General features: G+C 37.1%; 1 protein-coding gene across 3 annotated transcripts; it reads right to left on the bottom strand.

The window, feature by feature from the left end:
• Nucleotides 1-25,998: 25,998 nt before the first annotated feature.
• On the bottom strand, nt 25,999-64,854 carry CTSC (cathepsin C). 3 transcript variants are annotated; one of them, XM_081282553.1, is made up of 7 exons: nt 63,024-63,835; nt 61,227-61,372; nt 45,096-45,262; nt 41,566-41,721; nt 34,495-34,610; nt 28,631-28,762; nt 25,999-27,302 (listed from the first exon to the last, which is right to left on the bottom strand). In XM_081282553.1, the coding sequence occupies exons 1-7, from the start codon at nt 63,193-63,195 to the stop codon at nt 26,800-26,802; spliced, it is 1,392 nt and encodes a 463-aa protein (XP_081138679.1). In that variant the 5' UTR covers nt 63,196-63,835; the 3' UTR covers nt 25,999-26,799. The 3 variants fall into 3 exon arrangements, with proteins under 3 accessions (XP_081138679.1, XP_081138680.1, XP_081138681.1); XM_081282554.1 differs by lacking the exons at nt 25,999-27,302; nt 28,631-28,762; nt 34,495-34,610; nt 41,566-41,721; nt 45,096-45,262 and adding exons at nt 51,131-52,964; nt 56,386-56,470 and having other exon boundaries at nt 63,024-64,854; XM_081282555.1 differs by lacking the exons at nt 25,999-27,302; nt 28,631-28,762; nt 34,495-34,610; nt 41,566-41,721; nt 45,096-45,262 and adding exons at nt 52,824-54,758; nt 56,386-56,470 and having other exon boundaries at nt 63,024-64,836.
• Nucleotides 64,855-72,089: the final 7,235 nt, after the last annotated feature.

The raw sequence follows: 72,089 nt of genomic DNA, 5'->3' as shown, positions 1-72,089 counted from the left end.
GATTTCATTAATTTCAGCTCTGATTTTAATTATTTCTTGCCTTCTACTTCTTTTGCTGTTGTTTTGCTCTTCTTTTTCTAGGATTTTGAGATGATATATGAGATCATTTATTTGTTGGTTTTTTCTTTTTTTAAGGAATGCGCTCCAAGCAATGAATTTTCCTCTTAAAACTGCTTTCAATGTGTCCCATAGATTCCGATATGTTGTGTCTGTGATTTCATTTAACTCTAAGAAGTTTTTAATTTCCTCCTTAATGTCTTCTATAACCCATTGATCATTCAGTAACCTATTGTTCATTCTCCAAGTGATGCATGATTTTTCCTTCCTTCTTTTATCATTGATTTTCAGTTTCATTCCATTATGATCAGATAAGATGCATGGTATTATTTCTAATCCTTTATATTGTCTAAGAGTTGCCCTGTGACATAATATATGATCTATTTTTGTGAAGGATCCATGTGCTGCTGAGAAAAAAGTGTAACTACTTGATGTTGGGTGGTATATTCTATATATGTCAATTAAGTCTAGGTTGTTAATTGTGTTGTTGAGTTCTATAGTTTCCTTATTTAACTTTTGTTTGGAAGATCTGTCCAGTGGTGAGAGAGGTGTGTTGAAGTCTCCCATGATTATTGTATGGTGGTCTATTAGACTCTTGTATTTGAGAAGAGTTTGCTTGATGAACGTAGCTGCACCATTGTTTGGGGCATATATATTTATGATTGTTATGTCTTGTTGGTGTATGGTTCCCTTGAGCAGTATGTAGTGTCCCTCTTTATCCTTTTTGATTAACTTTGGCTTGAAATCTATTTTGTTTGATATGAGTATGGACACTCCTGCTTGTTTCCGCAGTCCATATGAGTGGAATGATTTTTCCCAGCCTTTCACCTTCAGTCTATGTATATCTTTTCCTATCAAATGCGTCTCCTGTAGGCAACATATTGTTGGATCTTGTTTTGTGATCCATTCGACTAGCCTGTGTCTCTTAATTGGTGAGTTTAAGCCATTAACATTTAGGGTTATTATTGAGATTTGGTTTGTTCCTCCAGTCATATTTGTTTATTTATGTTACTAAACCTGATTAGTTTTCCTCTTTGATTACTTTCCCCCCTTTACTGTCCTACCTCCCACTGATGGTTTTCAATGTTATTTTCAGTTTCCTCTTCCTGTAATGTTTTGCCAAGGATTTTTTGAAGAGATGGTTTTCTAGCTGCAAATTCTTTTAACTTTTGTTTATCGTGAAAGGTTTTAATTTCATCTTCCATCCTGAAGCTTAATTTCGCCGGATACATGATTCTTGGTTGGAGCCCATTTTCTTTCAGTGTTTGAAAAATGTTATTCCAGGATCTTCTAGCTTTCAGAGTCTGTGTTGAGAGATCAGCTGTTATCCTGATTGGTTTGCCCCTAAATGTAATCTGCTTTCTTTCTCTTGTAGCTTTTAAAATTCTCTCCTTATTCTGTATGTTGGGCATCTTCATTATAATGTGTCTAGGTGTGGATCTCTTATGATTTTGCACTTTCGGCATCCTGTAGGCTTCTAGGATATGGGATTCTGTTTCATTCTTCAAGTCTGGGAAGTTTTCTCGTATTATTTCATTGAATAGATTGTTCATTCCTCTGGTTTGGAGCTCTGTGCCCTCCTGTATCCCAATGACTCTTAAGTTTGGTCTTTTAATGTTATCCCATAATTCTTGAATGTTCTGTTCATGGTTTCTTAGCAGTCTTGCTGAACTGTCTATGTTCTTCTCAAGTTGAAATACTTTGTCTTCATTGTCTGATGTTCTATCTTCTAAGTGATCTATTCTGCTGGTAGTATTGTCAATTGAGGTTTTAAGTTGGTTTATTGCTTCCTGCATTTCTAGGATTTCTATTTGTTTGTTTTTTATTACTTCTAACTCCCTGTGAAATTGATCTTTTACTTCCTGGATTTGTTTCTGTAGTTCCTTGTCAATGTGATCTTTCATTGTCTGATTTTGCTGTCTCATGTCTTCCTTGAGAGTCCAGATCATCTGAAGCATGTATATCCTGACCTCTTTATCTGACATTCCATCTGTTGCAGCTATTACCTCTTCTAGAGTTGAGTTGACCTGCATTGCTTGTGGTCCTTTCTTTCCTTGTCTTTTCATATTGCTTGCATTTCTTTCTGCTTGGTGAAACTGTTGTGTTTTTGAAATTTTTCCCCGTTTATTTATATTGCTCTTGTATAGTTGGGATATCTCTCTTGTAGGGCGGGTAGTGGCTGTGCTCCTCCTCTAATCAGGGTGATCTATCCACTACGCTGGTTGGTCGTAGGTCTGCCCTCCCTGCGGGCACGGGTGGCTGCTCTACTCTGCCCCCACTCCAATTGCGGTGACGTTCCTACCATGTCCTCGGATCGTTGGTCCTGATCCGGATGTGGGCGGCAGCTCTTCTCCACCCCTACTCCAATTGATGTGACGTGTCTACCACGCTGGTCGGCCTCCAAGCCTGTTCCGCCGGTGGGTCTCAGATCTGCCCACCCTGCGGGCCTGGGCGGCAGTTCTGCTCAACCCCCACTCCCAGTGGGGGTACCTAACTGCCTCTCCAACGGGTCTCTGGGCTCCTTCCGGACGCTGGCGGCGGCTCTGTTCAACCCCCACTCCAACCAGTGTGACGTGACTGCCTCGATGCTACTCATCCACCACACTGGCCGGCTGCCGAGCCTGTCCTGCCAGTGGGACGCAGGACTGCCTACCTTGCAGGATCAGATGGCGGCTCTTCACGACCTCCACTCCAAGTGGGTTGACTTGGCTACCCTGCCGTCGGGTCGCTGGTCCTGTTCCAGGCGTGGGCGGCTACTCTCCTCGGCCCCAGCTGCAGTTGGGGTGTCGCGATACCACACCGGCGGGACCCTTAGCCTGCTCTGGGCGCAGGAGGCAGCTCCACTCTGCCCTCCAGGCCCCCGCAGCACCCAGCAGGACCCGGACCAAGAAGCAGTCCCTGTAGGATCCCCAACCCTGAGCCAGAGCCGCTTCGGGAGCCAGGAGCCGGTCTCTCCGATCCCTGCCACGTTCTGCTAGGAGCAGGCTCCTCAGAGCAACCGCCACGGGTTCCCCAATCCCAGGCCAAAGCAGCCCTGGGAGCCCAAGCCTGGCCGCACCAGACTCTCCCTGCTCGGTGCACGCTCCGCTGGGAGCAGAGTCTAAGACGCACTTCCCGTGGGCTCCCCAGCTCCGGGCCAAAACTGTTCCAGGAGACAGAGTCCCGCTGCCCCTCGTCGCAAGTTTCACTTGTGGCTGGCCTCAGCTCGCGGTCCCCGCAGGCTCCGCGGCCCTGGGCTCAAGCAGCCACGAGAGCCAGAACCCAGCCTCTCCGATCCCTGCCACACTCTGCTAGGAGCAGGCTCCATAGAGGTACCCCAGCCTCAGGCCCAAGCAGCCCCGGGAGCCCGAGCCTGGCAGCTCCAACCTCTCCCAGCTCAGTGTATGCTCAGCCAGGGGCAGGGTCAAAGACGCAGTCCCCGCGGGTTCCCTGGCCCCAAGCCAAAACTGTTCCGGGAGTTAGAGCCACGCCGCCCCTCAGCGCACAATCCACTTGTAACTGGCCTCTGCCCGGAGTCCCCGAAGGATCTCCCGCCCTGGGCCAAAGCAACCCGGGGAACTAGAATCTGGCTGCTCAAAGTCCAGCGCCCGCCTTGCCAGGGGTGAGGCCCGAAGAGTATTCTCCTCAGGTTTTCCAGTCCCGAGCCTGAGCGATCTGTCTGCGCGACGCAGGCAAATACCAGCCTGGAATCACCTGTTCCGTAGCTGAATGAGCTGAGATCAGTAGAAAACAGGGATGATTGCATCAGTTCTCCATGATGGCGGCTGCTGTCCTCCTCCGTGTTCCGACCGGTGTCGGGAATCAAACTGGACCGGTTCTCTCCTCTGTTTCAAAGCTGGAACTCAGCACTCAGCGCGGCCAGTGCGCCACTGGCAGGAGCCTCCAGAATCCGCTTCGCTGTAATCCCGGGCGCGTCCCAGACTCCATCCACGGGGCGGTCCGCCGACCAGGTACTGCTTCCCTCCGTGCGGAGAAATCGCCCGCGACCAAGCCCCTGCAGCTGAATCCCGCGCTCTGGAAATCTGTCCTCTAGATTCTGGAGCACCTCAATTTCACTGGGGATTCCCACCAAGGTAGCCTTCAGCCGTTTCACCTCGTCTTTCTCCCGCACAGTGGCGCAGCGCACTGGGGTGCTGCACTCCCTTCGCCGCCATCTTCTCTGTCTCTTCAGCATCATTTTAAAAGTGAGTAACGGTAACATGATTTTATAGGCTCAGAAAGAGAAATAAAAAGTCAAGGTATTAAAAATGCATTTTAAATTAGATATTAAAATTAAATTGTGTATTCATGGTTACAAAGCACAAATTCTTTCACTATCACCAATCCAAATTATATTACACTATAAAATTAATTCTAGTGTTAAAGATATTTCAATTCTAACAAAAATGACAATCTCTACTAACATGTGTTAGGTTAAAATATAGCTGGTTCTTTAATTGAAGTTTATGTATTGATCAAGTTAGGTAAGTTACGCTGTGATAACAAACAAACCCTGGATAAGAGTGACTTCAAGCAACTAAGATTAGTTTTAACTTTTCTGCAGTTTCACCTTCAGTAGTGCTGGGTACTTTGAATCATGTTGTCCTCTTGTGGTGACCCAATTGACAGAGAGCAGTTACCTTCTGGAGCATCTCCTGCAGCTCTCTGCTGCAGGGAAGAAAAATAAAGCAAAAGGCACAAGTTTTTTGCACATGTCCTTAGTCAAAGCATGTTGGATGGTCATACTTAACATTAGGAGGGTAGAGAATCACCGTTGTGCCATGTGCCCTACAGAACAAAGGTTCACAGGTAGACTAGAAACTAATAGATTAGAGAAAGAGGATCTGGGTTCAAATTTTTGCAATGCTGTGTATTAACCAAACACTTCAGTGCCTGAAGCATGCTTATACTAAATTAGTTGAGTTGGAAATTATTTTTGCTGACTCTAGTTACTTATCACATACTATGATATTTCAGACTCACTTAGTTTATGTTCCCATTTTAGTTTAAATATGATGTCTAATGAAATCACTATGTAGGAAGGATAAAAAGCATAGTAACAGATCATCTAATATTGACATAATAAACAGATCATCTGATACTGATAGAGCCCACAGGTGCACCTGCTAATTAGGGCCAATAAAGGCTTTGAAGGGAGCAAGAATTCCCATGTGACATTTGTTTAACTTGCTAGTGTGAGAAGTTGTCATAATTTGGATTCCCTAGTAAATAGACTCTAAGGTGTATATTTGTGTGCAGAAATAGCACATGCAAAGGGGTAAGGGAAACAGGACTGCATAAGAAATGCTGACCTGAAATGCAGTAACAACAGAACCGATCTGCCTTGGAACTCTGAAGCAGAGATGGCTCTTCAGTGGTGTTTTGGATTGTGGCATGGGAGCTAGGGCTAACTTTGGGCCAGGTGGTGTTTAAAGGGCAATGCCCAGACAATTACCTGAGAGTCATAACCAGTCAAAAAACCCTTGCTTCAGCTGAGGATTGTAGGGGAATGAGGCCCTCAAGCCTGAATGGAGGGATCTGAACAATGTACCATGACACTCACTTTAAAAGTAAATCTAGAAGTGAACTAGGCGATAAAACTGGAAGATCCTGGACTATGACTTCTTATTTTTCATTAAGTCTTGCTTCCATTTGAACAGTAAGTTAACTTTGGTATTCAATATTTAATGTTCTAATATATAAACAGTGACATTTATAGAAAATGAATAATCGGTATAGAACCCAAGTTATTTTTTCTAGCCTCTGTCATCTTTGTCTAGAAATAATTGACCTCCAAGGGATTGACCTAACTATCAGTATGTTAGATCTAGTGCCAGAAAGGAATTTATTTTCACTTCAGAAATAATTTCTAAAAAGCAAAAATCATTGTTTGACTGATTCCTGCCTAGGTTGAAATGCTTTCTAAACTTGTATTTCTTCGATCAGAATATTGCACCTCTCAGGACTCTTGAGGGATGTTCTAAGAAGTACCAGGAGCCACAGGATGAAGGAACATCTGGAACATGGATATAACTGGATATATATTGTATTTGAGATTCATAAAGTGACTTTCTAGGAGCTTCCAGATCTAATATTCTTTATTTCTTTGAATGACATATTTAATAAATATGCCTAAATGAATGTGCCACCTCCCAGTCTAGTTAGTATGAAACCCAGTGGAGGGTTGGCAGTCACTCAGGAACCCTGGGCAGGGGAGGGAAACACTCCAAATTAGTTGGCTTCTTAGCTTTGTAATTTAGGCTGGCCCTCAAATGTCTGCACCTCTCTCAGGCAGTTGCTGACAGTAAAGAACATCAAATATTCTCCTTTATTTTTCCCACAGAAGCTTGGTATTATTTCCAGTATGCTATTGTTTTTAATCTCCACCTTTTACCTGGCCCATTTTGCATGGGATATTTTCTCCACCATTTGAGCAAGTTTTAATTAAAGATGATAATTCTGGAGTGCCTTCCACATGCTCCCTGATGAGTGTGATACAAATGGACATAATAAACAGACCATCTAATATTGATAGAGTCTACAGCTGCATTTGCTAATTAGGGCCAATAAAGGCTTTGGGGGCAAGAGTTCCCATGTGACATTTGTTTAATTAAAGCCTTTGTCTCCCCTATTCAGAAGGGTGAAAAATATTCCACTTAAAATACACTGAAAACAAACAGTAATTACAATGCAGAACATTCCATAATAGTTCCTCCTGGGCCCCTAGAAGGAAACTTCTAGGGCAAAAGTTTTTTTTTTTTTTCTTGATAATATATACAATTTTGTTGTTGCCATTGTTTTAATTAAACCAAATAATTTATTCTATTTCTAAATCATGTATATATTTTACACACACACACACACACACACACACACACACACACACACAGGTCTAGCCAATATGCTTTAAATGGGGAGAATAGGTTTAGAGATAAGCAGGAATGATGGGAGGAGGGAATATGGTACTGATTGGCAATGGTAGTAAGGTGCAAGCAGAGAGGAGCACAGGAGATTTATTATGAATGGTCATGTGTAAATTTTTCAGGCAATGCATATGTTCATTATTTTGACTGTGGTCATGGTTTCAAGAGTACAAACCTATGTCAAAACTTTTGAAAATTTTGTATTTCATATGTATGTGATCAGTGAACACTAGTTTCAATTTACTTTTTTTTTAAGAGAGAGTGAGAGAGGAGAGAGAGAGAGAGAGAGAGAGAATCTTTAATATTTTATTTTTTTAGTTCTCGGCGGACACAACATCTTTGTTGGTATGTGGTGCTGAGGATCAAACCCGGGCCGCACGCATGCCAGGCGAGCACGCTACCGCTTGAGCCACATCTCCAGCCCAATTTACTTTTTTTTAAAGAACAAAAGACCAAAACATCACCATGATAGTGATCATGAAACTCAAAATGAACAAAATTAATTCGATATAACTTCAATTTTAAAGGTGAAAATCTTAGACTTCAAAGCTCAGATAATTAAAAAATTGGGTATTCAATTATACAGACACACATATGCTAACAGTATCAGTAAAGAAAACATTTAATATGTTTCTCATTTTATTACTATTTATATATTATAGACATACACATAAATTGGGCTAGAATGATAGGAGAGAGAAAATAAAAAAAGAGGCATGATTAGAGAAAGGATTTAGAGCAAGGCTAAGTTTTGAGCCACCAAAATCAATTAAGAAACCAGTGCCTAGTTTAGAATATAACTTTACATAATGAAATCAAAACCTTAACTCTTTTTCTTGACATAAAATTTGAGAACTTGGGCTGGGGATGTGGCTCAAGCGGTAGCGCGCTCGCCTGGCATGCGTGCGGCCCGGGTTCGATCCTCAGCACCACATAAAAACAAAGATGTTGTGTCCGCCGAAAACTAAAAAATAAATATTAAAAAATTCTCTCTCTCTCTCTCTCTCTCTCTCCTCTCACTCTCTCTTTAAAAAAAAAAAAATTGAGAACTTTTTGCCTAAACCAAACAGAAACAAAGATGTGTGATGGGAATTCAGAGATGAGGAAAGTGAGTTTGATAATACTAGCAGAACCCAGAGCTATGATGCTCAATTCCCCAGCCATCCTCAAAAACAGTCTGTCCTGCGTACCTCAGGAATGCTCTAGTATTATTATGACTGTGTCTGAGGCCTTAGCAATTCTGTGTATTTACTTCAGTATTTATCTCATTGGGAGCATGCTGCCCACTACCACAAATTGGTCATGTAGCAAAACTTCCAGGAAGATAAAAATGGAGGCTATAGTTTGTTCCCCACACATGTTCATTATGAGAAAATTCAGTATCAACTTCTAGATTTATAAATACATAATGAGCAGTTATTGAATTGAAAGAATGAATAAGATCTAATAGGCTGTCCTTATACTCTTTGCCACTGAGCTGGTATCTCTGTGTCTTATTCTTCCTATAGCTTACATAATTCCTTTTGCTAAATGGCTATCCATCACAATGTCTATGAAGGAGAATCATAGACTTTAATCCTCTCTATACCTATATACTTACCAGCAGTACAGTAGCAGTTAGAGCTTTAAATGGAAAAGTGTCTTTAGTCCCAAATAGGGATTTCATTATAAGGATATATGGAAAATTCAGAGAAAATGTCAGTCCTGCTGCTGCATCTAAAGAAAATATTGGAGCCAGGTGCAAGAAAACTGAATGGCCTGTCTCTCATCTTTGCTCCCATGCCTAGATCTTGAAGGTTCGTCTCCTCTCCCCTTCTTCCTCCCTCTCACTTTTCTCCTCTTCTTCTTTCTCTATCATTCCAGATTGATAATCCATATTCAAATTACTCTGGTATGTATGAAAGGACTACCTTCTTTATAAAATTGGAATGAAAATAGATGATGAAGAATACAATTACAATGACATTGGTACTTATGATGAAGTACCTATATTCTGTGTCCAGAAACAGGGATAATAACACCTATCCAATAGATCCATTGTGCAAATAGACAAAATCAGGTTTGGAGAAACCCAGTAGAACTCCTCACACATATTATCTTAAAAGTCAAGTAAGGGTCTGATCGTAAATGGCCTTGAATTCTGCATCAACAGTAATAATAGTTAGTATTTATTAAACACCGTGTTCTAGGAAATTTTTGAATGGCTTGAGGTAACTTATCTTCTTGAATTTTCCTAGCAACTGTATGAGGTGGGTGCTCTCATTACCTTAATTCCCAGATGATAAAACCAAAACACAGGTGGCTTCCTGTGTGGCAGAACCTAGAGTGGAAAGAAGCTCACCAATCCAACGTAAGTGTTCACTTGTGCTCTTTCTTGGTTTCTTAAACATTTAAACCAGTGCATCTTGGAACTAATTTTAAATTCTTTAAATTTTTTATAAAGAACCCTTAGATTATGAAATGGAGACAATTTTATGACCTAAAGATTATCTCTCAGTATTGCTAGTGAAATTAAAAATAAGAATAATCATGTGCCAAACAATTGGAAATACATGTGGCCAGAAATAATCCATATAACACATAACATCCCTGACACCATTTGATGATATTTTAGAGTTTAGACCAAGTTAACCTACAAGCTTCCCTCCTGCCTGAAAGTATAGTCCTCTCTCTTCTATTGTGAGGCAAAATCTAGCTTCATGGCAGGACTAAGGACTTCTGAGTTACTGACAGCATGCCCAGCCTTGGGATAAAACAGCCTCAGGCTCATGAAGAGATCAGTCAGGTATTCAGCATTTTCAGGATCTTACTGTGAGTGATATGTGAGTTTAAATATCTCCAAAGCACGAGCACTCAAAGTAACCATGGGCTGCAAAGTCTACACCATAACAATTGCAACTGGAAGAAAGCCTCATTAGCTTAAAAGGCTGCATCTTTATACAGGCATAGTCCCAGTTTCCATTTAAAAGTTGCTGACAAAAACTTCAAATTTTTGAAAATGCTTATATTGTCAATACAATACATTATACATAATATTGGGGTTCATTTTGACATAATAAATGTATGGAATATAATTTGCTCTATTTTAATCCTCAGTATTTCCTCTTTCCCTCTCTTCCTCTCTTCCTTGTTTCCTATTCCTCTACACCACTGTTCTTCCTTTAATTTATTTATTGTTTTATAAATTGGTGCTTTATAGATAAACATACCATAGCATATATATGTACATAGCATAATTTGGTCACTTTCATTCCACATAAAACTTCTAAGTTTTATAGCAATTGCCTTTCACTTCTCTCCTTTGTCTGTTTCTGCCTCTCTCCCCCTCTCACACACATGCACATATAAACACAAATACATACACACTAACACATATAGATAAAGGTAAAAAAAATTACCTTTAATATACTGTGTTTAAACAAATCCAATTCCTTACAACACAAATATTCTTATGGACTCTATAATATAACTTAGAGTTGGTTCCCTGTATGTTTTAGTAATTTAATCTTACCTTCTAGATTTCTGAAAGGTCTGCTCAGGCCTGCCTCTACAAGTAATACATTCAGGTCAAGAAGAAATAGTCCTTATTTTTAATTAATCAGGTCAGTTTTATGATATTTTAATGTGTCTTTGTTTCTATTAAGACATGAAGGGATTTGCTGGTATTATTACAAGAATAAAAGGAGTCTACATTTTCTCTCCTTGGTAACCAGCCTATTTTTCAGAGACAAACAGACTGCTGACCTAGGTAGACTCATATGGTCTGCTCATTTCCTTGACTATACTTCTAGATACTGCTATTTGGAATATCACTTCATTATATAACCTCTAAACGACCTCTACATATATTTCACCGTTACTACTACAGAATGTCCGAGATCAATATGAGGTTTACATAACAATGATTCCCACAGATTCACTACCAAAACCCAGAAATAACCATGATTAAGTAAGGATCTTCATGTCTGAAACAAGAATCTTATATGAAAAAGGCAGAGAAGCTTATAACCCCTTACAAGAGAAGGAAGGAAATGTTAGCATTTTTGTTCTTTATCAGATTTTTGTAATCTTATTTAGAACAGGTCACTCCCGAGTATTGTAAGTATCACAAAGGCTTGTCTTGACAAAAGGCTAGTTCTTCTTTGCCATTATTTACTATTATTAAGCACAATAGAGACTTATTTTTTTCCTCTTCATCTATATGTCTAAGTACATGACATGATGAGGGCATGACATTTTAAGAGTATATTTCACTGCTTCTCTCTGAGACAATGTCTGAGTTTAAGCACAGATGAAATTAAACTGTAGTTTGAAGACATATAATTAATAGTAGCAGCCATTCATATTATTCTGCAAACAAATATTTTTTGAGTACTGATTGTGTGCTCACAATTGTGTTACATATAGAAACAAATTGTCTGAGTTCTACTTTTTCTTCTATGCAGAAAGTCAGAAGAGAATGTAGCTTCCTTTACAAATACAATAAGTTGGGTAATATACAAAGTCATGGGATTTTTTTAACCTACTAGAGGACTGAGGGTGCAAGATAACCTAACAAACTCAAACCAAAGACGTCCCACACATCTCTGACAAGGAGTCAGCTTTCAGAACAGTGGGAGAAGGAGGAAGATGTAATAGATGTGGCTAATTTTCAAATGTTGAAGCACAGAGAGTTCCACATCCACTCACTCTTCCCTGGGCTCATTGGAAAAACCAGAAACGGAGAAGAGGAAATAAAAGAGACTAAGTCTATGGAGGAACTGCAAGAAACCTCTCACACTCAGGCCTCAGTTCAGAGATAGGCTAATTTTAAAAATGAGCCGACTAAGGAACTGTTATACCTCACTTCTGTAGCATGTTCAAGACCCTGGGCTCAATCTCCAGCACTGCAAGACAGAACTAAAATACACAGCTAGAGCTGGGGATTGTAGTTCAGTAGACTACTACCCTAACCTCCCATGGGTGAGGTCCTGGGTTCAATCCCCAGAAGCAAAAATAAATAAGCGCCTCCTGATGAACGTAAAAAAGTAGATGTGACCTGTGACTGAAAAGCTGAGCACCCAGTGACACCCTGGTGTGGGTCTCATTGAGCCCTCCACATTTCACATGTCTAAATCACTGGCCATAACATTTCACTCTTCTCTTTCTCTGCTCATGTCTTGCTTTATTTGCTCCCACTTTCCACCTTTTACTTTAAAGAAGCTGTGTATTTTTATAATTGTTTATTATGAGCTTAATCCTATTCAACAAACAATATTAAGTTCATCAAATTCATCAGATTTTATCTTATTAGGAAAGCATGGTATAGAAATGGATAATAAGGGTTAAATGATTAGAAATTTGGAAAAAGAAGTCTGACAGTAGAGATGAGATTCAGACAGTGCTTTGAAGATGCAACAGCTAGCTTCTAAGGGATCTTACTCTTCTAATCCTGCTCTTCCTCGTAGACTTTTCTTAGCAACAGATATTGTTACCAAAGAAAAGATCTGATTATGTTATTTTCCTGCACAAGATCCTTCTCCCTTCTGACCCCATTCTCAACAGCAGGTGCTCTATTTATTTTTGTTAAGATCCAGTGTGTGTGAAGTGAAACCCAAATCCAAAGCTGCAGCCTTTCTTTCTCTCTAGAACCTTGAGCATCTTCCTTGTCTGTCTTGCAGTTTCCCACAGAGTCCTGGCCCATTTTCCTGGGTCTAGATACCATGCATACCAACTCCCAATCTCTCTTCTCCAAGAAAAAAAAATGAAGGATGATAGAAAACATTATGAGTAAGACTGAATTAAGTGATAATTATTATCAAATTGAAAGACAGTGAGTTACTATTATTACTTTTACTATAAAGGAGAACTATGCTGCCTTCGTGTTTAATATCAAAGACTTTATTGGAGGTGCCACAGCTCTCAGCCAGATGAGGTCATGGGGTCAGTTTAGAGAAGCAGTGATTCCTAGTTAATATAAATTTTCTAGAAAAGTAAAAATGTAAGTAATCCTTGTTTATAGTACCAGGAAACACTTGATTATGGGCATATTTGTCGAAAACCAACACCATACCTATTTGTAATAATAGATCAGTTATGGGTAAGATAATTAATTTCAGGAAGAACTTAAAATATTAATTCTAAAGAAGGCATAAATGATTCTTCAAGTCCTCTTTGGCTGAAAGCTGTGTTTGCTATCAGGTACAGTTACAGGAAGAATTACTAACTAAAGACCTACTACACTGTATTTCAGAAAATATACATTGAAAATAATGTGGTGTAATGGAAAGAGATTAGGCTTACATCCAGAGCTATAAACTCAAATTCTGATGCTTCTAAATACTCTGATCCATGTTCTTGGTCTCATTGAACCTGTCTGATTCTTTTTTAAATCTTTAAAAAGAACTTTTAAAACCTACCCTAATTATTTTAAAGGTTGTTCTGAAGAACAATATAAATAATATACCACCACTCCAAAGATAATTATTTTGTCTAGTACTGTGACTGTTTCATTTAGACAGGCAGTGTCTCAAAATCAGGTTAATATAATGTCTTATTTTTGACATGTAATGGTCATTAAGTGTTTTAAATCCTTCTTCAACTAACTAGGATATTTGAAGATCAGCATTTGAGGCCAGAGTTTTGGGCAGGAGCCAAGATAACTCAGCTGCCAGCTACAAAGTACTGCAGCCAAGTGCCAAAAACACTACTCATTATTGAATGGGAAATTGTCTCTGCCAAACCAAGTCTTGAGGGTTTTTAGAATTCTTTCCCATATGTCCTCATGAAAGGTCATCTTTCATATCTCATTTTTAATGGGGCTGTCAGAATAGCAAGCATCAACTATTTTCCAAGCCTGCGAAATTAATCCAGTTAAAATGAATTTGAAGATGGGAAGTATTTTCAGGGAATTTGATGACTTCTGCCTTGAAATCATAAATAGCATGGGTTGAAATAAGCTCAGGTGATCAACCTTCAATTTACCCACTTACCTCTCTTTGTGTACAGGCAGCTCCCAAACAATTCAAAACTAGCAACATCACCTTCTAGGACTACAGTTGGGGCAATGTTTGAAATATTTGATAACCAGTCATGTTACAACTGGCAGGAAATGCCATTTTCACTCTTTGTCATCCTCACCCTGTGACAAGATCAGAAAAAGGAAGAGGAGGTTTGCTGAAAGCAGACCCCCACATCTTCAAGCAGCAGGACTCTCACATGATCTGGGAAGGTATTAGAACTCTGGACTGGCATGTGCAGACTCCTGTCTCATCCTGGAGGAAGCTACATCACTTTTCTTGCCTTGGCATCTTCGGGATAAGCAGAGCCCCAGAGAGATTGAAATGTTACAGCAAATAGGCCTGAGTTTCTCAGGACTTTTTTAAATAAATGAAAATGCCTAGAAATTTGTAAAATAGGAAAGAAATATCTTCAAGGATTCAGTCTTCCAAAAAGATGTTTTAAAAATAATTGAAAGTAGATACTGAAAAAATACAACTGTTTCAAGTTTATGTTCCCATATTTGAGATTCCATATCAAACCAGCACCTCTTATATGGTATTAAGGAGTTCAGATATTATTACAGAAAATACTGTACCCATCACAATATTTGTCATTCAGTGTCTATATGTTCCTACCAGCCAAGGAGATTTTGCCAAGTTTATATTTCTGGAACTTGCATTATGAAAATCACAGGTTTATTAAATTTGCATTTACAGAATTACTACTTTAATCCTCCTAGAAATATTCCTGAGCTGTGGGAAACCAAGTAAGGATTTTAAACAGGAAATGGAGTCATTATCACCATTTCTGTTGGGAGAACTAGGGGTAGGAAGGTATAGCAGGAAACCACAGCAGAAAGGTGGGCTGCAGGTCAAAAAAGCTTAAGATTAACATGTGTGGAGAGACAGATGTAACTGAATGTCAAGCAAGAATAAATATATCAAGATTTCTCTTTTTGAAAATTGGTAGATGGTAGTATCATTAACCAAAAACATTGGACTAAGCTGTCCTTTTGGATAGGAAAGAAAAGGTGTGTTCTGTTTTGTGCATGCTGCACTCGTTAATGGAAATTTTACCTCAAAATGCAAATGAATATAGAATATCCTCTCCTTGAGTCATTGACTTCTGACTGATAGGATATGGAAGCATTGAGTTGTCTCTTCTGTGGTTAGGTTACAAAGAGTATGAATCCTGCCTCTCTAGTTACTCTTTCTATTGCTTTTACAGTTCACCCACTTTGATGAAGAAAACTGCCATGTTGGAGAGGCCCATATGGCAAGGCACTGGGGCCTTCTGCCAATAGCCAGCAAGAAATGAACTGGCCTACTCCAAGAACCTGCAAGGAACTGAACTGAGTCTCTGATCAGTTGAGTAAGCCTTTCCTAATTGAACCTTTGGATGAGACTTCAGCCCATGGGCTCACCCCTTGATGATAGTCTTGTGAGAGATGGGAAGCAAAGAATTCAGGGAATACAGAGTCCAGATTCTTAATCCACAAAAACTGTAAGATAATGAGAATATATTGGTTTAAGCCACTAAAATCTTAGGAAATTTGTCATGTCACAACAGATAACTAATACAAGAGTCTTAGAGATGGAGGCTGAATTTAGGACTTCCTCACACATAGCTAATGCATACTGAGTGTAAGTGCACTGAGAGACAGTGAGTGGTGATGGGGGACAGGGAATTGGTGCAGAAGCTGGAATGATAATACATTTTAATGAATGGATAGAGGAACAGGAACCTGTAAAGAAAACTGGAAACAAATAGATATCTGAAAGCTAGGAATTTCAACTTGAAGAAAGAAATGACTAAATGCTGAGATAAAGACTGAAAATGGTTTTCAGTAAAAAGATAAATAGTGCTTACTTTGATGTGAACAATCAAAGAAATAACCTTGAGGGAGGCAGATTTTAAAAGGTTGAGGAGAAAACACAAATGAGAAGGTAAAAAGAGTCTTCTTTGAAGAGTCTTAGGTATTAAGGAAAGGAAATAATAAAGTGATATTTGCAGAAAGTGAAGAGTTGGTGACATTTTTTTGGTGGGGGGGGTGGGTACCTGGGATTGAATGCAGGGGCACTCAGCCACTGAGCCACATCCCCAGCCCTATTTAGTATTTTATTTAGAGACAGGGTCTCACTGAGTTGCTTAGTGCTTTGTTGTTGCTGAGGCTGGCTTTGAACTCATGATCCTCCTGCCTCAGCCTCCCAAGTCACTGCGATTATAGGCATGTGCCACTGTGCCCAGCTGAGTTGGTGACTTTTAGTGAAGAGAGAAACACTCAAGCATATTTATATGATGAGGGCTCTGGTCATACAAACTTTGATTGCCATGCCTGTTATTTATAATATATCCATTTTATAATAAAATAATAAAGAATATAACTTGTTTAGCCACTTATAGTCCACCTGCCCCTTTGAAAGCGCTCACATGTTCACTTGCCTTTATGTAACAAGATAGAGCATTATTTTCCCACCTAACATAAATATTTTTAATGTTGTATATTGGTGCCATGCTTATTTTTTAACATTATACAATATACTTCAAACTGTGTACTCTAAATGATGAATTTTTAGTATTGGACTCTAGGTTATTTCCAACTCTTTATAACCGTAAATAATACCAGGATTAATTGCACAAACTAGCCCCAAAACAAAAACAGAGAGGCTTCCCATAAGAGATGTTTTCTGGAAGTTTTTCAAAGCCAGCGTTCTTCATGCTACAGGCCTCTGAACTGACTTCAAGAAAAAAAAAAAATCATGCAGAAATTTCTGGTATGTCCTTTTTGTGAAATTCTTTTATTATTCCAAGCATCAAAAGCCTGGCAGGTAAATAGTTCACATACACAGAAAGCCATAATTGAGTGTTTAGATTGATGTTAAGCTTTCTGTGAACCCATTCAGAGTTGATGTCTTTCTACCAATATCCTGGAGGACATGAAATATAGCAGAGATATCTTCTTTCCTTTCTTGTCTCTCTTCTCCTTCACTTTTCCATTCCCCTCCCCCACCCCCGGCTTCCCTCCCTTTCTTCCTTGTTTTCAGAAGTTGCTATTCTCAATACCCCCCTTGCTATAGCACTCCAAGTAAAATAATCTATTCTCCCTTGGAGGGCCAAGTACACAGACTGAAAATATTTTCCCCTGGGGTTTATAGAAGTTGTTGCAAATATGCTAAACATTAGGTTTGCCAAATCCTTCCTAAGAATCAGTATCACATTTCTGGTAAGACAATTGTTAAAAGGCAAAGTTCACACAGCTTTTGCAGCGGTTAGCTGAAGTTCAACATGCTTAAAAGAGAGCTTATCATCCTTTCCTTACTACCTCCCCTGTGATCTCACCTCTCTTTCTGTGTGTGTGTGTGTGTGTGTGTGTGTGTGTGTGTGTGTGTGTGTGTTACCTACAACTGAGCCACACAGCCCAATCCTTTTTCAGATTTCTAATTTGAGACAGGATTTCACTAAGTTGCTGAGACTGGTCTGGAATTCAGATCCTCGAGTCTCAGCCTTCCAAATTGCTGAGATTACAGATTTGTACCACTACATTCCACTCACCTCTCCCTGCTATGAGACCACCTGCAGCAGTTTGAATATGGTTTGTCCCCACCAAAGTTCATGGTCAGGCTTGGTCTTCAGCTCAGCAGTATTGGGAGGTGGGTTCTACTGGGAGGTGTTTGAGTCTTTGAATAGATTAATGCTTTTCTCACATGAGTGAGTTTTCATTCCCTTGGGACTGGATTAGTGGGTGGTTATAAAGCAAGTCCTCTTTTGTCACTTCCACCTGCGACTGCTTCCCTCTACTTTCCATCATGCATTGAAGCAAGATAGAACCTTTACCAGAAGCTGAGAAGATGACAGCAACATGGGTTTGGATATCTCAGCCTGCAGAACTGTGAGTCAAAATAAATCTCTTTACTTTATAAATGATCCAGTCTTAGGTATTCTGTTACAGCAACAAAAACTGGATCAAAACACCAGCCTTTTTTATCTGTTTCAAATGTTGAATATGTCCTCTTATCTCCCAGGGCTTGTGTGAGTGTGATAGTTACCTACAACAACACAAGGAAAGGGCTAGAGATATTGCTCACTGGTAGAGAGCTTGCCTAGCCTGATCAAAATCTTGATTTCAATCCCTATTATTGCAGAGGAGGAAAAAAAGAAAAAAGCAGCCAGGCATGGTGGCACACCACACCTATAATCACAGTGACTTTGGAGACTAAGGCAGGAGAATCTCAATCAAGGACAGCCCCAGCAACTAAGCAGGACTTAAAAAATAAAACAGAATGGGCATGTAGCTCACTGGTAGAGCACCCCTAGGTTCAAACCCTAATTCTGCCCCCTCCCCCACAAAAAAATAGGGACCACACATCTTGAAGGAAAGACAGGGCACTTAGAAGCTTTGGCCATAGGCTCAAATATCAAATAAAGTATGAGCTCTGTGATTTAGGACAAGTTATACTTAAGTGGTTGTTCTTGTTATCTATAAAACAGGATGTTTATAAGAAATTAGATGAAACATGGCATCTTAAAGGGCTTATCACATCACCTGGCACAGTGAGAACTTGGAAAATGGCAGTTATTACTATTACCTGCAAAGACAGGACTGGTGCAAACATGCAGTATAATTTGTCAGGTGGAGTCTTCCTGGGTGTAGATGCCATAGTGAGGAGACAGCAGCAAGTTTCAAAGGAAGGGACCGTGAGAAGGCAATGTGGCTGGGGGGAGTACAGGGAGAGGGAACCCAGACACTGCACAAGAGAAGAAGTCCTAAGGCAGACAGTAGGGGTCAGAAAGGTTTTCCCCATTTGTAGGAGGAACTTGGCTGGGGGGGGGGGGTTACCTGTCAGTCTTATCTCCAGAGATGATGACAGCAGGATGACATCCTAATCTCAGAGAAACAGAGAGGAGCTGGAACTGAGAAAGCAAATAGAGAGCTCAGCTTCCAAGCAGGGTCTGAGCTTGAATGGGAGTAGACTGGAGGTTGACTCACCTCACTGGTACAGCTCCCTGAATCCCACCTGCTAGGCCTTTTCAATGGCTCCTCTCTATCTATAACTGAAAGAAAACTAACAAATCTGCATTTTCAGGTGGCTACTGGTTGAGAGAAAAATGATCTGTATATACATAAATTGACTGCACTTGGGCTCGTAAGTTTCCATGAGTCTGCTGACATTCTATGCAAAATGTAGGAGAAGCAAGTGCATTTTTCTTGGGGAAGAATCTACAGTTTTCATCAGTCTCAAAAGGGCCCATGACAGCAGGAGCAAAGGATCAATGGCTTAAACAAATGTTCTTTATATGTAAAAATATTACAATCTTATTTCTTGTTCTTATCTTGATCAGAGTTTTGTTGAGCTGAATAGTGTGCTCATCTTCTGTAAAAGAATTTTCTCTCATACACAGGCTTCTAATTATCCCTATTCCTTCCCATTTGCTTCCTCCACTAGTTTTTTCATTTTTTGAGGATTCATTGTAATTTCTGGTTCACTAATGAGTCCCATTATTATAAACCATAGCTGTGCATTTAAAAAATGTTATGTCTTTTAAAAACCATGTCAGTGGGTTCCTATTGCGTGGAGGCTATTGCAAAATGGGGTCGGGTGTCATCTTGAAAACAAGGGATGTAGGATGAACCTGTGTCTTCTTTCATTGCTTTTACCTTCCCCACCCCCTTGGACTTACATGGCTTTGCTACCTTTGAGTTTTCAAAGTTCAGCTCAAATTCCATAATCTTCTTTGGAAACCTCTAGGATAACTTTTAAGCCTCAAGTTTCTCTGTTCTCCAAAGCCCATAACATTTATTGATTCTGGGAAAGAGTGCAAGGGAGTTAACATGCTAGAGACCAAACTTTTTTCTACCTTGGTATTATTGCTATTTTGGTAAGATAATTCTTCCTGTGGAGAACTATCCTGTACACTGTAGAATGCTTAGCTGTGTACCTGCCCTTGTAACCATAAGCTCAGTCCTTATCTCCAATGCCAATTAATGCCAATTTAATAATGAGGGCATGGTTTTGAGAAAAAAGAAAAGGAAGATTTATTGCTTTGCTAGCAAAGGAGAAACAGGAGACTCCTGTCCCAAAGGCTGTGACTCTCCCCATCAGGGATAGGGTTTTAAAGGAACTCTTCAAGAGTTACCTTCCAGGTGTGGTCTGGTAAGGGTTCCCAGGGCACCCTGTTAGCTTGTTAGGATTCACTTGTTAATTTGGGAGATATCCACTTCCCAGATCCTCAGCAGGCATCTCCCTCTTGTAGTGAATATGTTCAAGGGCAATTAACTAGGGGAGGAGGCAAGAGAGAAGAGAGAGAGGAAAAAAAAATGTTCTTTTAAAAATTAAGCCTTAGAGCAATGAGGGCTATATTCAGAAGATGAAGACACTACTAGATGTGGTCTCTACCACCTAGATGTGGTATCACATTTCCCTCTCCCCAAGTGTGACAACCCCAAATGTCTGTGACCAAATAGCCCCTGAAGAACAAAACTGCCCCTAGATGAGAACCACTGTTCAGGAGTAAACTCCATGTATCAAGTAATATGTGAGAATCTGTACAGAATTTACTTCATGGTCACAACCTATTTTCCTACCATTATTTTGCTTCAATTCAGTTGACTCATTATTTTTTTAGCTTATTTTACATTCATCTCTACCATTGTAGAGCACTTTAAACGTGTTTTTAAAAGGAGGTGTGTTATACATAAACACAATAATTGCTTCTTTAACTCTGCTAAAGCCAGCTATTAGCATTGCCTTTTAATAGACAAGGACACTCACAGCTAGAACTCTTTCTTCAGTAACTGAACAAAGCTCAAATAACAAACATTGGAGGAGCAAAGACTCACAATAAGAAATGATTACAAATCCCATAATATTTTGTTTTCATGGCACAATGCTATCTTGTTTATATTTTTTCCATAGACTCATCCTTTGGACTCAATTGAATTTTAGCCTGCAGAGCTAGGATTGTGTCTGCTTCTATTGGGAATAGTGTCCCTTGCTTATGATGGCATAGGAATAGTCAACCTAAAAGGAAAACAGGGCTTTTATTTTAGCTTTCCAGAAACCCTGTAAGAGGGAACAGGGGTATAAAAATCTCATACTGAAAGCATTCATTTTCTATCACTTATCTTAAACTACACTGAAACTATTCAATGTATTTGAAGGTTCAGAAAATACATTACAGAAAATAAATAATCTCAATGATTAATTTAATGCACAGCCTTAGCTTCCTGGCATTTCCCTCATCTCCTCAGGGGAAGGCTATTTCTCCAACTTATTTCTTTTCAATTGATTGTTGGGATTTCAATCTCTTTAGACCTTTTGTATTAGAGAAAGGAATAGGTCTGCTACTGTTTCTCAATTTGGAATCTGAAGTTTATCACACTCTTTTCCCATTTACCTACATATAGAATTGAATTTCAAAAAAACAAATTGTCTTTTAGGGCATAAAGTTCAAAAGCAAAGTATTGCATCAGTATCATAGCCTCAAAGTTAGAAAAGGAGAGGTTGAATTTGTTATTTCTACTTACTTTTAAGAGGCTTTGCAAAAAAAATGGGTCATGATAAATAAAATTCTGAAAATACTGACAAAAGCCTATGTTGTATTTTCTGAACAGAAGTGAGTTCATCTTCTATGATTTTTGTTTATCGCCATCATGAAGACATAGTGTGGCATGACCAGTCTGCTGAGGTTTCAATTGTTTTATAATACAGAAAGTTTTTGACAAATGTGCACTTTCAATCAGAATTACAATTTAGAGAGGACAGCTAATATTTCATTAGGCTCTGTGGCTAAATAACCCACCACCAAAACAAAATTTCAAGTTCCTCCACTTTCCATCAGAGCAGAAGATTCTGATATCTCTTTTTTGTTTGTTTGTTTTGGTACCAGGGATTGAACCCAGGAGCGCTTAACCACTGAGCCACATCCCCAGCCCTATTTTGTATTTTATTTAGAGTCAGGGTCTTGCTGACTTGCTTAGGGCCTTGCTAAATTGCTGAGGCTGTCTTTGAACTTGCAATCCTGCCTCAGCCTCCTGAGCCTCTGAAATTAGAGGCGTGCCCCACCAACTCCAGCTAGGTTGTACTATCTCTAAAGCTCAATTTCCATCAGGAAGTTCTGATTGTAAAACAGAAGTAAGTCTTTATATCAGAGTTATAAATATGAACACCTTTAGAGGAAAACCAATAACTAGAAGGTTCTAAACCACCACTCATGGATTGAGTGCACACAGAGCACCACCACCCCAAGATCAAAAAAGGATTTCTTAGGGTTGGAAAGGATCTTATAAATGATTTTATAGAACAAGAATAGATTGTCTCACAACATTTAGATTTCTTTCTCCATATTTTTCTTAATTGGGAGGCAGTAGGTATGGTAGAGAGTTCTGGACAGATTGAGGTTCTAGATTTATCTTTATTAGCTGTAATCTCAGGCATGTTACTTCAAAAACCATAAACAGGCCGTTTTTATGGCATAGTTGGACTAGAAAACCTTCTGCGCCGATATTACATGAATCAGTTATGCCCATATTAATCCTGTTTAGAGTATGAGTAGGAAAATCACATTGTTAAAATCTTAGATCAACCTTAGCTTTTGTTTACTTCAGTGTTGCAGTGACTCTCCTCTGGTGGGAACTCCTTACCAAAGCTCCTTCACTTTTCAAACTCATTGTTCTCTCCCCACATGTAGCAACAGAAGCAATGCTGGTGGGTGTGTGGGTGTGTGGGGGGGTGAAAACCTTTATACCAAAGGAAGGGGAACCTAAATCAAAAGCTGCTGTCACCTATAACAAATTAGAACAAATTAATTAATTAATTTTTTAGAAAAGCATCTCCTTAATTCAAAATTTTTGAAGGTTTCTGTGTGTGGGTTTCCTTAGGTCAGTGTTCCTCTGTGGATTCTTTACTTTGATTAAAAAAATAATCTCATAAGCCCTCTCATATCTCAGAGTAAGGTAGAATTTTATTTATAGAAGATTTCATAACTGCTTCCCCGTAGCAAAAGATTATTGACAATTTGAATTCAGAAAAATAATGAATTGAGTAGTAACTAATATTTACACACTCCCTACGATGTGCCAAGTAGTATTCTATCTACTTTGCATATATGAATGCAGTTGATTCTCAGAGAACTCTGAAGTGGTAACTTGTGTCCCTTAATATCCAACTCCCGTTCAGTTCATGAGTTCAGTGGTTAGAGGTCAGACAGAATTCAGAGAGTGAAGTTGGATGGCCAGGAAAACTGCAGTTTCTTCATCTACTTTAGTTCTCCTACTTGGGATGGTGAAAGACCTGAGGTTAAATGACAATTAATGTCATTTTAAAATGCAAATGTAAGTCCATTGGGTTCCCCTGCTGCAAATAAGAAGAGCTGAAAGGAGGGATAATTCACATTAAGTTATTTATCTATACAATTATCTCCATTTTACAGAAGAAGAAATAGCACAGATGGGTTAGGGAAGCTGCCCAAGATTTCAGAATTCTGTCAGAACCAGAAATCTTATGCAAGCACTATGGCCCCAGAGTCAATAAAATGCTGTGCTGTGTCATCAGTGCATTTACTCCTGTAGACTTTCTTTTTTAAAAAATTTCCTGTAGACTTTCTGAGAAAGTCTTTGAGAAGGTTAGCCAGAGGACTTATCCTATTTTTCCCAGAGTTCAATTTGTCATCAAACTCTGATTATATAATCCACTCTCACCAATATAAGCACATTTTAGATAACGAAACTTGCTTTTTATACCAGTTAACAGTCTAATGACATGACTTATGAAACCATGCTATTCCATTTAGAAACTGTCTTTAATGAATTCCACCACAAGTGGGAAGAAACAAGGGATCTGCTTTATAGGAAAAGCTATCTCCCACTGCAAAATAATCCAGACTGAAATGTTGAAATCTTGCTCCTCCTGTGATTCTCTTTCAATCTCAGGACCCCGTCAAACCATTGCTTGTTCTCAATTAATCATGTTTATAAGAATTGGTTCCCACAATTGGTTAGGTTAACACCTATATTTGGCCTCCCAATATTTTCTATGGTATGTAGAGCTTGATGCCAGCAATGATTTTCCTTAAGACCAGAGTCGGGGCCCTCACAAAATCATGCAACAGCACAGGTACTCTGTATCTTCATAACTTGCTCTGACAAATGTTGGCTAACTGCTGTCCAGTCAACCACACAAAAAGGTCATGCTTACATGATACACTAAATCTTGTCTGTTAAGCTGATATGTAGTATCTTTTTTTAATATTTATTTTTTAGTTGTAGATGGACAAAATATCTTTATTTTATTTTATGTGGTGCTGAAGATCGAACCCAGGGCCTCACACGTGCTAGGTGAGAGCTCTACCGCTGAGCCACAACCCCAGCCCTATATGTAGTATCTTTATAAATTTTAGTGAAAAATAAGTTCATGCTTCGACTTCAAAATCTGTTTAAACTTTTACATAGCAAAAGCTTAACATAGGACCAAAATTACATTCATTCAATACTAATAGTAACAAAGAAAACTATCTTGTTGGCGGTCTTCTGGTTGATAAGGTATGTGCTATTCCTGCCAATCAATGTCTGCACATGTGGTTGGTGCTAGAAGGCCTCCCCCAAAAAAAACCACACCTTAAACATGATACATACTCCTAGAGACCCACTTCAATTCAAAGGTAGTAAACATATCACTTGAATAAATTGCAACACACACACACACACACACACACACACAAATCAGGTTTAAGACAAAACTCAGACAATGTCAAGGAGGAATTTTCAAGCATGCATATTCTTGGTAATCCCATATCCTTGGTAATTATACATATTCTGGTAAAAAGTTCTCTAAGGTGCTCCAGGATAACCACATTTAGAAGATCTAAGTTTAATCATAACTCCATCACTTACCAGCTATATTGCTTGAGATGAGTCACTTGCCCTTTTACTAAGCTGCAGTCTATCTATTTGAAGAGGAGGTCAGATTGTATGATCTTCACAGTCCCTTAGAACTCCTAAAAGCTTCTTTCTGGTTCTGGATTATGTTTTCAAGCTCTGACTACGTAATTTGCCTGTCACATTGTATCTTTTTAAAATTTTTATTTTTTAAAAATTTCTTTTTAATAATACATGATGGTACAGTATATTTTGACGTATTTATACAAATATGGAATACATCATATTCTAATTAGGATCCCAGTCTTGTAGTTGTACATGGGAAAGTTAAGTCAGATTCATTCCACCATCTTTCCTATTCCTGTACCCCACTCCCTTCCCTTCATTCCCCTTTGTATAATCTACTGAACTTCTATTTTCCCCTCCCACACCCCTTGTGTGTTAGCATCCTTATATCAGAGAGAACATTTGATCTTTGTTTTTTGGGGATTGGCTTATTTCATGATATTAGCATGATAGTATCCAGATCTACCCATTTTCCAGCAAATGTCATAAAGCATTCTTTTTTCCATTGTATGTATATGCCACATTTTTCTTTATCCATTCATCTGTTTAAGGGCACCTAGGTTAGTTCCACAGCTTATCTTTTATGAATTGAGCTGCTATAAACAGTGATGTGGCTGTATCTCTATGGTATGCTGTTTTTAAGTTCTTTGGGTATAAACCAAGGAGTGGGATAGCTGGGTCAAATGGTGGTTCCATTCCAAGTTTTTCTGAAGAATTTGCATACTGCTTTCCAGAGTGGTTGCACCACTTTGTAGTCCCAACAGCAATATATGAGTGTACACTTTTCCTTCTCTATGCTAAATAAACACCTACTGGATCATGTGAGCTGTCACATTATTTCCAATAACTGCTGAATGTTTACTTAGCATAGAGGTTTCATGCCATTTTAAAATATCCCTTGGAGGCCTCAAAGAGCCATCCACATCTGAACTTCCAATATTATACTCATTCAGCTGGGCTCAATGGCACATGCCTGTAATCCCAGTGGCTCTGAGGGGAAAATGAGACAGAAGGATTGTGAGCTCAAAGCCAGCCTCAGCCAAAGTGAGGCGCTAAACAATTTAAGGAGACCTGTCTCTAAATAAAATACAAAATAGGGATAGAGATATGGCTCAGTAGTTGAGTGTCCTTGAGTTCAATCCCTCGTACCAAAACAAAACAAAACAAACAAAACAAAATTATACTCATTCAGGTATTAGTATTCACCAGTTAAGTTTAACCAAATGCAAAATACATACATAAGAAATAGTTTAAACAATATACAAATTATATCAAAACTCCTTTTTTTCAATAATGGTCTCTGGCTTATCAAATATTCAGGGATGATCTTTGGGTTCATGAGGCATTAACTGAGTATATCCCTTGTCATAAAGGTTCAAATATTTTTTTCCTAATTGAAATACTCTCAAATTGTTTCCTTCCAGAAGATGTACTTCTGTAGAAGATAAAAGTGAATCTAACTGAAGGAATCAATGGTAAAAATTCTCTTAAACACACACAGACATTCTATAAAACACATCATGTGAACAGTTACAAAAAATTGTAAACAATTTTAATAATCATTGCCATATTTTCTTGTGATTTGTACAATTTAATAACTGATATACTTTCACATCAATTTTTTTAAAATATAACATTTGCTTGAATCAGAAATCATGAACAAAACCCATTACCTGACAGCTTAACCTTCACTAACAAAAATGTTATTTAACTGAGTACTTAGAAAAAAGCAGGTCAGGGATTGACAGAAAGATACATAAAAATTAAGGGTGGTTTTGATTTTAAAGGCAAAAATCTTCACAGAAATTTTTTGGGACTTATAAGTTTCTGCAATTGCTATTGTAAAAGTCTCAAGTATGTGAATCACTCAACTCTTTTTACCACTGGTAGGGACCCGTTTGAAACAGTGGGAGGTACACTCTACCATTTAGCAATCGGTGTGGCTGCCATTGCTATACTTTCAATGGCACACTCGTCAGTTCCTCTGCGGATCCTGAAGTAGCCACTCTCCCCCCAGTTGGTGCCCCAGCTATTTTTCACAATCCAGTAATCTATCCCAGTGGCCAAGTCAGTGCCATAGCCCACGAGCAGGACAGCGTGATTTGTCAACTCAAAGGGGTTAAAAGGGTCTCTCAGCCCAGTGTGGTGATAGATTCCACTGTGGTAGTGCAGGAAATCATCATGCACTTCAAAAGCAACAGCCATGGGCCCCCGATGGACCAGCTCAAGCTTCATCAGGGCTTCATTGCAGCCCCCGTAGAAACCTCCCACATAGTGGTACTCAGAAGAGTAGTAACGAAAGCAGTCCTTCTTCACTGTGCAAGGGGAATCGGTGCCTGTGTAGGGGAAACAGTCCTCTTCCACCAGCCCAAAGTCTTGGGCATACTTTCCTGCGATGAGGTAAGGGAAACCACCTTCACAGCCTGAGGATGAATAACATGGATGGCTTATTAGAAAAGGGCACAGTAGATATTATGACTTCATATATGCTTCTTCTCTGCTCTGTTATTCTTCATGTATGTTTCTTCTTTTCTTGTCCTTCATTCATGCTCTTAACTTACATGTCACTTCATGCATCCTCCTGTTTGCCTTCTACCTCACTATCCTTTTACCCACCAACTTAATAGATGCTAATTGAGCACCTAACATGGAAGGTAACTATAGCACAGTGGTTAAGTGGGAAGACTCTGAAGCCTGTGTATATAAACATATAAGCCTATGTTTATACCCACGTAGGTATAAACACAAAGCTATGTGAAGAATTTAATTTCTCTGACCCTCTGTAAAATACGAATGTTAATAGTACCAAGGATTAAGTTAATTACTTTATGCAAATACAACAAAAGTCAGTGATCACTGTCTCTGCTAAAGAGCTAGATATACACACCTTGGCTCCTCCACAGGTAAGTATTCCCCGGAAACCTCCTGCCAAGGACTTCTCCCACATTCCTCTGATTACTGGCTATGAAACACACCCACAACCCTATACCTTTTCATCAACATTCTTCTCATCATTATAATTATTTAATTTCTATTTCTCTCACTTAATTGTAAGCTTCATGTGGGTAAAGACTGCCTTTATATATCACAGCCCACAGGGCATGACAGCTACAGTGTTGGTATTTAGTAATTATTTCAGAAAGAATGAAAGGCTCACTGACAAGTAATCATTCACCAGCAGTTCCAGTGGAGAACAGGAAAACCTTCCAGTGGTCAGTATGGGGCTGACAGAGGAAAACTTTGAAATGGCAACAGTTTTCTCAGAATCAGTTGCAACTGGGCTTCTTATACATTATATATGGCCTGTTCTGGAAGCCTAAGTACTCAGTTTAAAAATTATCCTAGAATGAAACCAGTATTCATAGGTTTTAGTAGGAATTAAGCTTTGGAATGAGACCATGTTTGGAACCCAAACTTCAATGTTCTAAAGCTGTGTGACCCTAACAATATTATAAAACTTCTTTGTGCCTGTCCCCTATCTAGAAATAGGAACTATTCCTGCTTGTTCTCATGGTTTTGTGCACAGTTAGATTCTGTATATAAGAGGCAGTACTCACTCAATATATAGTAACTGTTGACATTTTGCTGCACAGTGCAGTAAATTCCATGAGAAACCATCTATTTGTGCAAGGCGAAATTTGTTCTGGGGTTCTGTGATACTCTATTACACCATCCTTTTGCCTTTGTCAGCAATGGCCAACTGCAAATAGGTAAGGAACTCATAAAATAGTGCCTGAAATACAACACTTACCTTGGGCATACTGGCTACAAGATACAACTTCCTGAGGACTCAAGATTGGGGTCTGAGAATTGTTGGTTAATATACGGATTCTTGCTTCTAACATACCCATAGAAGCAAATGAATAGCAGCTTCCACAAGATCCTGGAAATGGAAAAGAAATGTGTGTAAAATCCAAGAGACATGTGAAGCATCACAAAGAATCATACAAAAATTGGACTGGATAAGATTCACTAGTATAGTATTTATATTGAATGTTGTTACTGCTCCTAAGAGTCAGTACAATATAGAAGAATAATCGACAAATACCACATCTGAGATGCATTTGACAGCATTCCTGATAATGAAGAAAGAATTTATGTCCACAACATTCTAAGCCATCAGGCTGAGAGAGAACTGTGGAGGGACACGTGTGAGCTAAGCTTTTAAATATCTCAAATGAAGTGGAATATCTATGCTCCCCTCAAAACTCTTGTTGATGAGATGGGGCTTTTGAAAGTTAATAGGTCATGAAACAGAGTCCTCATGAATGGGAGCAGTGCCCTTTATAGAAGAGACCAACAGAGATAGCTTATCCCTTCCACTACATGAGGTTACAGAAAAGGAAGGCAGTCTAGAGGCAGCAGGTGGACCCTCCCCAGATACCCAATCTGTGGGCACTGACATCCTGGATTTCCCACGCTGGAGAACTGTGAAAAGTGATTTTCTATTGTTTATAAACTCAATGATACTTTGTTACAGCAATCTGAATAGACTACAAAAAGCAGCACTTTCCAAAGTTATGTTGGATTCTAAGAATGACACCAGTGTGTGTGTGTTGTAGAGAGCTTGATTTAACCTGAGTGGAGGAGAGAGAATACAATAGCCCAAGAAAGAGTGCCTATTCTGCTGCGTAAGGTAAGCACTGAGAAGGTGAAGTATAACTGCTATTTCAAGAAAAGGGAAAATGTTTTATTACAAGATAACTTATATGAGCAATATTTAGTATGTTTCTCCAAACTATGTGAGTAAAAAAAAATAAATAAATACCTATAAGAAAATATAGCATATATACAAAAAAATGGGACTTTTTACTTGTTACATTTTTTTAAGAAATGAGCACATGATTTTAATATCACTTCTATCATGTGGCCTCTTTCACATCTGCCACTTACACAAAATCAACATGGTGATATGCTTGGCCCAAATCCAAGATAAATCCAAATCTACACAAGTGGCATGTTATTTCATTTTTTAATATATTAGTTTAACCAAATTATCTGAATGATTTAAATGGTGAGCATTCCCTTATGAATATAAAATGAGATTTATGAACAATTATATAATTCAAATCATCTACATAAAGATAAGTCTCTTCAGTAAATCTGAATTTAGTAATTGCTTCTTTAAGGAGGAACGTATTGAAGAGTATTATACATTCAAATGTTTCCAGGGCCCCCGTTTTTCCTTTCTTAAAGCAATGATTACATCCCTCCTAGAGGCAAGGGAAACCAGGACACCACTCAGCCTCTAATATTCTAACTCTACTGGAGATAGTTACACTGTTTTCCTCAAAGTAAACCATGCATTTTCTTAAGTGGCCACAGGAAATGTTTTCTTTTTCTTGGTTCCAATGAAGGAACTTGATTCATGTTTGTAGAAAGAATGAGTTTAGGATAAACACGGAGAGATATATTTACATCCAAGAAATAAAGTGATATAGGGAAGTAGTCAAACTTTACTTACTTCTAAGCTATGAGAGAGGCAGAGTCCTGGATTCTAATGTGAACCTCCACAGTACTCCAGGGTCCTGGACCCAGTCCTATTAGCTACTATCATTTCTGATGTTTCCCAAAATTATTCTCCTAAAAAAATCTCAGATTTATTTTTATTATATACTTTACTTACTGTTGATGATCTTTAAATTATGAATGTTAGAAGAGAAACACTTGTAAAGGGGACTTGGAATTCCCCTACTGTACAAATGACTCACTTAATGTGTAAATGAGGCCCCCAAAGAAGCCAGGACCTGTTCAAGAACACACAGCTAACACAAGTGCCAAAGCCTTATGGTCCCCTAATGCAGGATTAGGGTCCCTTTCAGCTTGTAAACCTGTATGTACTTTAAAGCACTCTGAAATTCCTTTCTTTGTCACTAAATAGCCAATAAAAACCAAAATTAAACACATTTTTTTTGTTATTAAAACCAGCCAGATAGTACTATGCTTACAATGCCTCTTTCAAATGATAGAATGTCAAAGTACTAGATGGGTAAAATACAGACAAAGTCAGTGAGACACCAAAGGCTTACAAGAAAAAACACATCCCAAGAGAGTCTAGAAAGGGTCCCATTAGGGCCATCTACCTTCCTCAGTGCACATCAGCCATGAAAATAATCTCTCATTATGTGACATCACGTATTATGGCGGGCACAGGCTGCAAGTCTCTCTAGGATGAGAGTGGAATCAAGGGCTTAGGTGTGCCCTGTTAACACAGCAATCACCTCCCTCAAGCTCGTGCCTTTCCCAGAAGAACAACAGCTGCCAAGGTAATTGGTGCTTGGCTTCAAAAGGCAAGGCTAAGCCAGGCGCGGTGGTGCATGCCTATAATCCCAGTGGCTCGGGAGGCTGAGACAGGAGGATCCTGAGTTCAAAGCCTGCCTCAGCAAGGGTGAGGTCCTAAGCAACTCAGTGAGACCCTGTCTCTAAATAAAAATACAGAATAGGGCTAGGGATGTGGCTCAGTGGTGGAGTGCCCCTAAGTTCAATCCTCGGTACCCCCCCCCCCCCCGGCCAAAACAGGCAAGGCTAGTCTAGATTCTACAAGAAACATTCTACCTTAAGAAGACTACCAGGCAATGACAAATAAGAAGTGGCTTTGACTCAGTCAGAGCTGTGCAATGACTTTATTTCCATAATCACAAAGAGATAATGGGTTTTTCAAATGGTATGTCTTCTAACAGTGGAGAACACACTGAACCAGGAGGAAAAAGTGAGGATTCTTTCTTTTTAATTCTGGTAACAGGAATTGAACTCAGGGGCTGGGGGGGGGGGGCAGTGGTACTCAGTACTCAACCACTGAGCCACATCCCCTGCTTTATTTTGTATTTTATTTAGAGACAGGGTCTCACTGACTTGCTTAGTGCCTCACAGTTGCTGAGGCTGGCTTTGAACTCTTGATTATCCCATCTCAGCCTCCCAAACTGCTGGGATTATAGGCATGCACCACTGTGTCTGGCTCTTTGTGTGTGTGTGTGTGTGTGTGTGTGTGTGTATGTGTGTGTGGTGCTGGGCATATGAACCCAGGGCCTTGTATACCAACTGAGCTATATCCCCAGCCCAAGGATTCTTTTTTCCCCTCCTCTTTTGCTTTACCACTCATTAGCCATGTGATGCAGGGCAAGTCACCTGATCCTACAGCAATTTCTTTTTATCTTCTACCTAAGATGGATCAGGTAGTTAAGGCAGTTTAAGGCCCTATTCTAATAAACAGTCCTTAAAACTGGGACTTAAAGGACATGATTTTAAACATAAGGAAAATTGATGTGGCCAATGTGAGTCATACCTCTTCTCTCTTGAAGACACAATAATAAGTAAATGCAGCACAGCGGTAAGAATAAAGGAAGTCCATCTTGCCCAACTTCTTTAACTTCCCTTCTCTCTCATGCCTAGAGTGAATTTAGTTATAAAGTTTGTTTTGTTGTTTGTATTTGCTTTAAAAGTAAGGATGGAACCCAGGGTGCTTCTACCATAGCTACATCCCCAGTCCCCTACCTTTTTTTTTTTTTTTTTTTTGAGATAGGGTCTAGGGTCTCCCTAATTGCTTAGAGTTTCACTAAATTGCTGGGGCTGTCCTAGAACTTGCAACATACCTCCCTCAGACTCCTGAGTCACTGGCATTACAAATGTATGTTATGGTGCCCAGCCAGACAATGACTTGTTCTAAAAGATGTTATCAAGTATAAACGTAAAACCTTATTTGTCTTACTAATGTTTCTTGTTTCTTTCATCTTGATTTACTCTCCAAGTAGATAAAAGTTGTGAATTCCCCTACTGTAGCTAATCCAGAATTTTGGGTTATTTCAAACACAGAAATTGTTAAAATTAGTGGAAACTTAATGAAGAACTTTTAAAGACATTATTTCCTCAAGTACTCTATGTACTAGTACAGATAAGAAATCAATTCAAAAGCAATTAATCAAAGTTCTTTGTTTTAAAATTGCTGATTGTAGAAATCATATTTATAACACTCAAGGAATAGGGAGCACTGGAGACAACGATAGTTTGTCCAAATTACAAGAAAACTACCATCCAAGAATTTGCTTTAGAAAGTCAAATTTCTTTCCCAAATTTATTCCTATTATTACTTATCAATCATATTTTTGAGGATGAGGGGGAAATTAAACTTTTCCTTCAAGCGTCTCCTATTCTCCCACTGAATTTTATAAATACTTCATTAAAGCAGTTATCACATTTTACCTTAAAGAGTTTTGCTTGCAAATCTTGCTGAACTGTAAGTCTCTAGGATAAGAGCTATGCCATATTAGTCTTTTTTTCCATATTAGTCTTTATGCCCTCTGCCATTATAAAAACTTCCTAACATAGTTCAATGTTTTTTCTATAAACAATAACAGATGCAATAATGTGCTACTGGTAGCTTACATTATGGAGAGCTAACCATGTCCTAGGTTCTCGATAATCCAGTCAAAACATGATATGCAATAAATTACTTGCTTTCATTACAATAGGCATATAGAGGATTTGTTTGGTCATGGGGTAAATTTTAATTCTCTCAATATCGACCTTTTATTTTTACTTTGCATTCCTTTATCAATTATCTTCAAATTTCCTCATTTCCAATCCCACCTTTTCAAAGTTCTCTCCAGGAAACAGAGAAGGTAGAGAAGAAAAGATTTCAAGATCTACTTTCCCTAGAGTTGGTGAGTCTTAGTGCCCACTGGCTGCTATTAGACCTGCTGAAAGCTTCATACACTCAGAATGAAACAGTGGGTTCCTGAACTTCCTCATGCTGAGGATAGATGCCAGGAAAGCTGAACCTTTTTGAGATGACACTCAAAAAGTTTTCTATTTTAGAACATTGAAGATTTTTAGATTAGGCATGTGCAAATTATATGACACAAAAGATTCTCCAAATAACTGTTGGGTAAAACTTAGGTTAACAGATAAATTGCTACCAAGTGAAGATAAAGAAAGTTTACTAAATCAACTCATTGTATCAAATTTCTGGAAATAACAGAATTCAATTACAGTGATACTTTTGACAATCCTGAGCTCTGCTTCCAGGCTGTGATTCAGGAAACTGGGTTTGTACTTACCATCAAATACATATTCTGATATAAAATGAATTAAGGTTTCTTAAATAGGTCAAAAAACCTTCCAGAATAAAATTCTAAAATGCCATCTTCTTGGCTCATACAGTAATTCAAGTCTAAATGATGGGGGATTGAAAAGACAGCTGACAAAGGATGGCAGCAACCCCATGCATATAAGGAAGACCATTTTAATTGTATATGATTCTTCATTTCTACAGCAGAGTTTCCTACTCACAAGACAAATGAGTTGGATTACATATTACTCTAATCATTGCTATTTACTTGAAACAATATGTGGAAGAAACTGAAGAAATGTTGACCTCAGTTGCAAAGATTACCTATGACCAAAGTCTGCCATGGATACAAATGAAAAGAGTGAGAATTCATAGGCCACATTTTTAAACATTCCTTTACTAAAATAGATCACATTCTTTCCACCTCTATATCACCAAAACCTTAAGAGTCTGGTATATAGCAAATGTTCAATGAATAGTTCAGAATAAATTAATGAAAACTCAGTTTTTGTTATTGTTTTTTTTTTGTTTTGTTTTGTTTTGTTTTTTACCTTGGTTTCGAACAGGGCTAACAAAATTGATACCACGAACATTTCTCCAGTCCCAAGATGCTGGCAAATTTAAAATCTTTTGCTGTATTTCAACAGTCAGTGGGGCAGGTTTTGGCCTAAGATGAAAAGATATACATGACATCAATATACAGTTTTTCCTTTGAGGATGATTTTCTAAACTCTAATTCCATGATTTCAACTATTAATCTAGCTAGCATCTAGCTTCAGATCCAAAAAGCAATTGTCCCATGAGTGTTTCAGTGTATCTATTGCACAATGTGCCAATTATACAACTCAGTTTCATAAGTAGCTTTCAATAAACATTTCTTTTTCAGCATCTAGTTACTCTCTCTCATGAAATGATACCGGTTTCATATATCACTGCAATGCTATTTTTAGTACACCTAAAAAGCTGTGTTCTTATTCTCACTTTGGACAGTTTGAACAAGAAAGGAGATATAAGAAATTGAAGATGGCATATAAAGAGAGGTAGAGATAAAGACAGGACTAATTGTTTTTGACTCAGGAGATAGTGGTGTTACTAGTGGCATGGCTGTGAAAGAAGTTATCAAAGAAGGAAAAAGTCAAAGTATAGACAGTCTAGCTTTACAAGTGACAGATAAAACTGTTTTCTCATTATAGAACTATACATTATATGATATAGTTGGAAAGTTAGACATGCAAATGAAAGCTTCCTGGGCCTCTGAATGAAAAGATATTTTTCTGGAAATGAGAAAATTATTCCACAAGCATCTCTATATTATATTAGAGATTTAAGACAGATATACCCACTCATTCATATATGCTCACATGAATGCACATGTGTTTTCTCTCTCTCTCTCTCTCTCTCTCTCTCTCTCTCTCTGTCACACACACACACACACACACACACACACACACACACACACACACACAGCTGTAGCTCCAGACACAGACTTTCTGGAGTTTCCAAGTCAGCCAAATGCCATCATTGTTCCATGTCTTTGGGTTGTTGCTCCTTTTATCTAAAATCCCTGTTGAACACCAGTTAAAACTCCTCTTAGAGTCTTCCTGTAACTTCTGAGTTTAAAAACTACTCAGCTCCCACCCACCAAAGTCCAAGGAAAATTCACTCTCTTCCCTCTATGTTTCTTCAACTCTTTTGTTTAGGGCATTATTTTTACACGGTAGTAACATTCATTTTTCTGTTACTGTAAACCATTTGAATTTCTTACATAATATGGTATTGTCATACCATTGTGTAATAACTTTTCAGCAACTGGTTTTTAGTAGGTCTATTTTAGTCAATGGCAAAGGCCCCTTCTGGACTACTTCATAGTCTCTGCACTTATTCCCCAGAGGTTCCCTCTCCACTCAGAGATGACACAGGACAAAATTGAAGTGAGATGGAACAAAGAAGAAAATACCAATAAATAATTTGAAAAGTCATAATAACCTTGACAATTTTATGGACCAGAAAGAATATTCTATACAGAAATGTCAATTAATTAGTCATTAAAATATTTTCTTAGCCAGGAGATTAGTTGAAGGTCTATACGATATGAAATGAACATGAGGCAGACTTAGGCAACATGGAAGACAATATTAAAAGACATGAAGCATACAGAAATTATTATAATGAGTATAATAAAGTTATAGTTAATATTGTAAATGCCCCAGGATAACCAAGATATATATAAAAAGCTTTGTAGTACAATTTTACATACATGATGGGAGAAAACAAACCTGGGATATTTGATTTGAGATTTAGGAATAAAAATAGGGTGCACAGTGATGCATGCCTGGAATCCCAGCAGCTCAGGAGGCTGAGGCAAGAGGATCACAAGTTCAAAGTCAGCCTCAGCAAATTAGGGAGGCACTGAGCAACTCAGCAAAACCCTGTCTCTAATAATATATGAAAAAGGACTGGGGAGTAGCTTAGTGGTTAAGCACCCCTGGGTTCAATCCCCAGTACCAAACAATAGGGCACAAACAAATTTTGAAAGGAAATAAATTGTTTTGCAATTTTTTTTCAGGTTTTTTATTTCATTTACTGGATTTGTGGTTGTATCCTTTACCAACACAAGAACAAGCAGAAGATAAATATACCCAAATGTCCAGGCAACACACTGTGGAGGTATGTATTCTAAAATGCCTATTTATACATAGGAATGCTTGTGCCTGTGTTTTCTAGTTTTCCTACTTTTACCAGCTTAGCTGGCACACTAAATTTGCCAATGAATCAAAAAATAAATTAGAAAAAAAACCAAAATAGTTATATTAGAATCTGTTATTATATGTGCTCCTCTCTTAATATAATTACCCGATCTCTAAGATATTGTCAAGTTTATAATGTTCAAGGACTAAATATAAGTGTGTTCAATAATTTCTATTTCACTTGGTTATATTAAATTAAAATTTCATGGGGAGAATTACCATATTAAAATTATGGGTCTAGAAATAAGAAGTCCTCTTGGAATTAAGACTGAGTGAGCATCACTCAAACAATCTTTGATGCAGGTAAGATTTGATCATTTTTGGTAGAATAAGACAGTCTGTAAACAAACAAAAAACACCTGGGGTGTTCATGTGGAGGCCAGGATAAAGATGTGGGTGCTCTGTCAATACAGCAGAGTCAGTCCTGGAGAGTGGCTACCTACTTGTGGCCATTGGCTAAAGTGGGTGGTGCCTAAAATGATAAAATTAGGAATCATTTTAAGCAGGAAATGTATCCTTCTGAATCTTTTTTTTTTCTCTTTCCACACTTTATTGGTGCAGTGTAATTGTGTATAATGATGGGATTTGTTGTTACATATTCGTATATACACATAACAACATAATTCAGCCAAATCACTCCTCAGCACTTCTCCCTCCCTCCCCTTCTCCCACTTCTGATCCTTTCCTCTACTGATCTCCTTTTGATTTTCACCCACCACCTTTCTTTTATTTTTTTTCTCTCTAGCTTCCACATATGAGAGAAAACATACAACCCTGAATCTTATATGTGAATCACTTAGTTTTAAGTGAATATAAGTTTGGAGGTACTTAATATATAACATGCTGCTTTAGGATTGAATCAAGAGAAGTTCCAAAGACTGAATTAGCAGTAAGACACTGGCAGAGTAGGCAAGGTTCATGAATTCTAGACATATCTCAGCTATTTACTAATATTATGATAGTAAGTCCTATAATGTTTTTAAACCTGTTTCTTCTTAAACATGAACTAGTAGGATATACTTATTTTTCTTTCTATGTCAGGGTGAAAATCAAATGACAATTATATACACACAGATTCTATATATGAATATATATATATATATATATATATATATATATATATATATGTGAAAATGCTGTCTAAATTGAAAATGCTAATATTATGCTCATTATCCTTATTACTCAAGGATTTAAAAGACTTAAGAATATTTAAATTCTCTCAGATTTTATGCAAGAGGTGTCAATCAAATGAAATTTTGTAATCAAAAGAATTATCACAACAGAAAAAAATCAAGATGACAGAGTGGTCAACTTATAGTTACAAAGCAAAAGTTATTATACTTTCAATCCACTCTCACCTATGCCTGTCATCTTTGAGTGATAATGGTTTTAGTTGCTTATGTTACACTTTTTTTTTTTAAGATCCATTTCCTGAACTGCACACTATATTGAGGAATTAAAAAGTTCAATCAATACATATAAACTAATTTTCTCAGATACGTAAAAATTAGTAAATAATATGAATAATAACAGAGAAATTTAAGTTTGGCAGTATCATGCAATTTCAAGGCATCTATCTTGGTTCTGTCACCCTGATATAAACAGCTTTACCACACAGTAGCTGTGACATTAGCAAAGAACTTAACTTCACAAAACTAGTTTATATCTGCTAAATGGCTATAATCTTACCTACCTCAAAGGGTTGTTAAGTAAAGTCAATGTAGTAGTAGTAGTAGTAGTAGTAGTAGTAGTGTGATAATGGCTAACAGTACCTATCTCCAAGTCTGTAAGAAGCAGCTACGGTGATAAAAACTGTCATTGTCATTCATGTCATTAAGAGTCCTAAGTAAGATGTTGAGACACTTAATTGAGTATCTGGCACAGAACAAGTATTTAAATGTTAATTTTCATGTCCCACCATTCTATAAGGCAGGGTATTTGTCCATCAATATACTCATACATAGAAAAAAAAAAAAAAAAAAAACAAGAAGTGAAGCTTACTGGGTGAAAATAAAAAGAGGGAAATGGGAGTTCAAGCGGATGCCAAAAAGAGAATTATACACATTTTAAGGACACTGTATACACCTAGCTCTTAAGGTTTTGAATCCAGATTCTTCAGAAATCTGGTAAAAATTCTGGACTCAAAGAGATACTCAAACAATTTTTGTCTGGAATATCAGCTGTTTTACAGACACCCTAAGCCTCAAATTAAGAATCTCTCTGATATGTGGATGTTGATCCATAATGGGGGTGGGAGGGAGCATGGGAGGAATGGAGGAACTTTGGATAAGGGAAAGGGGAGGGAGAGGAACAGAGGGGTCATGGGAGTAGGAAAGATGGTGAAATGAGATGGACTTCATTACCTAATTACATGTATGAAGACACGAATGGTGTGACTCCACTTTGTGTACAACCAGAGAAATGAAAAACTGTGCTCTGTATGTGTACTATGGATTGAATTCTGCTGTCATGTATACAAATTAGAATAAATAAATAAATTTAAAACAAAAGAATCTTTGGGGCTGGGGTTGTGGCTCAGTGATATGCACCACATAAAAATAAATAAAATAAAGATATGGTGCCCACGTATAACAAAAAAAAAAAAAAAAAAAAAAACACATTAAGAAAGAATCTTTGAGCAGGGCATGGTGGTTCATGACTATAATCCCAGTAGCTTGAGAGGCTGAGGTAAGAGGATCGAGATTTCAAATATAGCCTCAGCAAGTTGCTTATCAAGGCCCTAAGCAACTTATCAAGACCAGGTCTCAAAATAAAATATAAAAAGGGCTGGAGATATGGCTAAGTGGTTAAGCACCCCTGGGTTCAATCCCTGGTACAAAAAAAAAAAAAAAAAATTAAAAAGAATCTGAAAGTTTCTATTGCATTACTGCATTATTATAACAGAACTAAGTTTTATACAAAAAAGCTACTAAGAATCTGTCAGCAGACTGTAATATCTGTTTCAGTATTTCCTATTCATTTGATTCCATCTCCTTATCTTAAACTTTCTATGGAGATTGAGTAGTAAAAGCAGCCTTCCCTAAAGGTAGCCCTCCTCTGAAACAGAACTGGCTGGATGAACTAGAGAGCCTAACCAAGCAGAATAGTCCTTCAGAAGCACAACACATGACACATGGCAGAGCTGTTGTGTCTGAGGCTCAGAGGCCAGTCTCCCAGGCTCAACTGTTAAAACTCCCACTCTGAAGACTCCTTTGGATTTTTGTTATTAAATACATTTTAACTTCCTGCCTCACATAGACCCAACAGGACTCTGATTAGTGACTCCAAGAGGGGCATATGTATGATATGCTCCCTTTTCTCAAGTTTGATTGGCCAGAGCATCTTGTGGACTGGAAATTCCCAGACCCAGAATACACTCTGAGAAACACCACAGAAGATTATTTGAGAAAGGGTCACAATTACAGGGAAACATTATCAGCTGAATAAGACAAAACTCCATATAGTTTTCCAATTAGGAAATGCTATAGCATTAGGATTATCAATCTGCAGATGAAAAAAATTAGTTATGCATCTTAGTTAAGTGAGTAATTACTCAACTGTCTGTTGCAATAATGAAAATTTGTACCATGGATTTTAGATTTTAGGGAATTAAGCACTATATTCTCTGAGAAATGTAGAATATTTCAATATACTAAGGAAAATAACTTACCTACATAATTTATCAACTTTCATTAGATCCTTATTTGTTTGTAATTCCCTTTCCTTTAATCATGTTATCAATTTCTTCTGAAGAAGGTATGGGCATCACAGGAATATCCTTGGCCCCTTGACAAATGTTAAACCCTTTGCTAGCTATAGTTACAGTTTTTATAAAAATTTTTATACTGATTAGACAAATTTTAAGTATTATGACATAATTTTCCAAAGTAAGAAATACTCCAAGACACTTGTAAACTAAAGAGAGAAAATGCCACCTTTGGCTGAAGAGAGTGGAGATATATTGATAAATACGAAATTTTATTTGCTTGACCTTAAAGCCCTGAGAGTTTCAGATTTTTCCAAGTGGCATATTTGACCATTAATGTAAGCAATTTGAGGGGTATCAAAAGGAGAGTGGTAAAAATAGGTAAAATGAAAAGGGAGTTTTCAGGAATTGGGTATCATCAATTGAAATTGTTTGAAAGAAGATCAAGGCAGTAAATATACTTATGATCATATTTAGATGACTTTGGATACCAGGGTAAATTTATTCATTTGATAGTGGGCAGAATACAGTATAGGAAGATAAAATTTGCTGAATTTCATAGAATGGGTAAAACTAGGGACAGGGAGCATAAGAGAACAAACTCACAGACACAAAGAGATAGGAAGCAGGGCCAGGCATGGTGGCAAATGCCTGTAATCCCAGACTCGGGAGGTTGAGGCAGGAGTATCAAAGTTCCAGGACAGCCTCAGCAATTTAGCAAGGCCCTCAGCCACTGACAGAGACCCTGTCTCAAAATAAAACTAAAAAGGGCTGGGGATGTGGCTCAGAGGTTAAGTGTCCCTGGGTTTAATCCCCAGTACCAAACAGAGAAAGAGAGAGAGAGAGAGAGAGAGAGAGAGAGAGAGAGAGAGAGAGAGAGAGAGAGAAGGCTGCAGGATAGTAATCCATTGAACAAAAGAGTAATGACAAAGCCCTAAACCAGTGTAGAAAGGGAGTAATGGAAGTTAAGAGATACTACCCAGAAAAATCCCAAAATAGGACTTGGAAAGCAATAGAATATCTATAAATAGGAGAGGAAGAGGATCTAAAAAGATAACATAAAAAGATTACATTGGGATGATCAATAAAACAGTAAGCAACCAGGTGGGGCTAGCTGGAAGATGGCATTTGACAATTCCTACTTGTGATAAAGAGACATACGTTTTTACCTTGGGATTCTTTGACGACGGCCGCCACTTCTCCTAATCATATCTTTGAGGCTAAGAGTCTCATATTCCATGTATGTTGTTGCAGTCCAATACTTCTGAATAGTGTTGATAGCTTTCACAAAGTTGTGGTCATATTTGTAGAGCCTAGTAGAATACCTGCCAGCAAAAGTGAGATAGTGAGATAGTCAGATACAGTCTTTGCTGATTTAAACTTTACTAAAATAGGTTCTCAACTAAAAGTTGAGAGTGGTATTGTCCTTTAGGAAGACAACTGGCAATAGCCTAGAACCATATTGTCTCTTCTCAAAGTTAAAATTAGCTAAAATGTATGTATAATAATATTCAATGAAACACTTTTATATTCATGATAGATTGCAAACAACCTAAATGAATATTCTAAAATAAGGAATTAAACAACTACTTCATTTACTATATGGTTTATTCAGTAAAAATATTTAGAAGATTATTAATGATATGAAGAGTTTGTACTACACTGATATTTAAAAGATAATCAGTTTATATAGAATTAATTTTGTAAACCTATAGTACATTTATTTATATTTATTTATCTTATTTATATTTATATATAGTGCTTTTATTTAGTGTGTGTGTGTGTGTGTGTGTGTGTGTGTGTGTGTGTGTGGTGTGCTGGGGATTGACCCAGAGCCTTGTGCATGTGAGGCAAGCCCTTTACCAACTGAGGTATATCCCTAGCCCATAGTTATATTTTTTTAATTGCTAACCATGTTTATTTATAAGTGGTGGTATGAGAATCTCACCTTTTCCCCACTCTCTACAGTTCCTACAATGCAACTTTATAAGAAAAAAAAAGAAGAAGACAGTACAAACTGTATGCACTATCAATATAGTGTGCACATAACTATACAATTCAAAAGAATTCTGTATGGATTTTTTTTTTATCCTTGTTATTTAAAATATGGTTCTTGAATCAACATCAGCAATAATATCTGAGAGCTTTTAAGAAAAGCCAAAATGTATGATATGTCAAGATCATTGTAATGTTTTGAGCAACTAATAAAAAAATTTAAAAAAAAAAGAAAGAAAAGCAAAGCCAACTCTACTCAACCCAAACCACCTAAAACAAAATCAGCACTTTAACAATTTCCTTAGGTAATTCACAATAGCATTAAAATTTGAGAAGAACTGGTTTATCTTATGACAAATTCTTGGATGAGATGTAAAAAAAATTAACACATAAAAAGCATGTTACAAAGCATTAAAAAAAGAGGTGATTATTTCTTTAATCCAAACATTCATCAAACCTATGTGCCAGGAACTAGGGATTACAGACTTCAGCATTATTATCCCTATTTAAAAACATTCTGTGGTGTAAGTGTGATTCACTATCCAAGACTTCCATGAACAGTCAGTTATGCAAAGCAAGATATACCTGAGTAACATTTTAGCATACTGTGAAATTTTCTTTCTCTTTTAATTCATGTTTGTAGAGAAAGTATTTTCATCTCATCAAAAAGAAATGAAGAGCACAGCAAATAATAAGAAAAATTTGTGATCACATTGATAATTTTTTAATCAAAATTATTTTTCAGTTCTTGCAATGTGTGGAATTAGAGGGGTATCTTTATTAGGTTATAAGACTGCTTGTGTCACATTTTGGAAAACATGCAAAAACAAAACCAAGTGATATAATTGTTTAAGTGTTTCTTAAAGGGCCAGAGTCAATTTTAAATTGTGAAATACACATGTACATTTGCATACTTCTTATTTTATATGAAAATCTAGAAGATGCACAATAAATTTATAGAAAGCAGATCAATGGTTACCTTGGGAGAGGCAAGAAAAAGAATTCTAAACATTGAGGGAAGGTGATAAGCAATGTTCATTATTTTGATTTTATAATTATTTTCCAAGTGCATTCAAATATCAAAACTTATCATTTCTACACTTTAAATACATGTGGTTTGTTGTATATCAATTACAACTTAGTAAAGGTATTTTTAAAAAAAGGAGACATTTTAAACTATTGAACCATTTGGGAAATAGAGAATGCATGCATATAACCACATTATTTTAAGATATTTAAAATTCTCTAAATTTCATGAACTGGTAAAAAATATATATATATTTAAATCTTTATAATTTTTGTAATATCTATAGTACCCACAGACTACATGTATATTATCTATAGTATCTACAACATATTTTAAATTTGGTGTGGAGGGTTTTCCCCCTGCAAGTGAAATATTTCTGAAAAATTTTCCATTAAGGAGTCACTTTTCCCTATCAATATCTCAGAAGCATACACAGCCCTACTTGCCTACTCATAACATCTCATAAAACCTCTTCTGCAGATATACACATTACAGTTAGGACAAAATGCCACCAGAGGTTCTAAGCACTATTACTTTTGATGTTTAAGATCCAAGGAGATTAAAAATAATGTATCTTACTATAGGTAACAGATCATTAAGAGCCGATAGAGACCTAGAAGATAATTTAGTCCCACATGCTCATTTCATGGGTGAGGCAACATAGATTCTGCTTAGAAGCTTCACTAAATAAAATAACGTTTGAAATATCTAATGACACACAATTGTACACAGTGGATCACAGATGGTAGAACAAAAAGTGGACAGCTTAGTAGGAAATATGCTGTTAAAGGATCAAGTCAAACAAAGCTATTTAAAAAAAAAAAAATAAACTTGCCAGGCACAATGGCACATGCCTGTAATCTCAGCAGCTATGGAGGTATCAAATTAAAAAAAAAAAAATCAGTTGGTTTACATCTCGGTCAGTTTCAGAAATGAGCAATTCATGCTTCGGAACTCATCTTCCTTTACCCCTCTCTGCTGTAGTGGTTGGTTGCCAGTGTTGTCTGGCTTTGGATGAGTTGTTCATTACACTTTTAGTGATTTTCTAACTGAATAAAACAGAAAAGGTAATGATAGCTGTTGATTTTCCACTTTCAAAACTAACGAAGTCTGAAATTTCTTGTTTGTGTGGATCATGGACACTTACAGTAGATTTAATTTAAGAAACACTTTAGCTTCATGGTACAGACTGCATTTTGACCGTTCAAAAATCTATATGTTGAAATCCTAACCTCTGGTATCTCAGCTTGTGGCTATTTGAAAACAGGGCCTTTAAAGAGATAATTAAGATAAAATGGGGTCATTATGATGGACCCTACTCCAGTATAACTGGTGTCCTTAAAGAAAGAGCTTAGGATAGATTCAAGGAGGGCCAGGTGAGGACACAGTGAGTTCATAGTTCTTTATATGAGCTTTTTAAAAAGTTACTATTGGTGTGTTACTTTGGAATGTTTTTAATTTTTTTTCTTCTGTCAATTATAGTAATAAACATTTTCAAGTTTTATATGACATGACTTATTTCTAGTTCAAACACATTCTATATAATCAAAATAAAAGTTTCTAAGAATGGATATACACATACCATATATGTGATAAATAAAATTAAACATATCACACATAAACAAAATTAAACAGGTTTAAAAAAGTGAAACACAAGTTTCACTTGTAGCAACTCACTTTTCCTGGGATCTTTCAAGGGGTGCCATGTTCACATTCACTTTCTCAGGAGTACTTCTCACCTTCTTTCCAATGAAACAAGCCCAGTTCCGGCCCAGCACATCATGGACCCACCCGGGCATCGTCTCGTGGCAGTAACTGATTGTTCTGCTGCCCTTGGCTTCATACTGTAATTAAATAAGGGAAAGGCCAAATGAAATCTGTGTTCAACTCTCAAGTCGATTTCCCTAGACCTCAGTCACGGTCAACCCAAACACGTTCACCCTGAGGTTACATTCTAAGAATTATTTTAGAAAACAAATAGAAAATTTGCATGTGTAGTATATGTTGACTACCAAACAAAATGAACATGACAAAATACTTCTAGAAATGAAAGGCAAGGAGAGAAGCCATTTTAGAGTATCTGCCATATTCAAAACATTTTTACACAAGTTACTTTATTTAACCCTTGGAATATGCCTATGAGAAAGTAAACAACACTCAGCTTTATTAAGAACAGAGTGAAAAAAAAAAAAAAGAACAGAGTGGCTGTTCAGCTGGCTCAGAGTAACTCCAACCTAAGGCAATGATCTATCCAACTCTTCTTTTCCACTCAGAAAAGACTTTCGTTAGATAACTATAAGAACAAATGAAAGGCTGGGAATGTAGCTCAGTGATACAGCAAACTTCTAGCATGTATGAAGGCTCGGGTGTGAACCCAGCACTGCAAAAAACAAAACAAGTGAAAAAAATTTTCTATAAATCTATAAGGATATGTTGATTATGAAAGAGCTCAGTTTAGGCTAACTTGACTAACTATTACTAACTATTCTCCCTACTTTATTTCACTGATAGGACCTTTTGTCATATTTCACTGTTAACACTGATAAATAACTATACAGTGATACAGCCAGGATTTGAACTCAGATGTTTGGCTCCAGAGCCTCATCACCTTCATGTAGTAACATATCCCCAGGGGAGTAGCAAATAAGCAGAATGAGAGCACAGCATATGGAAGCCACAAAGGAAAAATGTCACACCATATTTCTACAAAGAGCAACTGGGACATAAGCAATTCATGCTCTGACTCAATTGAATGGAACTCTTTGTTGAACTTTGTGCAAGATTTTACTAGGCCTTAGTTCTATCATCTCTACAAGAAAAATAGGGGGGGAAATACCCTCAAAGGCATAGATATGGCAATTCCACGATCAAGTGCAGGTTTGTAAACATTTTCGAGAAAGGCCAGACAGCAAATACTTCAGGCTCTGCACAGTGTCACATCTATACAACTCTGCCATTGTAGAGCAAAGAGTAAACATGAACAAACTGGCACAGATTCAGTAGAGTCAGTTATGTTTCAATAAAACATTTATTTACAAAAATAGACAGTAGGTTGGTTTTAGCTATAGAGGCTATACTTTTTGGACTGCTGATCTAATCTAATGGAGGCTACTTTACTTGTTTGCAGAGGTTGGCAAACTTCTTATTTTAAGGGCGAAAAAGAAATCATATTTCAGATTTGCAGATTAAAGGCCTTTAGCTACTCAATTAGGCCAAACAATATAAAAGGTACATAGGGAAATCATAAATGAATGAGCAAGACCAAGTGCTAATAATACTTTTTACTGGAACACATCTGCAGATTGGCATCCTCTGGTTTAGAGGAAAGTGAACAGAGACAGTGAGCTGTAGTTTGTGGCAGCCACGTTACCCAGCTGGAATGGTGGGTTTGGAGTATTAGATACACTTTCACTATGACTATTTTCAGCTTATATAGTATTTCAGGATGTTACTCAAGTAGAGACACATCATATTGAACCTAGGGCCTCAAACATGTGAGGCAAGTACTCTAATATTGAACCACACTCTCCAGTCCTAAAGTTCTATTTCCATAGCTCAAAAATAACCTAATATTGTCGGGTTCATGCAATGTACCCTGTACCCTCTAGGGTTTGATTGTGTGTTTCCTCTTTAGCATGATTCCTGATCATATTCTTGTTTCTTCTACTGGATGTTAGAAATAAGGAGAGGAAAAGGTAAGCCACTGCTCCCTCCCACCTCTGTTGAGAAAGTAATCTGACAATGTTTTAAGAATTCTTGAGATTTTCCTTATAGAAACCATCCCTCCTCTCCTTTCTTTCGCTCACACACACGTATAATACTATACACAGGAAGCACTCATTGCAGTACAACAGAAATGTTAACAGAAACAAGATTTTTAAAAATCACAAAAAATGGTTGAAAATATAAAATAAGTACACTGTATCAACTCAAAGAAATATTACTTATCATTTTAAGTAATTCATGAGTTCTATAGGAAGGAGGTAAACAAACAGGCTGGAGAGACCTGTCTGTTGTTATATACTGAAAAAGCATCATGCTTATATATTGCTAATGGCTGCTTTGAGGTTATGATTATATTTTATTATGCTTTATATTTATAAATTATATTTATATTATGCTTTTGGGTTATAGGTTCTTGGAAAAAAAATGAAACCTATAAAGGTAGTTGAACTAGAATTTATAACCAAAGATTACTCTACCCAGACATTATTCCCAGTAAAATGCTTTATTTCTTTGTACTCTTGTGTTTTCTCACAAAAAGCTAGAGAGACAATTACTAAAGACACTGAGGGGAGAAACCTAAAAACTATGCAGCAAAAGCTTATACCCCAAAGGGACTTCTTCCTATATTCTTTGAGGCTCACAAAAATCTCTTGGGATAACAAGCATTATCCCTTTAATGAAGAAAAGATACAAAATGAGAGGATTCAAATGTTTCCCAGGTCATGAAGATCATTGTTTTTCAGTATATTCTGTTCTTAAAAAAAGTTTCAGAAGATTAAATAGACTCAAGTCAGGTTCAAATGTTTGCCTAATGCCCTGTAAAGGCTTCCTAAACTTTCTAGCAGCCCAGGCTTGGATCACTTGCTGGGCAAGTGATCCTAAACCAGACTTGTCCTGTCTGAACTTTCAGTTTCCTCATCTATAAGATCGGGGCTGATAATAACAGACTCCATCTCATAGGTGGTATTTTTAACTCATTTAAGTTTCAAAACAGCCTATGACGTTGTACTTTCCACACAGAAATAGGCACTGTGAGAACAGGATTTTTCATCTATTCCATACCTAGCAAACTGTCTAGAACTTGGAAGAAATTAATTCTTGAATGAGTGAATAAGCAAAGTGAGTAATAGAAGAGAAAGAACAAATGCCCTTCCCATTTCAATACTAACACAAGAAACTGAAATCAGATAAGAAGTTATAATTAGGTGTTGTGATGCCAACATATCATAAGAGACTCAAATTATAACTCATAACGAGACTTCAGAATTGCCAGTTTTCTTCTCCTGATCTGTTCCAAAATTTCCCTTTGAGCTTCCTGACCATACATCCTTACATCTGTGGTTTTGCTCAAAATTAACAAAATCAGGCAAATAGTTCTTGATCTAGGCCCATGCTTTATTTATAAAGAATAATCCTTTAAAACACTACAACTTTGTTTGTTGTTATAACTAAAATCCTAAAATGTACTAAAAATGATATCCATTCGTATGTCACTTCTGTTACGTTAAATTGATGGAATTATTTTATCTTTAAAATTAATTTTATATTATTCTATAGTTTTCACAATCTGAAGTAATTTTTTTAGAAGGTGAAGTTATTCTATAAAAGGTAGGGAAGGTTTGCAGTAACAGGCCATGACAGGCCTGTGCAGGGCAATACAACTTACTACAAAAGAGACATTTCACAGTTCTGAAGCCAAGTACTCGATACTTGAATTGGAGGCACTGTTCACTGTACCTGTTACTTTCTTGAACTGAATGCTCCCAAGATATCTGTCATTTTCCTGCTACTGTGAAATCTGATGTAGTTTTTGACATGATCATAAATTTGTAAGTTGAAGTTTTAGCCACACTATCCAGCTGTAAATGCAGCCAATTTTTTTTTTTCCAAAGAGTTTTCATTTATATAAACATCAGTCTCTAAAGAATGCTTTGGACAGATGAGACAATTCAAGTTTCCATTCATTTATGCCAATTTCTACTACAACAAGTAGATAATTTCCTAAAATGTGATGAAGCTCCCTAGCACTTAAGATTAGAAAATAACTATGATTCATTAACTATTCATTTGCTTCTTCAAAATTACCAGTAAGCTGTCAAACATTCTTGAAATCTCATTTTATAAATTTCCCAATTATTTTTATGAACTATCCAATTAGACCTACATGGTATTGGGACACCCCACCACCACCACCACACACACAAATAAGTAACTTATTTATTCTAGATCTCTTTCTCCACTGTTTTTGACACTCAGGAGGGTAAAAAACAAATCACTTAAACCTCATTCCACTACTTTCCTGGCAAAAGTGATAGTTAGCAAATATTCAAACATTTGTTTTATGAAACACACTGGCTAGAGGACAGGGGCAATTTAGTAAAAAAGACTTTGCCCTTTAAATTCTAGTTCTGTCACTTATTTACGTATCCTTGAACAAGCTAAAACTAATGAGCCTCAATTTCTTCATTTGAAACGGGGATGATATCAGCAACTGATACTAATTCACTGGATTGTTATGAAGGGTAAAGATATTAAAATTTGAAGAGTTTATATAGAACACAAACAAGTAACAATAAAAATATTACCATCTATTGCTATGTGGGGTACAAAGCTGTTTAAGACTTCATCAATGCAGTCAAATAATTTCTAGGCATTCAAATATCCCAATTGTCAACAAACTGAGCTGTTGACAGTGGGGCCTATCCTATCAGGCAGTGGTTTCCAAAAGGAGGTGAAATGAGAGCCACTGGAACAATGGGAAAAAGTATTATATTTTTTCTTTATATTTTTGATATAAAGCTGAAAAACAACTTCCACTATTATTTAATATAAAAATCAACGTTGATGCTCCCAGTCAGTTCCACTATCCAAGGTTCACTTTCACTGTTATTATTGTGCTAGTAAAGTACCTATAAGATGGTTGGGACATGGCATATTCTTTTTTGTTCCTGCTTTAACTGACATAAACATCTGATTTCATAAAGGTAACCTTCACAAAATGAACAAGTGGCTTAAAATATATTTGCAAAGAAAACAGGATCTGCAAATACTAATGATGTAAACATAAAATGGCAAAGTGTTCACTTGCCCTAAGTATAATATGTTCTGTTAGTCTTGTTTAGAAAGTAGATGTGTGAAATGGCTCCAGGACTAGGATATTCGCTTTGGAATGCCATTCTTCCAGAAAGTAAATGTTTCAGTTAAAATGTCTATTAAATTGTTACCACTGCTAGTGCAAACCAGTGACTCTCCTAAACTCTTCAAAAGCCATGACACTTTCATATTTTTAAAAAGGTGGTGTCAAAACCAACTGATGGAGTTGCCTTAAGTTCTAGCTACTCAGGTAGCAGGATCCCTTGAGGCCAATCTGGGCAAAATTGGTGAGACTCTGTCTCAAGTAAAATACAATTGCTTATATACTATTGGTGGGGATATAAAATGACACAACTACTTTGGGAACTCACTTGATGTGATTTAATAAGGTTTAAAAATGTCTTTTTTTTTCTTTTTTTAAATCCCTTATTTAAAAGATTTTAAAATACATTAGAAAACTGTGTTCAAACACTGAAAATTTAGTCATGGAAACTATTTATTGGTAGTAGATTCTAACACTGATTTGGAAATTAAAATCATAATGAAGCATATTTTACATTGCTTTCAAATGGTATCATCATGAAATTTTTTACTAGGGTAATTTTGTGACATTAACAAATAAAATATTTAATATTAACCATTAAATATTTAATATTTCCTGTTATTTAAAAAACCTTGGTTAATATTTTTTTTTTAATTTTTAATATTTATTTTTAGTTCTCGGCGGACACAACATCTTTGTTGGTATGTGGTGCTGAGGATCGAACCCGGGCCGCACGCATGCCAGGCGAGCGCACTACCACTTGAGCCACATCCCCAGCCCCTTGGTTAATATTTCATGTGTACAATTTTTAAATATATTGATAAATACTGTGGAACTCATAAAAGTTTGAACCATACATGTAATCCATCACAATGATTTACTACTTCAAAAAAGAACACCTTTAATGAAGTATAATGATTTAATGATAAAAGATATGGAAATACTAAATCTGAATAATATTGGAAAACAAAAAAAGTCTACTCAATCTTTTACCCTTTGTTTACTGCAAATATCTACCTAAGTACAAATTAACCAGTCTAATTGGCTACCAGGTCTTTAGAACAAGCAAAAGCTGCTAGACAGCAACAAGAAAAAAAGTGAATTTTACCAAGTTGTTTTTTTGCCAAACCTCTCCCAGAGCACCATCTTTCCTCAGAAAGAAGCCAACTTCCCTAAGTCAGTTCCGAGAACTAGTTTTGCCTACTAATAAGACTGAACTGTTTATTTAAAAAGTTGAATTTTAATGAATTACAAAACTGCCAGGAAATCCTTATAGTAGCTGCAACTAAATAATATCCAGCATTTTACCAAAAGAAATTGACAGTTGGATTTATACATGAGAATGGAGATCTTAAGTTTGATTATTCCTAGTGCTGAAGATACTCCATTTAAGCCAAAATACTTATTTCAGAATTAGTTAAAACAGTCACTTACCACTCAGCAAAGTAGCCAAAATCCCTGGGTTCACTCCTCATTTACTTGCTCACAAACTTCTAACTTGTGAAGTTGGAAGAAATCTTGAGATCATCTAATGTATTTTCTAGGTCTTGCTCCTCACCATAGTTAACAGAGGTAACAATAACCTGCAGCCTTCCAGGCTAATTCAAATTGTCTTTTCTGTAGGCTTCAGGGAACCACTGCAGCCAGAAAACTCACTTTTTCTTGACAACTGAGTTTTCCCTAGTTCTGAAAGTTAGAACTTTTACTGTTTTTTACTTGGAGATGTATAGTGCCCTCTTATGCCTCAGGAATATTAAATCATAGATAAACAGAATAAAATTTAAAAGTCTAATCTCTTTTCCACTAAGTCATTCAACAAATATGTCCTGAGGTTCCAACCGAGTCTCTAAGGACATAAAGGTAACACTTTCAGAAACATCAATAAAAATAACACCAGGATGTATTGCCCAATTTTTTTTTCTAAATTTATTGAAGGCCTATTATTTTCACATTTTGCACTATACATGGAGAATAAAACGGTTAGTAATACAGAGTTGATCCTTGCATAATGGACTTTAAGACCAGAAGACAAAGCAGACAATTATGACAGAGAAAGCTAAGCATTATTACATTGTAACACATATCTACAAATTTGTTGTCACTAATTCTTCTTTTTCATAATCATCCATTTATAAGCTAAATTACTCAGAGAAATAAACAGAAACCTTTAATAATTTTTTAAAATTTCACATTAAATACATTCTACTATATATAGTTTACTTTGACAGTATGTACATCAAATTGAAAATATACAACTTTTAGATCTTTGGAGGTAGGCAACCTGATAATGTTTTTTAGAACAGAGTACTAAAAAAGTTATAGCACCATTCCCAAATATGTTCTAGGATTCTAGAGAACTGACTCTTTGTAAGCTGGTATTACTTGTAAAAAGTCTGTAAAAAGAAAAAGGAAATGTGGTTTATTTTCAAGAATCTATGAAGTTCTGTGTGCATTAGGTGCTGAAAATATTGAAGGTTAAATACAGACTTTCAGTCCAGAAGAAGATGAAGACATTCTATCAAAATATTCTGCTATAATAGGTATGAGATGAGAGATATCTTCGAAGTACAATAAGGACCAAGGTAACAGAGTTTCTCCTGTTAATGGAGATAGCTGGGGAGGTGGCATCAGGTCCTCAGTGATAAAGCACTGATCAGGTCCAAAGGCAGGATAGAAAAGAATGTCTGAAAGATACAATTGGCTATACTGTTATAGCAGACCAGTTCCTCTCCAACAGTATAAAATTGTCATCATTACTGAAAAACTACTATCTAGAGAGATTTTTATCTATCTAAGACTAGATGTAGGGGAAAAGTCTTTCTAGATACTACGGATTAGGTGTAGCCCCGCATTTTAGGTAGATCAAATGGGCTCTAAACCAAATGAGGAGGAAATGAGTATACTGTTTAGCAGGAAACAGCTAAAAGTTAACAATCAGTATGAACAATAGTGTAATTAAGAGAAGTCTATTTGGCAAGGGATTTTATTTGTATTTAATTTGAAGTTTAAAAGCTCTCTTTTCAACTTTTGAAGGTACAAAAGAAAAATAAGGTTAAGTTTTTGTCCCTAAGTCTAGCTTGGGCGAGAAAGCTAGCAGCTCATAGGAAAGAATGCAATTTCTCAAAGGGAATTGCTCTTCAGACTCCAACAAAAGCCAATGAGCTATTCTACTCCATTTAACTAACATTCATGATGCTTACATGCTGGAATCCATCAGAAAATCTACCCAAATGTAACTCTAAATATTATTTACTCTTTTGTGAAATAGTTTTTCTTTTAATTTTTAGTTCTAGGGGTATCCTTAGGCTTGAAAGATTAGCTCTAGCATTTTACAGTTGGAAGCTGTGTGAGCTTAAGTACTATATGACTACTTTTCCTATCTGTAAAACAAAATTAGTACTATCTACATATTTTTTTAAAAAATTATACTATGTCAAGTTCTTAGTACAAAGCAGGCATCTAATTAAAAAGGGTCGGGTGGGGAGTGAGTGTGAAAAGGCAAAAAAAAAAAAAAAGCTATTAACTAAACATATTTCTTGGTTCTGGCCAGAGATACTTACTGCAGTTCTACATACAGTCTACAGGACATTCTTCGATAGCATGGCTTGTCTGAGACAATCTCTTTTTCTCCTCCTTTAAATATGTCCTCCAAAAAACTATCTTCCCTTCAATAACTTATATCTATGCATCTTTTTTGTTGGGGGGGGGGGTACTGAGGATTTAATTCAGGGAAAATTGACAACTGAGCCACATCTCCAGCCCTACTTTGTATTTCATTTAGAGACAGGGTCTCACTGAGTTGCTTAGTGCCTTGCCATTGCTGACGCTGGCTTTAAACTCCCAATCCTCCTGCTTGAGCCTCCTGAGCCATTGGGACTACAGGCATGGGCCATCACAACCAGCTATATCTGTGCATCTTAAGAGATCCTGAAACCTTATTTTCTCCCTACAATAGATTCTGCGTTCCTCAGGTTAAATAGAGGACGAGAAGGCACTCAGCAGAGGCAACGGAACTGTGAATAAAATCTGTGCTGTCAATGAAACAAGACACAAATTTCAAATCCTGACCAGTTTGGGGGAAAAAAAAAATCATTTCAACAGAAGAGTATTCAGACAGAAAAAAAAAAAATAACATGTTCCATATTGTTTTATTAAAAAACTGAACCGTGAAGCCACCTGAGACTTCCATCTCTTCCAGACCTTTTTTTTTCTGTGTAGGTTCTGGTTGTTCACATTCCATTATGATGATTACTGCTTTCCCAGGAAATGTTCAGGAGGGCAGCTGCCTTGGAGGTAGGTCACCAGGACTCCTCTGCATTTTACATGCAATAAAGACTCCAGAAGGGGCTGTAGCTGCACAGGCCTCTGCTAGCTGCCAGAGGTAGGTCCACTGCTGCACGCTGCTCTGCCTTTTAGACCCAAAGTCTGTTCTTGGCTGTGGTTTTAAGAGAGCCCCACACAGAGGCTCTATTTAATAACTATAAAACAATAAAAACTAGGGTTACAAGCCAACAAGAATCACACTGTCTCTTAATAATACTTAATTACATTAATTTCTGTTAAGTTAAATAAAACAGTACTAATAGAGATCCTTGTTATTTTTTTAATGCTCTTTAAGACATTTAAAGCGGCCATTCTCAAGCTCAGTGCTTAAGCAACATCTATTATGCATGCAGCCAACATGCTTATGAAGCACATGTATCTGAAAGTAACTGCCACTTCAAAAACAACATAATTTTGAAGTATACCTAAGAAACAGGCTAAGTTCTGATAACTTAGATACACAACACATATCTCTTACAAATGCTAAATGTAGGCTTAGTGCTGCTTAGATCCATGTCTAGGTCCTAGGATCTTTATCCCATATTCAGAACAAAATGCAAAGGTTCATCTTTTCTACTGGCAGATGTGTCTCCCTAACTAAGAGTGAAGAGGTGTAAGACAGCATTTCATAAACTATGTTCTGAGCGTACCTTGTTTTCATTTTTTTTGGGGGGTGGGGGGGTGGGGGGCGGGCAGTAAACCTATTTGGGAAAAGTTTCCTATTTTATCTTCCTCCTCAACTATCACTTAGATATATATTAAAATTCTGACAAGTTCTCAAATAAAGAAAACTAATAATTCTATACTAACTCAGGTGCCAGAAAAAAATTAAGAAACAGCTTATTAGTTTCAGCTCTCTGCTCACATTGATCTGTCAATAGCCACTGCCTGAAACAAGCTTTAAAACCTAACAAGATGAAATGACATAATTGAGGAGCAATCCCTACCTAGTAGACGTGTGTGCCACAGATGGTCCATTATAAAGTGAAAACACTAATATGGGATGAAGCTATGAAACTTTCAATACTTATCCCAAGTTCCTTTTTTTTTTTTTTTTCCTATCTCACTCTTAGTACTTAAGAGCCAAAGAAAAGGGGAAAGAGTATTACTTTGAAACACAAGGAAGGGTAAGTCCCTATCAACTTTAACCATCAATCAAATTCTAATCAAAATTTTAGACATCTAAATTTATGGCACTAGTATGGGCAATAATTTAAATCTCTGCTCTGCAAATGGGAGAACTGAAAGAGTGAAAAAGTTCTTCCTCTCCTCCTCTTCCTAGTCAATATTGTTAAGTTCTTAGTACAAACCAGTTTTTAAAAGATGAGTGATATCTTACAGGAATGTCAATTTCTCTGAATCATCTTCTACACTCATGTGGCCTCACTTGGTTCTCCCTTGAGGGAGTCTTTCAAGAAAAGAATAAGCAACCTGAGGCAGCAGCATAGCTACTTTTAAAATATGAACTGAACTTTAGCCAACCTTTTCTTTAACAGGATCTTTATCTTTTTTAAATTTCTATCTACTTAAGTTACAAGTATCATTCTGGAATTTGAGGTGTGCAAACAGAACACATGAGAATGAAAAATAACACATAAGAAAGTACAGGCAAGTTTGAAGTATAAGATAAGCAGGCTCAAGCAAGAAATCCATAAGAAAACCATAATCTCTCCAGACTGACTCTCTTTGATGAATAAATAGACATTTATTTGCATAAGCCACCAGGGAAGAGGGGAAGCTGGCTTTTAATAACAAAGTTAAAAATATTTCAGTAGAGCTCACCCAGTTTGTTCCTCAGATGTGGCAAATCATATATCCCCACAGTTCCCAGATGCATGAACAATTGACTGATTAAATCAGTAACATCCTACAAAGAGTTTACAGTAGCAAACTGAGTCATGTTGAAATTAAAGCATCATCAAGAAAGTTAACATAAAATAGGCATGCATTAAGTGCTAAATTTCTGACACTTTCCCTCAATTGAAACATTCTTCATAGTAAACCCAAAGTGTTAAAAAATAAATAAAATCCTGAGCTGGATATACTGAATCTATATTTTTAAAAGTACACCTACCTCAAAAATAACTCTTCTGAGATCATTGTATCTTAAGAATGAACCCAGAGAGCAGTCTGAAAAAAATGGTCCACAATTCCCTAGTCCTTTATTGTGGAAACATGATTGACAAGATCACCAGCGCACAAAGTGGGCACTTAAATCTTCTGATAAAATCATTCAACATTCTTGTTTTGAAAGCCATTTGCTCTGGAAACAACTATGGCAGTGTTTTGGTTTTTGTTTTAGCTTATGATTCTATTAAGATTGGAAGGTCCCCAACAAGAGCTCAATTAGAAATCAGTAAAATTAGTTTGACTATTACCAAATAACAATTTTAGTCATTATGAATCTCATTTCCCTCCTGTGAATTTTCTTTGAATTTAGAGTAGCTTAATCTTCAAAATAAAATTTGAGTTCCTTCTCTACAGCTCTGTTTTCCAGTTTCTTTTCCTGCCTCAGAGAAAGTGCAATGAGAAATAGTAAAAGGTTAGAAAGCTTATTCAACTTGAGGGCATTCTTCGATGCTGACACTCAGTTTGTTTCCCATGACTTTCTTCCTCTGGGCAATTTGGTAGAGAGTTTGGATGTTGTACACAGCAACTTTATATATGCTGGTCAAAATATATATATATATGGTATATATAAAAGCTTAAAACAAAGGAAAAAGTCATTTATTCACCTATCACATAGAGTCAGGCAAAATTAGGCATTTTTATATTCTGCTTGAGTTTTTTTGTTGTTGTTGTTATTATTGTTGTTGCACTGTGATATTATATTGGAGCTTGGCTATATGTAATATGCAGATATTTTAAATAGATTCAAATCTACCAGAGAACAACAAGTACAACCAAATGGCTAATGCTATTAAAATCTGATAGTCTTAAAAACTGACCTGCAGAGTAGTGTCATCTGTTTAGGCAAGCAGTGTTTTAAAAGAATGCCTCTAACAAAGGGGAATGAAGGGAAAGGGGGGAAATGGGAACAGGCAGTAGAACAAGACAGTAGAATGAATCAGACATAACTTTCCAATGTTCATATATGAATACACAACCAGTGTAACTCCACATCACATACAACCAGAAGAATGGGAAGTTGTACTTCATATATATATAATATGTCAAAGTGCATTCAGCTGTCATGTATAACTAAAAAAAAAAAAAGAATGCCTCTAAGAATTTTCCATTTTGACACAGACTCAATTAATCCCTATTGTTTGTTTCAGTGCTTAGGAAAATGCCTAAATAGATCCGAAATTCAGAATTTGTAACCCCCATAAAATGTTCAGATAATGGAATGCCTGGAAATAAAAAGATGGTTTAAAAATATATACCTAGTATTTTCTGTCCATCTTGAACTGTGCAAAACTATTCAACATCAAGATTTATTTCCTTCTAAGCTTGCATCTAGCTTAAAGTCATGTGCAAAGAAAAAAAGATAGATCATCCCAACTCCATCAAATTTTCAAGCAATTAAAACCAAGTAAGAAAGATTTAGGAATCTCATACCATGAAAAATGCTCATCTTTCAGATGAGATTTGAATACAGAAAACTTGAATAAAGCAAGTTCCTAGAAATAAGGGTGGCATCTAATCACTTCCCCGCTAGAATGCAGAGAATGGGGAAGACAATGTGTCTACTACTATGCTTCAGGATACCTAAGGGAGCAGATGATGCAGCAGGAGCCTAACAGAATGACCTGCATGTGTCACTTACTCCTCAAAATCTGCCAGGAATGACACTTAGAAGCAATCGGAGGAAAGCACACCTAAAGAAGGCAAAGGGACATGGTCTGGTAGGAGCAGAGAGACCTGGAAATCCACTTGATTTGTAGAATAATAATGTATAGAGTAACATGGCAGGTGTACATGGTAAAAATGTGTCAGATATATCCAATGTCTTGGGTTGAAAAGATGCTATAGTTTACATAAGACACTTAAAATCCAATTTAACTTTTGATGATTCCTCATTTTAAAAAATTAGTTTTAGCTGGGAGTATAGCTAAGTAATAGTATATTTGCCTGGCATGTACACATCTCTGGGTTCAAACCCTAGTAATACAAAAAATAAATTAATTTCAAGAGATATTTTATAAGTCTGTAGGAAAGATCCAACTTATATATTAAATAGGCTTGTTTTTCTTGAATTACACATCCCTCCCACTCTGGTTTGCCAGCACATTGTAGGAAATACCCTGAGGCTTGGTAAAACCCAGCAAGGTTTACGTTAACAAATCTCACCAAAAATGCCTGATTTTCCTATTATCTCAAGTAACTTGATCCTGTAATTTCTTAAATTTTTAAACTGTTTCCCATCATACTTGCAGTTGTATTTACTAAAATAACATGGGGTTGTATTACTTTGCAAAAATATGTTTACCTAGAGCTACTTGATAGGTTAAGATAGGTTTTAAAAACAACAATCTTATGTATAGTCTACTCTGCTAATTGAAATTATGATTGTTGTCACAAGGCTCAACAACTGACTGGTTAGAGTAGTTGATTTTTCTGCAGAAAAATAAAACATAGCCCTGATAATGATTCTGTCAAATGGGCACTTTAAACTCTATACAGCAAAATCAGCTGGATAGGGGAGCTGGAGAGAATAGGCTTTTGTTCAACACCATCCTAAAGCATATGTTCTGGCAAGGTTCCACTATAGCTGTCTAATCATCGACTAATTATCTGCCCATACATTGACTCTTTCCCACTTATGGTTGAGAATACTTTAACTGTATTTAGCTTTAAAAATTGGTTCTCTTTTGACCTAATGAAGCTCTGGCAAAATACCACATCTGCTTACACTGATTCAAAAAGTGTTCCAATTCCTCATTCTGCCATCAGGTAGCCAGTCCCTCTGTTTCTGATGCAAAAATATTGAGGGAAATTGCCCTTGTCTATTTCTGATTATTAGGTTTTTGGTAATTAAATGGTGATTTTAGAAATTTCCCCACCAGCTTCTCCAATTCTACAGGACTGAAGAATGAGAAGTTTTCTAAGCCAAATGGGTAAACTCTTTACTTATCTATATCCTACTTCCCACCTCACACTGAATAATTTACTCAACTTAGTTTTTAATCAGGTCCCACTTTATCCATTTTGTAATTAATTAATTAATTTATTTATTTTTGTGCACCAATTCTGTAGGTACTTTGATCTGGAGGCAAAGAACCTTTGAAGGAATGTGACAAAGTAAGAGGTCTACAAAGCCCTAGGCTCATCAATATGCAGACCAAGAAATAAATTCATATTGAGTACATGTACCATAATATGGCAGCATTTTAAAAATTCACATAGTTATGGGTTTAAAAAAATACATAGTACTTAGGGATGATATTAAAAATAGTTAGCAACTGGTCAAGCATGGGCTTGAATTAATCCAACAGACTGCTGGCCAACAATAGCTGACAGGCACAGCCCAATTCCTACCACTAAGTATCAGATCAGACAATCCAGTTGGGAAGAAACAACTTTTTCTTCACTATCTCCTTTTCATTTTATTTATTTTTCATACTTAAGGGGGATCCTCATTTAACAATTTTTGGAAGTTATTTTTCCAAGAAATAAGTATGGTTTAGATAGAACACTATATCTTAGTAGGTAAGTCACAACTCCTAGGACAAATCACAACAAATTTAAAGGTTAGGCCTCTGCTACTGTTTCATCTTTTGTCATTTGTAACAAACTCATTCCCCACTTTCCCACAGGTTCCTATAAAGGGTCAACATCTGCCAAATGCTCCAAAGGCTGTATACTTATCCCAAGAAAAATCTGTATTTAGACTCCATGTATAATGAGAAACAGCTAGTTTCAGTTAGCTTCAATTTACTTGAACCATTAAATACTCAGCTTACAGGAAAAGTTCCAACTTTAGCAGAACATATGGGATGGACCGTAAATCTGTACTAAATTATTTTAACCCAAAGTGTGCCTGCAACTGGAAACAGTGTGTTTGAATGAGCAATAACTGTTCTTCTCTAGTGAGAGAAGAGAAAAAAACAACCTGGACTGGCTGGTCTACCTTTTACTTTCATCAGCCTAATGAGCAGAGTAACTCCTATGCTGTTTCTTTGTCTTAGTTTAAAAAAAAAAATTCATATTAAATGTAGTATGTACTACATTATATTAATTCGATATGTCATTTAGGTCAATTTCTCAGAGTCAATAAGCAATGTTTGATATGTCATTTAGGTCAATTTCTCAGAGTCAATAAGCAATGATAAGAAAAACAGCCTAAACACCAAGAAGATGAAATTTATAATAGTCTTATGTTTCCTACCAATTCAGTATAAAGCCAAGTGACAAGGCAACACTTAGAAATAAAGGTTTAGCAATAAACAAAGTAAGCTGAGAATCATGTCCTACTGACCAAAATGCAAATGTAAATACTTTATACATATTCAATATAGATCAAGTATTGTTTAAACCTACTGAGGCCACAAGTTGCAAAATTATGCTAACTTCTCTTGAAAAATGTGTTATCCATACTGGTTTTCCTGTTAACCTAAAACTAAAATTCCAGGGTATCCTAATCACAAGAGGTTTTATATCTCAAAGCAATAGAAACTAACCTTAAAGAAAGCAAACCACTTGTAGTCATTCAGCACAATCTCAAAGCCTTGGTTGTAAATGATGGTGAAATGACCAGAATTGCCAAAGTCATCATATGCTGTATCCAATTTCTTAAGGTGCACCACTACTTTTTTTTCTGGTGGTTCTAGAGAAAAGAAAACGTACAACAAAGGAAAGTTATTTGAACTTCACAGGGTTAAAAATATCTCTACTATTTAATTAAGCTGCTTTCCTTTTATGAACAAGCATACCTAAATCCAATCCCCCCATCCAAAAATCAAGGCAAAGAAAAATATAATAAAAGGTACAAGGAGATAAAAAGACCAACCATCAAATCATGAAAAAGGATAATGTGTTAAGCCCAGGAAAAGACAGAAAATGATCTATTCAAAGAAGAAATGGGGTATCTTTTTTTCTCAATGGCTTTAGAAATGAGAACCTCAGAACCTGAATCCTTCTAAAGTAGGAGTGTCTTTAATTACTGGATTAAGGTCTAAGGTAGGTTTACTGTGAGGCTGCCTGAAAAGAGTTCAGTTGTGTCCATCTGGACATTCCCACACTTTAGGGAGTCTTCAGATTAATAACTCTTGAGTGGGAGATTGCATGTGACAGGGAAGTGTAAATCTTGATCTCCCTTCTGCCATCATCCCCATGCTCAATTTATAAAAAGAAACAATGGTACACAGTGTCCAAGATTAGGAAAAGCCATATAGTCATCTGGAGTTAAACATTTCTTTTCTTTTCTTTTTTTTAAAAAAAAAAGAGAGAAGAGAGAGAGAGAATTTTTTAATATTCATTTTTCAGTTTTCGGTGGACTCAACATCTTTATTTTTATGTGGTGCTGAGGATGGAACCCAGCGCCCAGCACATGCCAGGCGAGCACATTACTGCTTGAGCCACATCCCCAGCCCTAAATATTTCTTTTTAAAGAAATATTACTTGACAGTATCAGATTACTTGACAGACTTCCTTCTGCTAATGGGGAAATTACAGCTGAGAGCTCCACTCACTGCAAGTCACAGGGAGCAAGACTTTCAGCAGACCAGCAGTCTGTTGTCTGGGGGGTTTTGTTTTTCCTCTCTTCTCTACTGGCTTGTTTTTTAAGGTTAGCCAAGTAACTGAAGCATATGTAATACCCCAGTGTATTCACACACTGGATATTTATTGTTCCAACTGCCAGGCACTGTACTTGGCTCAGGGCATTTCCAAATAATTATCAGGGAAAGCATTAAAGAAGAAATGAGCTTCTCTATACCTCCTTGAAGTACCTGAAACAAAGAATGGTGCTAGAAATACTGAAGGACAAAAAGCATTACCACATGCCAAATCGAAATGGCTGGACATAAGAGTCCTTTCCCATAACCTCACTGAAAAAAATATATATATATTTTTTCATATCCTCAAGAGTCCTTGAGCTCATTTTTTTTTTTTTCACCAATAGGATTTTGAAAAGACTGGCAGATTAGAAGGGGGAAACAAAAGACTGCAGTTGTGAACTCTATTCTAAACCAAAGCAACCAAATAAATACAAATATTAAGAGGAAGAAAAAGTTCTGGAGGGGGAGGGGGAGAGTTGCGGTCCCGAGGAGTGTGCAGTTAGAAGTTCTCAGCAGTTCAAATTTAACTTCGCAGCGGTGGCCAAGAGAGTTACCCCAAAGGACCCGGAGTCCAGCCAGGATGTTCCAGCCACTCAGGAGCGCTGGCCGCCGTGTGGCCTTTGGGCGCAGAAAGGGACGACTGCGAGGAGTCCCGGGTCCGCGCGGGAAAGCGAGCGTCTGAGGGCGCCGGCGGCTTACCCATAACCGAGCAGTTGATGTCCCGCTGGGAACCGACTGGGCCCACCTGGAAGACCCAGGTGCCCAGCAGATCAGGATAGGTGCAGTTAGCAGGTGTGTCGCAGCGCACGGTCCAGACACCGCAGAGGGACAGCAGGAGGCCGGCGAGCAACGAGCGGGGCCAGGGACCCATGCTGGAGGGGCCCAGACAAGAGGCAAAGAAGAGAAGAGCCTAAGCGTGGCGGACTTGGAATCAGGCGACCCGGGTGGCTCGCGCTTTAAAATAGCCAGAAGCCCGGAAACCGCGGGCCGGCGGGGGGCGGGGTTACGGCTCGGCGGGGGATGGGCGCGGGACACCCGGGGGGCGGGGCCACCTTTCTCAGGTGGGGTTCGCCGAAGCCGCCGGTCCTCACCTGGCTGCCTCCGGACGCCAAGCCAGAAAAACAAATGCTGACGGACGTTTCAGATTTTTTGCACAATCGGTGACTTAAATAGGACCTAGTCTGGGCGGGGAGACAGAAGGTGAGAAGGAGGCCCAGAGAGAAGAGCCGGGAGGAGTGGAGTTCTCTTTTGCTTACTTTCCCTCTCTTAATCTGAGGTCTAGTTGCCTGTTTATCAGCTATATACTTTTTCCCCTCCGAAAAACTTCAGCACTCTGTTTGAAAACTCCTCTTTCTTCCTTTTTCCAGTTCTCACTTCTTTTTCTATTCTCTTGATTTTCTTTGGTCTCCTGTTGATGATATTTGTCTATTTGTCTAAGGGAGAATTCAACTATAGTGCAAATTTGAGCGTTAAGTACCCCCCGCCCCCCCCCCCCCCCGTTTAACTGGATTTAGTTACACAAGGGGATCAGAGATTATATTGCTCAAGTTCTACTACATTACTGGAGGGCCAGAAAAAGGAAGTAGCTTGCCCAGGATGAGGAAGGAAACTGATGTCCTGCCGGATTCTGGACTGTGGTGTGCCAATCTGATGGTCATTTGTTAGGTAGCACTATTTTCAGGTGCCTCCTGTTCTCCCCTGTGTGAGAGTTTCTCTGACTGTCCTGGCTGCTATGGGTAATTGGGCTCCTTTCCTCCACTGAGCCTCAGAGGTGACTGTGTCCCTGCCCTCTCAGTTGCATGCATTCTTGTACTCATCACAGATATTCATATAGCCACTTTTCCATCAGATTATAAACCTTCCAAGGTAGCAAATCATTCATTTATGTCTCCCTGGAATCTTGTTTAAAACCACCAGGGATGTGTTCTTGAATGTTAAATGTTATCTTTATTTGTAAGCCTGAAACCCAAAAAGTAGTTGCCCTTGAAAGCTCAGAGGTGAAAATGCTCTTTAATACCAAAACTACAAGGGCCAGGGTGTGGCCAACCTTTTATGGGGTAGGACAGAAGAAATATAAAAAGTAGAAAAGAAACATGCAAGGACAGGAAAACTAGACTTTAAAAGCCTTGGGCTAAAGTTCCTCATACCTTCACTCCCTGAGCCAGTTCTCTTTTCCTAGCCGATCACTTACATTTTCTGGGAAATCTACAAGTCCTCACTGACAATCTGGAAATTCACCCACTTATTAAAATTGTCCTGTGCCCTGTTAATTAGTCCACTATTACATGCATTTTTAGAACAGAGAAAGGAAGATATGCAACCTATAATATTGGGTCCTTTCCCACCATTATCTATTAATCAGGTAATGGAGAAGACCTCAACTTAAGGAACTTGAGAATAGCCAGACCACGATAAAATGTCTTGTGATCACCACCAGACTGATGGTATTCCCTCATACCTTCCCATGGCCGTCCCTCACCAAATTTTCTTTAAAAAGAGAGACCAAGAACCCCCAAAGTCTCTCTTGCTGGTGAAATATGTATTCCTTGCTTTCCTAAATAAATCTCTGTGACTCAATAGCTGAAGTGTGCTGGAATTCTTTTTGTCATGTATGTCAAGGACTCTGTCATCCTGAGTTGAGGTCCCCTCTCTGAGACCTTTTGGACCACCTTCAGTAACATGTATTTCTAGATTTTATAGACCTTTTAAGGATTAAAAACTGACATCTAATTACATTAACACACTATTTAAAAATACACTAACAGAATAACATTTCCTTCCTAAATCTCTGGGAAAGTGTGTCATTGTTAAACATTAAATGTTTTGCTAGATCATCAATATTTTACTGCTGAACAGTCAAGTTGGAAATTTTTTTGATACATGTAATTAGAATATTATACTTAATTGTGAAGAAAGTTTAAAACAGCTTTTATGCAATGAAGAACAAGTAGAAAGGGATCTTGGAGATCTCTCAATCTAAGATTCATTTTAAAACTGAGCAATGGAGAATTGAGTCACTTGATGAATGGCATATTGCCACTTAATGAAATTCAGGAAAAAACTTGAATTAGGTATCTGCAAGTTACATTCCCATGAATTCAGTGTATGTTAAATTATATGAAATAAAATGCTTTTATTTGCAAAACTGATTTGCTGCTAGGTTAATGTAATTGTAAGTAGGTTTCACAAAGGCAGCATTGCTTAGCAGTGGTTCTTGTAGTTTCAGGACCAGAAACATTGGGATCTCTTTGGAATTTGTTAGAAATGCAAATTCCCTAGACCCACCCCATACCTACCAACAAAGAAAATGTCTGGGGAGGTCCCAGCAATTTGTGTTTTAAAAACCCACTTCCACAGGATACAACTAAAGTTTGAGAATTACTGGTTTAGGAATAATTGGTAAGGACTCATTGGGACTCACACTTGAAGTCTGACACTCAACAGCTGCTTAATCTTGACCTAAGTTGTTTTTCTTCTTTTAGTGCCTTGGTTTTTTGTCTATTAAGTGTACATAATTATATCTCCTATGACTACTTCATCTGGTTTTGAAAAGACTGAGTTAATATAGATGTCTCTATATGAGTAATATAGATCACTGTATGTATTTCTATTAGAGAAATTTTCCTTATTAGTTAAACCACTAGATTCCAAATACTGTTTTTTTGTAATCCTAGTACCCTACATATTTCCTAGAACACAAGGAGTGCTCAAATATTTTCTGAATTAATAATATAATGGTTACAAGTTGATCAGTACTTAATGGTATTTGGCTAAGAGCATCATGATATCCATGTTTTTTGCCTCATGAATAGATATGAAAACTACAGTATTGGAATGCATGTCAAAATATAAAAAAAGAGTTGGGCATGGTGGTGCATGCCTGTAATCCCAGAGGCTTGGGGGGTTGAGGCAGGAGGATTACAATTTAGGGAGGCCCTAAGCAACTCAGTGAGACCCTGTGGCAAAATAAAATATAAAAAAGGGCGGGGATGTAGCTCAGTGTTTAAGTGCCCCTGAGTTCAATACTTGATACTTGTGTGTGTGTGTGTGTGTGTGTGTGTATAAATATATATATATATATATATATATATATATATATATATATATATAAAGAGCAATGAAAAACTTGACATATTAATATTGTACAATTATATTTTATATCATGTACATTTCTGGCATTGGTAGTAATAATAATCAATTTTAGCAGCTTGGGAAGCTGAGACAGGAGGATTGTGAGTTCAAAGCCAGGCTTAGTAAAAAGCAAGACACTAAGCATCTCAGTGAAATCCTGTCTCTAAATAAAATGCAAAATAGGGCTGGGGGTGAGGTTCAGTGGTCAAGTGCCCCTGAGTTCAATCCCTAGAACCAAAATTAAATAAATAAATAAAAATAATAATCAATTTATTTATATAGCATTTCACATTGTCAAACTAATATACATTATCCTATTTAATTATCACACAATTCTATAACGAAGATGTTACATAATTTCTATTTTATCCCTAAAAAAATAAAATTGAGTCTCAAAGAATTTATTAGGGTCTAATGACTGTGAAAACAAAAGTGAGGAGGGAAAAAGAAGAATAAAAAGAGGAAGCCTCAGTAGGTCTGACACCTGTGAAGAAGAAAGAAAAGAAACTTAGAAAGAAACTCAGAAATAAAACTCTGATATATTCTCAGAAAGTCCTGCAGGAAACACTGCTGTAAAGATTGTTCATAAAGGAGCTGCACTTATTAATTGGCCTGATCTAGAAAGCTAAGATGGATCTTGAAGTCAGGCTGTCAGGAAATGGCACTCTCACAACAGAGCCATTTTGAAGAGAAGTGGAGACAGCGGCTACAGTGAGATAGAGAGAGATTCCTGACTTATATTACGGGTTGATCCACAAGTATGACAAAGGAGACTGGACATTTCTTCAGGTATTGTGATATCCCACATACTGTACTATCTTGGCAATGTTTCTGTCTTTGTCTTCTAGGCAGGTATCAAAATTCCCTCTGCTGTGACCTCATGTTCCTGTGTTCACAATTCATTATAATTATGTGATTGACTTTTCCACTGGGCTTCATGCTTCTTGATGGTAGGACTGTGATATTTTTATACATCAAAATTTATCACAGGAGTTGGGCCAATAATATTTGCTCATTCATTTCCTCAATAAAATTAATGCAAGAAAAGAAGAAAGAAAGATAAGTAGGAAGAATGGTAGAAAGAATGAATAAGGAAGTTACTATGCATGAAAATTTAGTTGATGGTTGTGGTGGAGGAAATCACAGGGTTGCTTAGTCATGCTGCCCAGGTTGGTTAGTTGAACTGTACCAATGTTTCTCAAACTTGATCTCAGGATCAGTTAGCATTCTTAGAAGGTTATGAGGACTCCCAAGAATTTTTGTTTATATAGATTAGGTCTGGTGATATCTACTTTATTAGAAATGAAATGTAAAAACAATTAAGTATTGATTTATTCATTTAATAATAATCATAAAATGAAAGTAGCATACTTTGAGGCTGCTGCTCACATTAACATGGCATACTACTTTAGAGTAGATTTCTTTTAATAAATAGAAGGAATGTACAATAAATAATGATAAAAATCAAAATGTAGTAAATATATAAACCAGTAACATGGTCACTTATCACTACCAAATATTATGTACCATACCTAATGTAGGCACTATACTTTTATACAACTGGCAGCATTTTAGTTTTATTTTCACCAGTATTATCACAAACATGTAGATAATGCATTGTACCTCCTTGCTATAATAATTTTCTACCCAGGGATTCTCTCACTGACATTTTGAGATTCTCTCAAAAATATATGTGCTTGGTCATAAGGCAAACCGGGATGAGCAGAGTATGCTTGAATGACCAGAATTCCAAGAATGGAGAAACCATGGAAAACACATTCTTTATTTACAGGTCACTGGTATCATTTTTCTATATCCCATGTGGGGAAATTTATTCAGTTTATATATAAGAAATAGGAGAATGTCCTTCAATTTGATGAAACAAGCTTACAAAGCTAGAAAAATTGTAATTGTTATTTCTATTTGAGTAGCTTGTTGTTTTGTGCACAGTACAGTCACATCATTCTAAGAGCAATCTTCCAGCTACTATCATTAAAACCATTTTTACAGATAAGAAAAATTGGGCCTCAGAAAATTTAAGTGACTTTTCTGTGGTTGCACTTATGGTGAGTCTAAGTCTGATAACCAACAGAAAACTTCATTTTTTAAGTGACATTGTTAGAATGGAATTAAGAAAATGAAGTTTCATTTAATTATTGTTTCAGTCAAATAAAAACTGGAGAAACAGTGATTTCTACAAGTGTAACTGTAGAGACAATATAAGTGGAAGCAACTGTGAATGATTTGAGTATGTTTCTACCTATTTGATCCTAGTTTCACTTCACTTTTCACTTCTGTTAAGTAAGCCAAGTTTTTGAAATAAAAAATTTAGGAAGATTTTTTATTTATTTATTATTTTTATTTTATTACTGATAGACTAGGATTTGCCCATATGTTATAGAGAAAGAGCAACTCTCAAGAGCAAACTGAGGAACTTAATGTTTATACCTGTTCTGTTGCATCAAATGCACTCCGTTTAAGACACCATTTCTTGCTGTCAGTACCTATAGCAATGACCTTCTAGTTTTTTTGGGTTTTTTTTTGTATAATTTAAAGCACAGGCCAGGAACCTAAGTATCATCCTTGACTTTTCATTCTCTTGCCCCTCCTGACCTCTTGCCTTATCTGATTAGCCTAGGAGTCCTACTGAGTCTACTCTTACCACTGTGATTTTTTTAATTTAAATGTAAATCCTATAAAGTCACTTCCTTGCTTAAAATGTCTCCAGCTGGGGATGTGGCTCAAGCGGTAGTGGTAGCGCACTCACCTGGCATGCATGCTGCTCAGGTTGGATCCTCAGCACCACATACAAACAAAGATGTTGTGTCCGCCGAAAACTAAAAAATAAATATTAAAATTCTCTCTCTCTTAAAAAAAAAAAAAAAATCTCACTGAGCTACTTTTTTTTTATCATGTTTGAATGAAATCCTAGGAGGCTCTACTTATTCTATTGTTCCTCCCATTGCTGACTGTTTCTGAAACTATTATTTTTCTCCAGTGCCTCAAAACCTCTGGTTTCCTTCTCTCTTCATTTCCTTTGCACTTTGCTACTTTTTCTACCTAAAATAATGTGCCCAGTTTTTCAATGACTGCTCTTTGTCATTGACTGATATTTTCACTGATGAGTGAGAAATATCAGAAAATCTTTCCCTAGTCTTGCTATCTAAAGTGGCCTTCTGCAGCTACTCACTTTTATCACCCTGTTTATCTTCACACATATTGCCTCTAATTATTAAATTTTCTTGAATATTATGAATCTGCTCCAAGCTGCTTGAGCCTTGCCTATTTAGTATACCACTGTTTCCCTATCACATGGTAGATGCTAAATAAATATTTATTAAGTGTTGATTAAAACTACCTGTACTTACTCATCAGCTTTAAAAATCAGGTTTATCTGAAGGAAATTTTCACTGGACAAGTGTTAGCATGAATAGATGACTCATTTTATATTAGTTACCGCAAACTGTTTACTTCAAGATATTCATCTGGCATAAGGGACTAAGTAGTGAGCCCCAGTAATATTGAGGATTCTTAGCTAACAAACCAATATGAGTTAGTTTGGAAGTTGTGGAAGTTGACCCTGGTCTATGTAATGAATATTTGGCCTGCTTAAGCCAAGTTATAAACACATATTGGGTAATAGGAAGGCTAAACTACATGTCAGCACTTTATTTCCACAGCTTTGCAGTTTAAGTTTACTTCCCTTCTCTTTATAGGTTATTATCAGGAAGGAAAACAAAGTCGAACAAGGTGACTTCTAAGCCAGAGAAACTATAGATTCTTGGCAAGAAGAGAGCAAAACCAACTAGCAGCTGGCCTAAGGTGTCAAGTGTGAAGGTCAAAACTATCATTTTCTCCAAGCTGAGAAAGTTCATTCCTTTTCCAGAATTAGATCACTTTCCCAAGTACTGATAAGGGAACATTTAAAATATTTTATTTGTTTAACCAGTTGAAAAGATCAAGCTGCAATAAAAATTTCAAAAAATTTTTCTGTCCTTTTACTTCTGCTTATCTATCTTATTGTGAATTAAATGAAATACAGAAAAAAATTGGAGAAAATGATATTTACTAATGTATAGTTGTAACAGAAAAATCAAATTTCTAATATATAGGAATTAGTGGGAATATATGGTGTGTGCAAATGAGGAATATAAATAGTTTTTAAAAGTCTGTATGTAGAATTCATAATAATATGAGAAAATCTTTATACTATAGCATGATTTATTTCATAGGAAAAGAAGGAAGCAGACAATGAAGCAGTAGGTTTAGGTAAGTAGTGATCCCACTGTGGATCCTGGTCACAGCTCATTGCTACAGTATGGATCTGGAATCCCAAAGCCTGTGTGTCAGAGGCTTGGACCCCAGTGTAGTGCTGCTGGGAGGTGGTGGAAGCTTTAAAAGGTGGGGCCTAGTGAAAGGTCTTCTGGTTATTGGGGGGTGTGTGCTCAAAGAGGATTATAGGACCCCAGCCCCTTCCTCTTTCTCTTTTTTATTTTACAGTCCTGAGGTGAGCAGCTTTGCTTGACCATGCCCTCCTACCATGAAACACTGCCTCACCATAGGCCCAAAGCATCAGGGTCAATTGATCAGACTGAAACCTCTAAAACCCTGAGCCCAAATGAAACTTTACTCTGCTTAAGTTGATTGTCTCAGGTATTTGTCACAGTAACAGAAAACTAACACACCAGAAGAACTGTCAGATGAGAATACCCTGATTTTATATGGAGGTTGCACAAACCTGTCCACCTTCCCTCTGGAAAAGCACATTATCCTTATTACCTTTAATGTCTCCAGGAAATGTCTCATCTGTATAATCCTGCTCAGTAAACAAATCTGTCCTTTGACTATGGGGGCTCTATTTCTAGCTTGCAAGGGGCTCTTTGCTATGGGAACATGATCTGTAGAAATGCTATGGAATATTAACTACCCAAAGTCCTATTTTTTAACTTTTAAATTACTTTTTAATTGTTTTACTGCTAATAATTTTAATGTTGCTTTAGCAAGGATGATTAGAACAGCATATAACATCCATATTCTGTAAAAATGGAAAGTTGGTTACACAGTGATTCAGATTCCACCTGCCAACAACCCATAAATTTTAGCCAATCTTGGGAAGTGACTGCCACTAATTAGATGTAACAACTTCTCTGAGCCCCAGTTTCTATTAAATGCTACCTCAAGACACATACTGTCTCAACTTTAATCTACTTTTTATGATTTAATTATTCTAGGATGAAAAAGAAGGAAGAAAGAAATACCACGACTGAGTGAATAAAACCTTACAAATTATTTTATTTGAAGGAACTTGTCCAGTCATAATATTAATAGTATATAGACAGATGTATCAAGTCAAATGATCCAGTTTGCTGTGAGCAGAAAGACCTTTATAAATATATTCTAAAATGAAACACAAATAGTTTGTATGCCCATGTTAATTCCACAGAATATTTCTGGAGTAAAATAGAATTGTGGTTTTGAAGAACAATGTTAATAAGACATGGTAAATAAAGATTACTAGAGGTTTAAACATAAGAGCAGGCAAGGAAATCTGAGAGTTTAAAAAATACATATCTAATGATTTTCTTCATTCAGACCCATTGTAATGTTCTCAGTTGTAAGATGTATATAAAGAAT

This window comes from Spermophilus citellus (genome assembly GCF_964194105.1).
Source record: "Spermophilus citellus genome assembly, chromosome: 2".
In the NCBI taxonomy this organism is placed as follows: Eukaryota; Metazoa; Chordata; class Mammalia; order Rodentia; family Sciuridae; genus Spermophilus; species Spermophilus citellus.
The sequence above is the reverse complement of the archived record's forward strand: the minus strand, read 5'-3'. Positions and strand labels throughout refer to the sequence as shown.

What these genes read in the sequence shown, in the direction of transcription:
- CTSC (XM_081282553.1), bottom strand. Translation starts at nt 63,195, where the DNA reads ATGGGTCCCTGGCCCCGCTCGTTGCTCGCCGGCCTCCTGCTGTCCCTC. An exon ending in CATCAACTGCTCGGTTATGG is followed by an intron (nt 61,373 to 63,023) that starts GTAAGCCGCCGG and finishes TCTTTTCTCTAG; the next exon opens with AACCACCAGAAAAAAAAGTA. An exon ending in CTTGAAAGATCCCAGGAAAA is followed by an intron (nt 41,722 to 45,095) that starts GTGAGTTGCTAC and finishes TTTTGCTGGCAG; the next exon opens with GTATTCTACTAGGCTCTACA.